Source organism: Mycetomoellerius zeteki, unplaced genomic scaffold (assembly GCF_001594055.1).
Source record: "Mycetomoellerius zeteki isolate Tzet28-1 unplaced genomic scaffold, Tzet1.0 scaffold155, whole genome shotgun sequence".
In the NCBI taxonomy this organism is placed as follows: Eukaryota; Metazoa; Arthropoda; class Insecta; order Hymenoptera; family Formicidae; genus Mycetomoellerius; species Mycetomoellerius zeteki.
In genome coordinates, this window is record NW_017256500.1 from 536,152 (window position 1) to 608,240 (window position 72,089).

Here is a 72,089-nt window from a genome sequence, read left to right on the forward strand (position 1 = left end):
GAAAGGCTGTCCTGGCAAGTCCGACTGAACTTCGCCGAACAGTGAAAGTAATGTAAATCGATTTGCCTAAGCGTCTTGAGAGAAAGAGAGAGAAAGAGAGAGAGAAAGATAGAGAGGGAGAGTCTTTCAAGCTTGTCTTCCTGGATATGAATGTCCTTCCTACATATATCTATGTGTCTAGATGGACGCACGATATTATCGTATGGTTGACACGCGATTCATTATCTTTCACAGACAAAGGAAGAAATTGATCGAGATTCTGTTTCTTTTTTGTTACATAATAAAGGAAAAGTAATTATAATCAAATGAATATAGAGCTTGGTTTTAAAGTGATAATGTTTAAAGAATATTTATGTGATCCAATTAATTGATTACGTTAATTTATTATTCAACAATTATAACGATGCTATAGCTTTCGATAATTATGTATGATTTAAAAAAATTTTATAGTTTCAAAACTACGAAATTAGAAAAATTTATAATTGTATAGATTTAAGATAGCATATAGGGAACTTCTAAATTGTTACAAATATTTTTATGCATTAAATTAAAAAGAAACTATAGTTCTAGCTAGATAATAGAGATTATTCTAATAGAGAGTATACAAAAATGTAAGTATATATACATACAGTATGCGCAAAAAAAATGCGACTCACAACTAACACTTTAGTTATTGGTTTAGTTAAACAAAATAAGTGGACGGAGGCAGATTTGATTATAATACAAATATTTTGTCCTTCTACCAAATATTTATTCGATATGATTTCGATTATGCAGCAGATATCGTTACTGTGTCACACTCAGCAAACATAATAGTGATTAAAAGAGAGTCGCATTTTTTTTAGCGCATACTGTGTATGACGAAAATATAAAATAAAATAAAAAATAATTATATAAAAATGTAAAAATAATAATAATAACATCTTATCACTCTAACGAAGCTGGAGATATAATTTTGCTTTACTTACGTCTTAAGAAACATCGTAGGTGGCGGCGATCGAGTTAATTATATAACAACGTAGAAGAAGATGTTGATCGTGACAACTTTTTGTAACAATCATATATGTAAAACGATGATTACACGATCATCTCCAAGTAGTTAATAAAATATCACGCAAATATTCAAGGATATCGGACGGCATATATTCACGCATAGCTTTACGTTGGACAGCACAAGCTTATTAGAATCTTCAAGCAGCGTGAAACTATGTGGAAGCTGATTATCGCGATAATGATATATTGAAGTTAAAAAGATTTTTTGGCAGACAAACCGTAAATTTAGTATTATTACGCTATCACTTACGTTCCGTTATTCATCGGGTGAAAATAATTTCGTCCCCGAGAGCATAATTTATCGGCCGGGAAATTATTTGTAAACGGATAATCGTGCATCTCTCTCAACCGGGCTATTCGTTTTCTATTTCACGATCTACGAGCCCAACCAGCTATGTCTGCGTATACATGGCGGGATTAGAGATCGGTGGGTGTGTTGCGCCGGTCAGATCGGGTGTGCGATCATGCGTTAAAATGAAAGGAGACGCGCGACGTGCCGAGATGAGAAATAAGAAAAACGAGCGTGCAAAACTCGATATAGCTGGTCGGTTGGTATCCTAAAAGGAGAGTCTGATATCCCAAGCAAGACGGGATTCGCGATCGGTGCGCTCGCGGATACTCATTTAATCCGCGAGCGCAATCAATGAGTACGCGTCTCGATTCTTGAAATTCATATACCGAAAATTAATCATTTGCCTGCCGCAAGTTATGTCGTCGTCTTTTCTTTTTGCTTTGCTGAGACATCACCGGCTGGAAAAATTTGCGATTCTAAAGACGCGGAGATACGCGTCTCGTGCAATTAATTAAAACCCAGCTTTGTCGCACACAATTAAAATTATCACGCACAATTTTAATTCTTACTTAATCTGTATCTAGTCGAGAATAAATCGCCCCTATTTGCGTAACTGAAATAAGAAATTTCGCGGTCACAGATTTAATTAAAGCTTCCATCAAAAATCATAGATAATAGATAGCGGAGCACTATTAGCGACGTGCTATCGATCTACCGCTAGTCGATCGATCGAGCCGGTACGATTTTTTCCACTTTCTAAACGCGCGGGTCCGCTCTGAGACCAGCAACCGCGTGGAATTTCGTGATTAGCTCGGCCGTTTTTGTCAACGTCACGTTGGCAATAATGTTCGTTGGCGCGTAGAATTATTGCCTCATCGATGCCGTTGTAGGCTCGCTCGCGCTTGTCTCGAGCCGCTCTTTTGTGACTCGGAATAATCGCCGATACTTCTATCTCCGTTCTTGAGCTACAAACGAGAACCGTCCGATTCCTTTTCGCAACAAAGAAATCCTCTCGTACCTTCCTATCCTTCCCGCAATTTTCTTTTTTCTATTCGTATTCTAGCTTTCATTTACGCGATTGTTGATCTTATCGATCGCTACCAGATTTTAGATCCCACTGATACCGCTGATACTTCCAATCGATTGGTGATTTTTTTATCCGTAAACGAGTGTTTTGCTTAACCAATCATTACCTTTTGTTGGCCATCTTACGACAGAAGAAAATAAGACCGTGATTGATCTATTATTTATACATATATTATTTCGCCACAAAATCAGATTAAACTACTAAATTTAATGTTTATTTATGGATTAAATTTGATATTGACTATGTTTATAGGTGAATTTTACATTCGTATTTTCTGGTAAAACAAAACTTGTATGTACTCTTCATTTTATTATAAAATAAATTAAATATTATTCTTTTTTATTTTTTGTAATTATATAATTATAATATATATAAATTATAATATATATAAATTTTATGTAAATATTATATTACAATATAAATTATAAATACATTATTGATATTTTCGTACCTTTCTGATACTAATTTTATCCAAATACATCAAATTCTTGTTTTGAATTTCTCTCTATAGTACTTTCTTTTCTCTACACCTCTTGATTACCTCGTCAGTGCCCTTTCATTAGCGCGGTGAAAAAAATCTTGACTTCACGTCGCTATGAGTTATATGGCATGGATATCAACTTTTTATAATTCTAATGAAGATGGTGCTCTTCTTGCAATCAAATCAAACTGCAAGGTTTACCGACACGTGAAGTGATGCGTTTTTTGCGCAAATTAATAGTAAGTAAAATGTTTTAAAAAATTGTAACGAATTACGGTAGAATTTTGTGAAATTGTTTGACAGGATCGGTTTGTTTCTGAAACTACGTTCACTTCTGCCTTACGATCAGAAACTTGTTTAAATTACCTAAATAATACTTACCTAAACGTTTTGCGATCAGAAACTTGTTTAGATTACTTAAATAATGCTTATCTAAACTCAACGCTCTGTAATTAACTTTAAAGAATCCAAATAGATTCGTAGCTCGAATAGTATTTAACTTTTTATTTTATCAAAGCGTGAACTAAAGAGCGTGTTATCCGCGTTTCTTCCGCGATATCATTACGTAACAATGTTATCACCTTGGCACTTACGTGCAACCAAGATCCGTGTGTGCAGCGCGAGGATGCAAAAAGATAATAATACTTAATTATATATTACTAATATAAAATATAACAAGTGATTAACGATTATATATTTTTTATAAATGAGGCTAAAGGTGCTAACTTTTTATATAAATATAAATAGGTAGAATGATTCTATATATCAAATTATTAATTTACAATATAATTGTAGAAAAATAAATCGTACCTTATATTTATAATACAATTCAACTAAATGATGTTATTATAGAGCGATAATTGTTATACATATACCATCAAATTACTCGCAGCGACATTTACTTGTTTTCTTGGGCGTTTCAGTGAAGAATTTATGTAGTGTATGTATGTGCGAACATTGTTGTTCAGTCAGACAGACTTGAATGAGATCGAATGGTGTACGATATTACGTCGGATCGAGTGGGCGTCAAAGATCGATTCAAACGATCGTATAGGCAAAGTTCAACCTTCATTAATTCAACGCCAGGTTATTCGTCAATTAACTTATCTAATCATCAAAGGATTGTCGAATTTTTCTCCACTTCATAACATGTGTTTTTTTATTTTTTAAGTTAAATATATGAAATTATATATATAATAAAAGTTATAATTGTTCTAACGTGTCACGGAGATCAATATTATCGAAAATTGTAAAAAAAAAGACGAACATAATTCATAATTTCTTGTACTCAATTTTTTTTAATTTAAAAGATATGCTTTCTTTTTATTTTATAAAAACAATCATTGCCAAACAATAGGAATTATGGGATAAAGCGTAATCTAGCGTTTCAAGGATGAATAGACATCAACTGCTGCAGCGTATTTTGCCTTTAGAGCAGATCTTATTTATCGTCGATAAAAGAGAAGTCTCTTAGCGCACTTTTTGCAAATTTTCAAACTGTTTTAATGGAAAACATAAGTCAGATGCATTTTATTGCACTTATCTTATATTTTTACAAAATTTGTAATTTATTTACAATCATTTAATAAATACCAAGTTCTTTATTTCGAAGTATGCAGTACCAGAGCGCAGCACAAGTCAATATAGAGCGAGCACTGAAGAAATACCATGTTGCATTTGACTCTTGTAAAAATTGAAGTACGCCATATTTTGAAAAGAGATGAATACATAAATAAATATTCGCTAATTTTAAAATTGTTTAATTAGTAAAAATGGAACGTATCTTACCTTTTGTTTTTATTTTTATGATTTTTATTTTGATCATAATTGTTTACCAATGGAATAAATAATGAAATTATATAATTTATGAAAACTAAATATGTGTTTAATACTTTTACTAATCATTAAAAAATAGCTTGTCTTACAAAAGTGTCCATATTTTCCCTAATAAGTAAACTTTCTAAATTCATTTTATTCCTTTTGCCTTTGCATTAATGGTTATTACACATACAATTATTCAAAAAAAGGTATAGTATTGTTTTTTCTAGTTTACATTTTATTTATGTTATCTTTATTTGTTAAAATCGCATAATATACCAAATTATAATTTATCAGATATTATTAAATTAAGATTTTATTAAAGGAATACAAGGCAAAGGAAAATCGATAGGTGACATTATCGCTTAGGTAATCAACTTGAAGTGTAATATTTTAATAGTAATCATAATGAAGTTACAGGATGCCTTTATACAGTATGTATAGATAGACAGCGTCATAATATAGTTTTCCTTAAGTAATTCGTTCAATATATTTATGCTTAATCATTTTATAAGTTTATTATCGTCTATAATGAAAGTGAGAGTGAGAGAGAGAGAGAGAGACTGAGAGAGATAGAGAGAGAGAGAAAGAGAGAGAGAAAGATAGAAACAGAGATATGTAGAACGTGTATTCGTAAAACCTTTATGTGAAAAAACAAGCCTCAACTCGGTGATTACAAACGAACGATATATTCTTTGTTTCATTTTTTATTAATCGCAAGCGTACTTGGTACATATGTATACGCGTATACTATGCTTATCTCTCGTCATTATTAATTTCCTCGCTTCATCGATGACACGTTAGGGACACGCATTTTAATATTTCTGCTAGATGAGTGAAACGCGAGGAACGTTCATTAGCTTACATGACTCTCCTCTCTTGCCTATCCGCAAGAAAAAATCGCTCTAGAATCGTATTTATATATTAATAAAAATCGCGTTGAAACTTTTTTCTTTTATCTTTACAAATGTTATATCACCTAATTGTGGAAATTTGTACAGTTTTTTTAATAAAGATTTTGTTGCCTCCTAATTATTTAATTATACACACTGTCGCGTACGCGCATAGTAAATAATTACACGCGATGCGTTAATTAAGTTAATTTCTTCTCCTCGTCGCTTTGGCTTCGCGGACTAACATACATCATTTTTGATACACGAACACGATGCGAAAATGTATTTTTCTTAAATTTCGCAGATCCTAGATCTCACAGCTAGATCCTGCATCCAGCAGATGGAATTTTTTCCTATAATACATCATTTCAACTATATTCTAACAAAATCCAACAATCTCGGGAAAGTCTTCAAGATTCAAACTGATTGGATCGATTACTTATAATAGGAATTTTAGAATCTAATTTCGAACTCTCGAAGGATGCCCGCGTTGCAACTAACACTGCGATGCAACTAACACTGTTATTAAAAAATAAATCAATCAAGAATAGCGCGCACATATATAGGTATATTTAAGATCTAGAAACATCGGTAATTAGATCGAGGTAAATACACATCGCAAGCCGTTTAACAATTCACAGAGCTTCGCAGAGACACTTCGATCGTTCTCGCTTATGACGTACGATTCCTTTGCCAAGCGACGGTATAATAATAACGATAAATTAATTTTATAATTATAGCAATAAATAATATTACTGGGATACGCGCTTCGTCTAATCGTTGCTAAGGACAAAGAGGAGCGGAATTGGGATAATATTGAATTTCGTGCGCGTTTACATTTATAACGAGTCTGTAGAAACTATATAACTAGACTATAGAAGAGCTTGTGGCATGCATGTGTAAGAAGGGGACTAAATGGTCCACTCGTTGATCTTTACAATACGTTTTTCCAGTGCAAACAAATATGAAGTGTAAAAAAGGAATAGCGTAACAAGGATCTTTGGGGGACTGTTATGTTCGTCGAGTTCTTTACGTTTTTTTTTTACAGAGCACCTGTTTTACAAGTATAATGGGGTTTACTAAACTTCTTCTCTCTGAAAAATTCCGATATGGATATATCAATGTGTAATTATTACTATAGGCTGTCTTCCATGGATTTACGGTATCGTTACAATATGATCACGGAGAATAACCCGATTATACTCGAGAATTGTTCGCTTTGTAGAAGTAAATGATTGATATTCTGCAAAGTCGAAATACGCGGACCGTTCTAAGCTAAGTAATCTTGCATTGACGTTATTTCTGAAGAAACGCCTATTACAATCGAGAGTTCTAAGACGAACGTATATCCCACAATAGTTCTGTACATTAATAAAAACGAGTACTTCTCATCTTTCGAAGCGACCGCATAGATCACCCAGACTGACTTCTGGGCTATGTCGAAATCTCGATCACCGGTTCCGCGGTATTATTATTGAGCATCTCTTGCTTTTCTCTCAACTTCAGGTCATACTGCGAGGGCGATGGGGATTCCTTGACCTCGATCGGCGACAGTCCGTCTGTCTCCTCTAAAGGAGATACACCTTCCTCGCTGTCCTCGTCTTCGTCATATTCGACCTCCATCTTAGACTCGTTTATCTCGTGCAAGCGACTGGGAATATAGGCCGGATGATGCGGCAATGACCCATAGCCACTCTCACTGCCATAAGTAACCTTGCCCATGAAGGACCTGATCTCGTCGAAGTAAGTGTCCTCCCGCTCGTTCTCGTTACTGCTTCCAGGCGAGTCGGCGACCGATACCACTCCGCTACCGTCGTCAGCCTCGTGCTTTTTCAGATGTCTGTCCAGATTGGTCTGCTGTCCGAAACATCTTTCGCAAAGCGGGCACTTGAACGGTCTTTGCTTGTCATGGATGTTCCTGACATGTCTCTGCAGATTGCTCGAGATGCTGAAGGACCTCTCACAGTACTTGCACTTGTATGGCTGCTCACCAGTGTGAGTCCTCAGATGCCTCGTTAAATTGGCTGAGCGGGGGAACACTTTGCCGCAGAATTTACAAGAATACCGATCCTTCATCTTGCCGTGAACGTGATGATGGTGATGATGATGATGATGATGATGGGGCGACATCACGGCTTCTTGGAATGGCTTCACACCAGGGAACGCGCTCAGTGGCGGCCGGGCAAGCAGGTCGAATCCTGGCCTAGCGCCGCTGAGCCCGTTCATAAGCGAGCCTAAAAAAGGAAGTCCGCGCGGTGGAGCAAAGGGTGGAAGTGGAGGTATCAGCCTAGATTCCGGGGTAGCTCCTCCTGGAGGTGGCGGTGCGCTAGGAAATCCCGGAAAGGTTCCTGCTGGATTGCGATACATAGTTTCGAGGAACATCGGATGTATCGGTCTAGGATAAGCCATGTGGGGTGGTGTATTGGTTGGCGGTTGTTCAATTGGCAGGCTAGTCCTCAAGTGCGGGCTACTTCTTGGAACGTCCTTAGACTCAAGCTCCATCAGCGGTGGCGCAGCAGTATCTTCTTCCTGTTTCGGAGGATCGGGAGGTGCGGGCGTTTCCTCCATTGGTACTGGCGCTGGCGACGGTGTGCGGCTTTTTCTATTCGCAATTCTTGAAAGCGCATCATGCTTCTTGGTCTGCACCCTTAGATCTAATGGTTGCTCGGTCGTCTCTTCCTTCGAAGTGCTTTCAATTTCCATTTTTCGTTCATGGCTTCTAGCTGCTTCTTTTCTCTTTGATAGATCATCGTCACTCTCCGGCGTCGGTTGAATCGGAGGTCTAGCCGGAGATGGCCTAAACGTAGATGTGGCTTCCTCCGCCGTGGAAGGAGAGACCTTATTGTGTTGCGACAATATTCTCGGAGGAGTAAAACGTTCCTTCTTGGGACTGTCACTTCTCTTCTCGGCCTCTTCGATTTTCGGCGGAAAAAGTAGAGGCGTGTTCAGAAAATTCGGAGCATTCGGGAAAATTCCCGGATAGGGACCCATCAGACTAGGTGGATAAAAAGGCAAACCACCTGGTAAGTTCACGGGAGGCCGTGGATACACCAGAAAAGGGCTCGTTGCTGGCGTCGGTAATTGAGGCATGGTTCCAGGTGGACCGGTTGGAGTTGTGGAATCGCAAAATCGCTTATGTTTCGATAGTGATGTTACCGTGCTGAAGGACTGTCCGCATTTACCGCACTTGATCTGCATGCGACAGTCGGCATGCATACGCTTGTGCCGACATAAATTGGAAAACTGCGTGTACGCCTTAAAACAGACCTCGCACTGGAAGGGTTTTACGCTGCTGTGGATGTGGGTGTGTTGCTTCAGGCCGGAACTAGTCGCAAAGGTCTTGCCACACTCCGTGCAGGCGTGACTCCTCGCTCCCACGTGATGCGTTCTTATATGACGTTGTAGGTTTGATGGGTCCGTGAAGACCTGCCGAATGTTCGACTTTTAGCGATACTAGAAGATGCTACTGGATCCAAAAATATTGTCTGATTTCGATGAATAAAGCACGAATTTGAAGCTTACCTTCGGACAATTCTCGCAGGGATAGTTCCTAAGATCACCGTGAACGATAGCACGATGTCGCACCAGAAGCGGCCGCCAAGCGTAAGCACGGGGACAACTGTCGCAACGGTGCTGTTCCGCTGGATATCTATGACAAGTCACCAGGTGGCTATCCAATCTGAAAATAACAGATGCAAACATTTCATTCCACTGCGTTATAAGCAGTAAAATATTTATATTTTTAGAGAAGATAAAAACCGATAATCGTGCATAATTTATATATATTTTTGAAGGAAGCTACCAATATTTTCCTTTATTTTTTTAAAAATTCATTTAGATTAAATATTTGATGGAATAGCGATAATTGCCACTACCATGTAAAAATATCTTTGGACATTACTCTCTATACTTCTTCTGCGAAGTTTAATGCTATTTAATCAAAGCACCACATCGGGCAAGCAGGATGTAATACAGTAACCAACCTGCACCGACAAAGATTGTGTCGAGCGCAGTCTTGGATGATGACTAAGTGACTTCGACTGCACAGTGGCGAGTCGGCTCTGAAATAACGGTCGCACACCCATGAAGAAGAGGGCGGTCGTCGCGCACGAACACACGCCGTCACGAAGAAAAGCCGTTCTAAGGGGATTGTCACAGGGTAGGCACACGGGTTATCGTCACATGGGATGGTGTGCCACAGCATTGATTTTACACCCCCGAACACACGCGCCGTGTGAAACCCATTCGTGATGAGATAGTGCCTTCATGGTGCCACGACGGTGTGCCGCGCTAGATGAGCTACGAGCACGCGACGCCTTCGATGATGCATAAGGGGGTGGCTCTAGCGCGTCTGATTACGAATCCCGATGAAGGGTTTAACGCCCCACAACAGGTGAATCTGCCGCGTCAGGGAATGCAGTTTAATGTCGACTGAGAGAACGAAAACTAGATGTGAAAATATCAACGAAGATAAAAAAACGAGAACTGATTAACTTTACTCGACACTTTAATTTGTGTATCCCTTGACTTATGTTTAATATGTAAATTATTTTTGCTGGTTATAAAAGAAATGGTAGGTATATATCGATTATTTGATAAGATAAATATGATTGATTGTAAATAAAAGATAATAAGAGTTTTAAACAAAGAACGATACAAACTCATCATCATAGAAAAGAGCTGACGAGAGAAAAGAACAACATATTATTTTCAGTCATAATGCATTTTTAAAAAACTGAACTTGCGCAATTAATAAGATATCAGTAAAAAGAAAAAAATAAAAGGCATATACCACAAGCGCTTGATGTCGTACAACGAAACTTCTTTCAAAGTCAATACATAAAATTACATTAAATTAATAAATAAAATAGACGTTTCGGCCTTCTATTGAGAATAAGATATCATCAGTATATAAATATCAATTATAAATTACGCAGAAATGTATAGTATACAAATAAAAATTGAGTTCTTTCTTCGTTACATGTCTATGTCAATAAGCTCGTTAGATTTCTTATTTTACTTTCTTTCGGTGTGTATTTTCAATGTATCTATAATTTCATGTTCCACAATAATGTTACCGATAGTACGAAAAGAATTTCGCCGCTGTAACATGTCATTCACTAATGATATCAATCTTCATAAATCTGGAACACAGAATCTGGAAATTATGTGGTCGAGTACATCATATCGGTAACATTGTGGAACATGAAATTATAGATACATTGAAAATACACACCGAAAGAAAGTAAAATAAGAAATCTAACGAGCTTATTGACATAGACATGTAACGAAGAAAGAACTCAATTTTTATTTGTATACTATACAATTCTGCGTAATTTATAATTTATATTTATATACTGATGATGGCCCAATAGAAGGCCGAAACGTCTATTCTATTTATTAATTTAATGTAATTTTATGTATTGACTTTGAAAGAAGTTTCGCTGTACGACATCAAGCGCTCGTGATATATGCCTTTTATTTTTCTCTTGTTTTTAAATTTTGACCACGTATTGACATTTAATGTATACCAATAAAAATTCATTCATAAGAAAAAACGCTCAATTGAAGGCCATTAGATATGAAATATTAATATTCAACTGAAATGCATAATATTTGATAGAGTTTGTAATTAATAAAATATGAAGTATTTAGTGACAAAATTATAATCTCTACCTACCAAAAAATCATAAAGATTTGGATGTACTTAAATAATTTATAAAACATATGCATTTAACATTATTTTCCGTAACTTTATGCTAATTATTTTATAATTAAGAACAATGACGTGGCCTCGAGACAAAAAGAAGGCTGACTAAGCATCATTTTCAATCAACCAAGGAGTCTCAAATGCTCAGGTCTCCAAAGAGCACTCTTGAAGCCGCTCGCGTGACAAAAGGCTTTCGCGAACGCGAATTACTAACCCCGAGATTTGAAGGCGATTACGTGGCACCCACTCTCTGGATTCCATCGATTAATTAATAATTGACGATGAAAATCGACGGACGAGCGGCGAGCGCTTTAATGTCGGCCGAGCTGTTATCTTTCGATTTCGATCCGGCCTGTCGCTTTACTGAGCACATAATCGTCGCTCATCTGATTTGAAAAGCGTATAATGATGTGCCATGAATCCTTGATGAGTCGCGCTTTGTGTATCGTCGCGCCAATGATAATAATCTTCGGATAATGCATGGAAATGTGATAATAAAGGAGTTCCATGATTATAGAATTTTTACAGGATACGTGCAACTGTACGATAAATAAAAACAATTGCTCTATCTTCAATTTAGTAATAAAATTACCTACCAGTTTTTACCTACTAAAAAATCATAAAGATTTGAATGTACTTAAATAATGTATAAAATAACATAAGCATTAAAATAGCGTAAATTTGGCATAAATATATTAATAAATAAATATAAATATAATAATCAAAGATAATAAAATAGACTAATGAGCCGAACTGGTTCTACACTGAAAAAAAGTTCTGGTTGAAAATGGACGAATCAGAATTTTCTGGTTAAATTTATTAGAATTCTAGTTGAGATAATCAGAATTCTGATTGATTATATAGATTTAACCAGAAAATTCTGATTTGTCTCATTTTCCACCAGAATTACTATTTAATCCAACCAGACCATTTTCTCAGTGTACGTGCTAGTATATATTAAAAACAGAATATAAATTAAAATCAAAGCTAAGTTACAATATGAAACGTTTCGCGACCTGTAATAAGATCATCCTTCAGTGCACTGAGGAAATTAAAAACAGTAATAACATAAGAATGTAGTAATGTTGAACAAATAGATACAAATGCAAATTTTAATTATTGTACGTGTATGATAATGTCTCCAAGATATTATCGAAATGTGAAATAACGATGATTACATATAATAATAATATTCATTTTTATTTTTATTTGTATTCTGTTTTCATGCATTCTAACACATAGAACCAGTTCGGCTCATCAGCCTTCTTCTCTTTAGAACTTAGAAATTGTTCTTCTATTTTTTAAATATTAATATTATTAAAGCGCGAGAGAGAGATATTTCTCTCTATGTGGAATGAAAAAACAGATTGGTATCTCTCAAAAATAATTATTCTAATAATAAATAAAATTTTTTCAAAAATGTTTAGATACGTTTTCTTATATGTGTTTGTAGTTCTCTAATGTATCTTTTTGAGATTCAAACAAAAAATGATCTTTGCTTATATTTTTTAATTTGTTTAAAGAAATAAAACGATCGTAGCATAAGAGAACTTACAATTCGATATCTTGGAACGGCTTGTCACAGACAGTACACCTCGTTTCTCCTTCCTCCTCGTCCTCTTTGTCTTCATCGACAGTTCCACTATGCTGAGAGGCTGTAAATGACGAATACGATAATACAAATTACAAGTGTTCTTGACACGCCAGTGATAGCGTGAGTAAAACTCGCAATTTTCTCGCAATTTGTGTATGTGTATATGTGAGTAGTCGTATAGCTCTATAAATTACAACCCCTTGCAAACGATGATACGTGATGTGTCATGGTGTGAGCGAATTACGTGATCTAGAACTGCGCGAGGGCCACCGGAGTAGCGTGACAAGTGGACTCGCGGATTGTTTCTGAATTATTAAATTAAAGCGGTAGTATCGCCTGATCTATAACGAAGACATCGATGTTTTATGGGATTCGACGATAATTTAAATAGTTTTGTAGAAATAATAGAAATAATTTTCGACAAATTCGCAAAGTTCATGCCAAACTACTCAATTAGTATTACAATATTTACGTAATTATACGCTTTTGGCGCTGTTAAATAATTTTCGTATACAAATTTGCGCTAATATTGATTCATTTTTATTAATTAATTTGATACGGAATTAGTTTAAACGTGACTTTAATGAATTACATTTATTCTTGGAATTCAGGTAATCAAAATTGCATATCGCTTTTTCATTATAAATTAATTTAAAACATACGACAATTTCTAATAGTTGTTTCAATAAAATAAATAAAATGATTTATTAAATAAAAATAGGTACTATTTTATAAAATATTTACCATCCAGTTAATGATCTCTCTGCCAAATGTTGATCAACATTTATTGTCTATAATATGCTTATAAAATCAACTAGATTTAGTTATAAAGCAGTTCAAGTTATTTCACTACACTGTCACTTTATTCTTTCAACAAGTACGATCCGACACACAAGCGATCGCGAAGACAATAGACACAATGATGTTTTCGTTAGTTGGCGGTACACCGTTCAGTAACTGCAAACGCAAACGGGGGTGTCCAGAATCGCTTGCTATTGGTACAAGCGACGTTGGAGACCAGCCAATCGCAGGTGAGTCGCTACAGCCCCCCAGCGGTATTTCACCCCCGAATATTAGAGCGCAACGGCAGGTAAAATCAGAAACCCATGAAAGAAACAAAGTGCGATTATCAACGATTGAAACACGCAACTAATATGAGTGCTAACAAAATACGGCGCACAAAATATACTAATTAATTTTTATGTAAAAATTTACTTATCTTACATTGATTATTTGTTTATGATACAAATATTTACAAATATGAAAGTAGATGTAATTAATAATAATTAAAGGAATTGAATAAAGCAGATTGTGAAATTATAAAAATTAAAAATAATTTTGAAAAATCATTTTAATCCTTGTATTACGAGTATAAGTGAGATTCCGCTCAAATTTTGAACGGTATCCGACCTCCAACGGTTATTTAAATCTGCCGCTACACTTGTTCCGACCATATGGTCGAGTGATGGCCCCCAACGGACCTTCATGGGAACCGGGCACAACCCCCGTACCACCAACTACGCCCAACGCCATGCTAACCCTCCTTAGTACGTTAATCGCTTCTCTCTCCACGACTAATTCGTAGCGGCACGCCGTGAATTTAGACAATGAAAGATGCGGTCGACCTCCGTTACCCTCCAGACAACGTCGTTGGAAATGAACGCAGTATTGTGAGAAAACGATTCGAATAAAAAACAAATTAATAGCCAACAAATAAGAATATAATCAAGAAATCGGTGTAAGATAATGTTCAGATATGATAATATAATTAAAAAATGCTGATTTAAATACAATAAAAAGGACACGAAAAAGAATACGGAATTAATCTTAAAAATAATTTTTTAATATATGTATATATAAATTTTTTTCTGGTGCAATTAGTACTACAAAATTTTCACATGAATAATTTATACATAAAGATAACGTAAATAAGTAAAGAACTATACATAAATCAACATATAAAAAAATAAATTATAAATACAATATAATAAATATAATTATCTTTTTCTGAATATTTTTGTAATAAGAATTTTTTATAAAGATCTGAAAGAAAGATCGTAATTAAGTATATTGCATATTATCAGACAATCATTTTTCTAAAATTTATGAAGACGGTTAAAAGTATTATGTTAATCGCGTAGAAAGAGTAAGTAGCAAAGTCACGTTGCGGAAAGTCAACAGGTGGGATCCACTGGTAACACCCCCCGCAGTCGAGTAGTCAGTTGGCAGTTGCATGGGAAAAAGTAACGGAAATCAATGTTCTTGCTGCATCGTGACGTCCACAATTTAAACGACATCATTAAAATAATTAAAAATCGATAAATATATCGAAGTAAATCTATTCTTTTATCTATGAGAGAAAGAAAGAGTCATTTATTTTATTACACTTTTCTGTCTTTATAAATTTTAAATAAATTTAATTATAAAAATGTTTTTTTCTATTTAATTAATATTATAAGCTTTGATGAGACTGAATTGCATTGAATTCTTACAATCACTGCTGAAACGACACATAAATTATTTTTTACGAATAAAATATAAAATGTTACATATATATTTTTTTTTTCTAAAATATTAGTATTAAATAATATAATGTAACTATCAAAGAAACTAAAATAAATCTTTGTTTATTCACACAATACGATTTTTTGCAGAAGCGCTTTCTTACTCTTAAAATAATAAAAGTTTTTCTTTTACGATACACACCTCTTTTACATTCAACGATTTAACTAAAAGAAAAAATATATTTTCTTTGATGAAATAAACGGAAAATCGATATCTGCGTGCATCTTTCAATAAAAATTGTCACACGCGACCGTAGCGATTTGGAATCAAACGTCAAATAAATGTGTCATTAGTCCGATGAATCAGATGGGGTTGTAACATGTCACACGCACCTCCCTATCTCGGAGTAAAAAAAAAAGAGTGTCGCGTGCCCTTTTGTATGCGTATACCCCTTTTTTCTCATTCTGACCCGTGCCCTTTTTTTCGGTCATCCCTGAGACCTGGTTATGCGCGTGTTAATCGACAATAGTTGGCTATAAATTATCCGTTGCCCTAATAGAGCTGTCGATGTAAAACACGCCGATGATACAAACGCGTTTCTCGCAAAAAAAAAGGGAAAATGACGATAAAAAAACAAGCCCCGCAGAAAGTCATAAGCACAGCCATAAGTCATCGTAAATGCCCCACAATTGCATCTGCCATATTACCGCAACTCAATTCGTGGTAAAGTTCAAAAATGTCTGGGAAAGGTCATAATTCATAATGTTGCAGTTAATACAAGTAATCGTATCGGCAAACACATACAGATATAACATTAAACAGTTATCTCTTTCTTCCTCTCTCTAACTGGTTAAACATTACATTATATTGTCATCATAGGTTACAATTATTTGCAACTAGAGCTCTAATTTTATTCCGTTTTTCGAAGATACGTGTAAACGTAAAACGTTTATCCGTTTATATTCGCTTTCAAAAAAACTTTTACTTGAAGGTAAATGTTTACACGTTCAATTAGCATATCCGTTTATAAAAGAAATATTTTTCCGAATATACGTGTTTTATTATACATTTAAACGAAAATACATTTACATGTATATTTAACATATCCATCTATGAAAAACATCTTTTCGAATATTTTAACGTTTTTTAATAAAATTAAAAATCGAATTTTTTGCATTTTCTCAATTCGTCACACTCCTTAATAAAGGGATAAACGTTTATATAAAAAAAGTGAAAATATTCGGAAAAACGATTCTAATAAACGGATATACTAATTATACGTAAACGTATTTTCGTTTAAACGTATAATAGCGGCCCTACTTGCAATGTCTTATTTTAATATTTGTTAATTTTCTTTTTTTTTCTCAATTTGATTAAAATACAAGATTTAAAAAATTTATTTAATGTCTCCATATCCTCATTTTATTAAACTATTTTTAACAATAATAAGATTGAAAATAATAAAATTAGATATTTTCTCTTCAAGTGAGATAACATTGAAAAAGAAAAGATTTGTATCTATGAAGGATTAAATATTGAAGGCGAATTTTTGAACGGGTCACGTGTAAGCGGACTATAAATTTTTTAATGTGAATATTCGGTATAGATATATGTATATACGTCTACGAGATTAAGTTAACATACAACTCCAGTTGAATGCCTCGCTACGCGCACCCCATGTAGGCGTGTTAAAATGATTCCTCGCATCTTTTTCTTTCGCTTTCCCTTGTTCTCTTTCCCCGCGAAAAAAATGATCCATCCAAGGGAGAAACGCGGCGCAGATGCCCTTCGCAAGGGTTGATACGAAGCGTACGTCGTTTGTTTGACATCATTATTTCTGCTTGCACGCACCAGCTTGCTCTCTGGAGGAGATTTCTTCGTAAAAATGGCTTTACTGGATTAACGCTAGTACCGCTCTTAAGCCATTTAAAGTCGACATTAATCTCTCTTAAATGCATTAATTGTAAAATTACGTGTCCACCGAGAAAATCTGTAGAACCGGAATCATTATACATAATAAAACAATAATCATTATTATATCTAATGTTGCGCTCTCTCAATTCAAAATAAATTAAATAATTGCAAAATTTACGGATAACTTATATGAATATAAATTATTGCATAAATATTAAAATTTGACATTTATTATTGATTAATAATATAATGACTTTACAGAGAATTTATAATATTAATATAAAGTAAAGAAAATACGCAGATGCAATTTCTTCCGCAACTTAATCTACCCATTATCGTAAAAATAAAGATTCTAATTTCAAAATTAATTTAGAGAAAGTAACATTATCTGTAGGCTAATGACTTAATTACGGCTCTAATTTTCAACTGTTAAAGTTATCTCATAAAATTGCGTCTTCCTTTTGGAATCTGTCTCATTCTATTTAAATATAATATATAAATTTTTCTTTAATTTTGTTGTTTGATAAAAACAATCTTATTATTATTATCTTTTTTATGAGAAAAAATATAATTTATTTTGTTTAATTTTTATATAGATGTTATATATATATATTAATAAATAATACCATATTAATAATGGAATAATAAATGGCAACATGTGATTGTACATATTATTTTCTTATGCATATTTATTATTTCTTATGCATCTGCATGCTTAAAAAAATTCAAGCAGAACTCTCTATGTTAAAAAATATATTTTATTATATTTTTATCAGAAATATGTTACATATTATAGACTGTTAATTATTCCAAACTTTCTCGAGCTTTTTCTAAAGTTAAATATCAGTTTTCTTTTCGATATAAGTTACTATGTGAAAGACGTTTCAATAATAATAATAACTTATCTTCATCAGCTTTGTACAAAGGAAAATTTAGCATTAAACCTATTAATACGTGAATAGTGTATCTTCCATGCGCAAAGGCGCATTTTATGAACATTTCCTAAAATTATAATGAAAAATTGTAGGCGAATTAACTGTAGACTCTGTAACGGCAGAACTTCGACAATAAGCCCGGTTTTAATTGTTGCGACATCTGGGTGTCGCATATAACCCTCCAGCCCTACCAAGTCATCATCCAGATTTTGACCATCGTGCAGAAGTTACAACCAGATAATTGTCGAGCAGTGAGGCACGTAGACGCTACCCTTCTTTGTAAATATATATTCCGAATATATTAATGGCACAATTGTCCACACAATAAAATCCAACGATCGATCAACTAAATTAAACGGACACAATAAAATGGGTTCAAAATTAATTTTAAAGTTGACTTTAAAAAATCAGTTCACATTTATTATACGTAAATGTTGTTGTAAACATTATCAATTTATATGCAATTTTATAAACATATTAAATATAATAATTTTAATTGAAAAATGAAAGATAATTTTTAATTTTCATAATTATGCGCGCAGTGGTTTTGTTCGTATAACGACGGACAAGAAAGATGGTTTCGGACAAAAGTCGAAGCGACACGGGGCACGGCGACATGTGACTCGAACACGTCTATCTGCAAATAATCAGCGCTTATTACCGGACGAGGGTTAATACGCAACGGTCGACCAGGTGAATCACGCCAAAGTCAAGGGTGCATGACGAGCAGCTCGTGCACACAACGATCCACGATTTACCCTCTGCCCGCCCCCGATTCGTCGTTTCGGAAAACACCTGCCCCTGCCATTCATTTGCGTTCATACGCGTAATTGTACGCACACGAGCTGCTAACGTGTATCGCGCGATGTGTATCAGCACAGAAAGTCGTAAAGCCATGCCGAAACGATCGTGACGCCGATATCTTGCCGGCCATCTGAATATTATTTTATATTGTATTTTCTGTTCTCTTCCATTTTTTTGTAGACATTACTCCTCAAAAATAAAAATAATATTGTGCATTGCTTATTTTTTAATGTTTTATTTGGATTGTTAATTCAAATTATTTGTTTAATCTTAAAATTGAATATCTCTGACTTTTTAATATTTCTAAATAACGATATTATCCAATTTACTGATGTTAAAAGTTACATTTATATATGTGTACAAAACGAAAATACAAACATATTATTTGACTGTTATTAAAGTAAAAAGATATCTTTCGGTATTGTCTAATATACCCGAATAGATAAGCTTCGACGCTTTATTCGTAGAAAGACTTGATAAAGAAATAAATCTGGAATTTTGTCTAGTTTAAATTCTTGTGACTTATAGACACTCACCAGTTTCTCGATCGCTTCTGTCCTCGGTTGTGTTCTCGCCCAACATGTCCTGCAGCTGAAGCGGTTCCCGAAGACCCAAAAGAAGTTCTTCACCCAATGCAATGTCGCGAATAGCCTCATACACCATCTATCAGAATTGTTATTTTATAACGCTTAATTCTTAAGTCTTTCAGCAACACAATAAATATTTCAAAATAATTTCAAAATTTTTTATCTTCATAGTGCTAGAAATTATAAATAAAAATTAACTTTGCAAGATTGTAAATTTATAAAATTCATAGGCTAAAATTATTTTTTTTTATTTAAATACTGATATATGTATATAACATATAATTATTATTAAATGTAATTTTTGTGAAATAGTGAATGTACAAAGGATTGTTTTACAATTAGTTGCGTGACATTTTAATAAATTTTTCTATAAAATTTTTCTAGAAAAATTGCACTTTTATATCAAAGATAAAAAAATCACCACAAACATATTACATAAAAGTAGTAATATACAGCAGCATAATTTTTTTTTACTTTACTAAAACTAACTAGTGATAATATATCACAGAAAAAAATACGAAGAGAAAAAAATCTAAAAATAGTAAATGCTATTATTGATGTTTCGGGCGATTGCGTTTAGATTTTATTAAAAAGAATCCCTTTACACGAGGCACATAATCTGCATACAATTTTATGGAGTTTGGTAGCGTCGGGAAGCCATGAAACGATCTTTATAGTGTCGTCACAGGGCCCCATGAAGCATCATTACGATGGCGATTTTGCAGGGCACTGATAGAGAATGTCGCGTTCCCCATTCCCACAGCGATTGCGAGAGGGCGTATAGGAAGTCAGAGAAACGACCCCGTGGGGTGACTTAATAACTAAACACCCTGTATATATGTAGCTTACGTCGCGCCCACAACATCGAGAATACCATGTGCCACGGTTCACAGAGAGAAAGAGAGAAAAAGCCAAATGGACAGAAGCGTAAGCTCGACCCTAAATTGACACCGTGACCTCCATTATTTCCGTTTATATATCTATTCGATGGCCAATCATATATGAACACATTGTTTTTAAAGGCGATTAGAAGAAAAATCTGTCTTTTATATTTCTTTTTATTAAGAGATTCAAAATTAAAATCTATTTAAAACTTACACAGAGATTAATTTTATTACTACACACACAAATTTCGATATTCTCTCTCTCTTATAAAATGAGATTTATAAATATTATAAATATTATTTATTAAAAAATGAATAAAAATTATTTATTTTCTACTAAACAACAAATATACCATATCCAAATATTTTATATCTAAATGGAGTCTCTTAAAAACAATTTATATGTATATTACAGAATGAGTCATTTGAAATAGACGATTGAATACGTAGAAAACAATATGATAATTTTGTAAAGTACTAATAAGCTTTTTAACAATCAATGGCATATGTGCAATAAATTGGAATTCTGCTTAGTGTGTAATTATTGTTTCTTGTTAACTGCAACTGTCGATCGGGTGTCAGTTGCGTATAAAAGTTAAACAGAGGGTGAATCAGAGAGTAGCTGCCAAGTGTCTAAAAGGGGGTTATAATCTTCTTTCTGTTTATAATCATGTAGCAATTTTAATCTTTTCGTAGTATTGTTAAAATTACTGCCAATAATATAAAAAAACTATGAAGATTATATGAAAATTTAAAAAATCTTTTTTGCATGTTATTTAAATAAAATAAGTTAATTTGGTATGTAAGTCGTGCTTATTGTAGTATCCTTTAAATTGTCAGCAATTGCAAGTATTTCTAGCACACAATTAATACAATTTTAATGCAGAATAATTACTTGTGCATGCCACTCGCACACGAGAAGCGAAGAAGTAAAGGATTTCTTTCTATACGCGTGTACAAGGTACTCGGATCGAAAGTGAAGATCGCAGATGTCGATTAGTGATACCAATAATTCACTCTTCTGCGAAATTATCTTACCACTAATCTGTACGCGTTTTTACGCCGTTGTAAAGTGGGTTACGAAACAAGCAAATGTGGATTTGAATTGGTTATTAACGTTGTCTATTTTTACTATTCTAACCGATAACTTGTAAGTTTTTTCATATTTTTAATTTTTTACGGTATAACTAAATTAGATAGTGTGTTAACAATGCCGCATAATAGAAAGGATATATATACTTTATATCGGTACCAAAATATTACATTGCTGATTTAATGATTTTCGAACTTTCAATTATGCTACACACACACACACATTTTCCATTATTGAAAATTGTTCTTACCTGACCGCCGATGAGTACGTGACGCATGTTCACTGCGTGTGAGCTAGCAGTACTTCGTATATATTTCAGCCAATTGTTCGTTTCGTGAGATGCATCCAACCAGCCTCTTACTCCACTGCCCGCTATGCGAACCTAAAATACCCGTAAACGTTACATTATAAATTTCTCTTTATGCTAGCTGATAACAAAAAAATTGTGTTTATATTGTGAGAATAAAAAAATTTAAACTTTTAAATCAATTTTCCCATATTTTTTATTAAAATAAAATTAGTTACTTTGATTTCTACGTATGTACGATTTCTAGTATGTACAATTTCTTTGTAAATATCTAAATTAATAAAATTATTTTTTGGATTGGATCGGTGCACGTGCGTGAAACGGCACGTAAGTACTGTACATTTTTGGTAATGAGAAACCGCAATGTTTTGAACTCGGAACATTACGTTTAACGGACTGTCGCTCACGGATATCATCCTCTCATCGCCCTTGCATCTGCCTTGACTTCCTGTTCCAGCATCCACAAAACGTCCCTACTTTTAGGGCGAGACAAGTGATTTTTTTCAATTGTCTAGCGCGCGGCTTCGACGCCCCGCGATGCTTGGCCGGCCAAGCGTCTCACCCCGATGGGTCGCCGCCGTTCTTGGACACCCCATTTGCCAACGGGAAGCTACGAATATTCTCCTCGTCACCCTCATTTCATGTGGTAAAACACATTTTGCACTTCTATCATGAACTCGTTGTCTCCGCCATTTACGAAAATATTTTGACCATTAAGTTGTATTGATCACCAAGTGTGATTTTTGCAATAATACACTGAAAAAATTTTGTTCATTTTTGGTCCAATGAATGATCGTTAATCAATGTCCGACTTAATGTAGTTAATTCATTGATACAATAACTGGATTCATTTATACAACTATATATTCATTCTTGCAATGAATTTTAGGAATAATTTTATAATCTAAATTATTATGAGAATTCATTGGACCAATTTTCATTATTTTTTCATAATTCAATAAATATTTTATTGAATTATTTACTTACAGTTTTAGTTCAGTGTATCATTGCACGAGATGAAAGTCGTGTTAAATAAATAAAAGACACACTTTAAAAATAAAATACGACTAACAAAAAAAATTATATTAATTACGATAATTAGCCGAATTTTAAACAATAACAAATATAACATCTACTTATTCATTATTATACATATTTTTTTATTGTACAAATTATTAAAATTTATTAAATTAAAAATTTATTTGGAAAACAAAGTAATAATTAAATTTATATAAATGAAATAGCTAATTATTGTTCTTCTCTGTGATTGCAGTTTATGAAGGTTCAGTACAAGAAAAATTTTTTCCTTTTATCTTGATATTATTCTCTTAATTCATACAGAGAGAGATTGAATTTTCTCGATCAAAAGTTGAGATATAAATGAATTCTTCATAGTGTAGAAAAATATAATTTTTATGGCAAGCAAAATCTATATTATTAGTGATACAATGGCAGAGACAATTCTGAATTTTGTTCTTGCAGTTTAAAAAATGTATTAAGATCTCATATCTTTTTGCAATATGAGTTGATGTAGGCTTACACCACCTGCTGGTCTTAAGTATAACTAGTATGCGTCCACAAAAATCAATAAATCTCACAGGTGGATAAGGGTTGGTTCTGCAGGTAAATAATCCCGGCCGCGACGTGTTTTTAAATGACAGAAATTTCTTCAATGGAAGCTTTAAGAGCTGCAGTTTATAAATAATCCTACCAGATTTCAGAAACATCAGATGAACCGCAAGACATTTGGTTCACTTTGACACTTCCTTTTCATTCACATACCGTTGCTCATTTTCGATTCATAGTTAAATCTCCATCTTCCTATTCTTTTGTGATCCTTTCATCTCATTCCTAATCTCTAGTTAAAATCCATAGAACTCAAAACGCATTTCTGCTGCTATTTTTGTGTATTTACGCGCTTCAGTTAATATATACATATTTAATTATAGTTTAATTATATTTTACATTGTTTTGTTTGTTATTTTGAGTAAAAAAAGTTGTATAAAATTTGCAAGTATAATATATGTTATAAAACTTTAAAAATTGGAATTAAATTAAAGAATTTAATATTCAGTTTTCTACATTAATAACATAACAAAATTAATGTATTGGCATTAAAAATTTTTATAAAAATCAGAAGGATAGAAGTAGAGAAAGAACTTAAGTATATCTATATAAATATAATAAATCCACATATAAGCACATGAATGGAAATGAATGTATCACTTTCAATATCGCGCCTTGACATATTAGTCCACGTAGTACAGTTGAAAAACTCGTGACAGTCTACAATAACCGAATGGGAAACAGGACAGTTTAGTAAAGAACGATGAAAAGGAATCAAAGCGGTACGAATTCTCGATGGTCATAATGGCTACTTTGCTACTGGGGACCATTAACGTGCGTTTTTGGAAGATGGGCACGAACCTGAGCGATACAATGGGACATCTTACTAGGTTACACGACAGATTAGGATCTGTCCTGAAGTCTCGCCCACGACAATGATGCGCTAACTTGTTCATTGGCGTAGCAGCGCATTTCTTTGCGAAGAATGACAAATTGCTTATTTACAAAAAAACTGATGTCAGAAGATACATGACCAGAAAAACCTGATTGCAGGATAGCAATTTGAAGACAATGAAATATATATGAAATATATATGTCGCATTAAACGTTACCATGCATTTTGTCACATTTATGCCCGTTTCTACCAATTTAGATTAATTTTAATCTCGGTTCATCTTACTTTTCATCTTTTTCTAATTCTTAGAAAATTAAAAACTAAAAAAAGATAAAAAGTTAATTGAATCGAGATTAAAATTAAACTACATTGATAGAAATAGATATTAATCTGAAAAAGTATTTTAGCATAAAGATATATTTAAATCCAAGCACAACACACACAAACAGATATGGATAATAATTTTTTGAGAGTAAGAAATCTTACATTAAATTTCAATAAACGTTAATATCATTAAGTTTCTGTAACTGTTTATAAAGTATACGCTCAAATTGCTACGGAAAGTTTTTGACCGCATTTCCGACGTTTGTGAGGAAAATTGAGATGCGAATAGTTAGAAAGAGAGATTCGTCACTGGCTTTAACGACCCAGCGGGAAAGTTTCGCCCGCTTTGTCGGCATACGCGGACATGTGCTAACAATTCGTAGGACAGATTTGTCTGGCCGAATATCTTCTGTAATCGTACCGAGCTATTCTAGACGGAACAGAAAATTATAATGCTAGAAATTGTATCGTTGACATCGCACGCACGAAACGTCTTAATAGGTCGCGGATCACAATAAAATCTCTTTATATATAATATTGAAGATCTCGCGTTTTCCTGTATAAAGTAAATAAAATATTTATAATTATTGTATTTTTAGTAATAGAGTTCACATTGTATAAAATAATTGTACTATTTAATAATAATAAACTGAATAAAAGATAAAATGATAAAAAAAAATTAATAATAAAATTTGATACTTGTAAGTTGGTATGTTGGCAATTATAAGTTATTACATAAATTTTAAGTATTCTAAAATATGTTTAACAGTAAATGTTTTTACCAGTACTAAAATTCAAATATTTCGCAAGTCGGATTTTCTCGAAAAAAGCACGAAGTATTTGCGAAACTTGGTCGCAATGAAAAATGTTCACGCGTTGACAAAAAGGATCGAGTAAGTAAAGGCCTAAACTGTAACTGTCCATCAGATCATCTACAGGACGTGCAGTGAAATCCTCGGATAGGCTCGGTATGGGGCTTACGGGATTGTCCCAATACACAAAACACGAGATCGCCTGCCACTCCTTCCTTTTTTTCCTTTGTAATCTCACACCTCCAACAAAGCAAAGGTTTTTCTACGTCGTTTAGGTTTTACCGAAGATGTTCTATGAAAAAAAAGCTGCTTGACAAGACATGATTCTCATTCTGAATGGACAGATTCTCGATCTCAATGGACTCTAAACGGCGATATACCGCATCCTTCGTCGAAATTTTAAACGAGCCACCAAAAAACGTAGTAATATCAACCGTCATATCGATATCTATTGCTTAGATTTCCTATAGAAATTTGTATCTGTTCTCTCAATAACTTCACAAGAGAGTTGCTTTCCATTTACACTGATTCTCAAATAATTCTCACTTGTAACATCATAACTCAGTTGAATGTGCGTTCCTTTTGCATTCTGACAAGTGAGATTCAACTGAGTTTTTACCTATAATCTGCACAAGATCGAGACCGTGTGCCTTAGTGAGTCTGATAAACTTCTAAGTGAGATTATAAATCTGTGTTGACATGTAATAATTTTTTAAAAGTAAAGCCCAAGACACAATGCGAGGGAATAACGGTAGCGATAGGATAACATGATTTCAACCTATCAGAAATCGGATACATCGAAATACACAGTTTCTAATAGGTTGAAATCGTGTTATTCCTATCGCTATCGCTATTCCCTCGCATTGTGTCTTGGGCTTAAACAAGTAATGACGTCACTAATCTGAGTATAAGATACTCAACTCACTTCAGACTCAGTTTCACTTGTGTGTAAATACTGTAAATGGAAAGCAATTAATATATTTACAACACACACACACAGAGAATCTTTATTTATAATATTATAAACGTTTATATTTTTATATTTAAGATATATAATATATTGAAATATAATATATTATGATAAAAAATTATGTTGTATTTTGTATAATAAAATATTTAAATAATATTTCTTTTACTTCATATATATTTTGTTTTCACTAGATTATTAATTGAGTAATGTAAGTTTTTAATATAGGTATGTATAAAAATGTGAGTTCTCTAAGCGAACATGAATTATATAAATTTATATGAATGTATTAATGACACAAGATTGTAAAACCTTATATCGCATTGATAAAAAAGTGATACATCTCAAAATTAGCAACTTTTCAGAGCATTTTTATAAAATTCTTTCTGAATTGAAACAATATTTTAATTAGGATAGTGAGTATACATAATTTCACTTTTTTTCATATTATTCTTCTAATTATAGTGTATTCTTTGAAACTATGTCAAACATATGAGTTTTTAAAATTCGAACACTGCAACCATAATATAGGGTTGTGTAAATTTCATTCCATATCAAAGTTATGACATTTTTTCTATTTCTGTATAAGCATATATGTCGACAAATACGACATTTTCTACAAAAATATACTATATTAGTTTTTAGGGTCGATTTCCTTTCATTATCTAAAAAATGCTATTTTTTAAATTTTGTCATTTATATCAACGCGTCAATATGACGAAAGCTAGTCTATAGATAAAAGAAAGTATCCTCGACTATAGCAACGGTCAACGAAAGTTATGAATAAAGCGGATCGATGGTGGATGATAGCCCCATGATGGCCGACGCAAAAATGCTTTTAGCCGACACACTGTATCCTCCCTCTCTTGCGGAGAAAATCCATTCCGCAACTTAGCCGACTGGCAGGATTGTCAACGAATATAGACGATACTTTTATATTTGATAAAGCTATTACAAAAAAGATTATTAAAATTACGGTGAAGTACCTATAAATTTAAAAATAACCAGATACTTTTATATATCATATTTAAATTAAAAATTAATTTAACAAATATATCAAATTACATTTGTTGACAAAAAGCTTTAAAAATACACAATTGTGCGCTTCATAATTTATTCATGGTGTATAACAGAAAAATAATTAGACTCTAAATACGATTAGGCAGTAAATTGACACATATTATGCTCGAATAAACGAATTTCTTCCTTTATCGACAACTTCTTAATTTTTAAGATTGTTTATTATTAAAAATATGTCGATACTCAGACGAAATAATTGATTACCGTTATTAATATCGACTTGCCAGGCAATAAACATGAATGCACCGTATGTATCCATCATGGGAGCGAATAAGCGAGATTATGCTCGTGTGACATACAACAATGGCGTATCGAATTTCATTTCTTTATCCCCTTTCCACGAGAGAAGAGAAAAGAGATGAAAGAACTGGGAAAGGAGAGAGAAAGAAGAGAAGAAGGAGAATCGTGTCTCATAAACATCAACTGCGCTGGAGCGCATTGGTGAAATTCCCAGACTCGTCGACGTCGCTTTCCACTGTTTCGGGAGATTCGTGGAGTAAGCGCGACGGGGGTGAGCGAAACGGTCAATTATCATCCCCTAAATAACGAAGCTGTTTACGAGTTTAGGCATCACGTAGCGCCGGCGCGCAGCGCGATCCTTACGACCGAGCTAGGCATTAGGCACTGCGACATCTTTGCTTAATTTCCCTCCCAACATTGCGAGGAGCGAGAGAGCGACGAGAAGAGGCCTTAGGAGCCAGCCGCTCTAGTCTTAATTAACGCTTGATTAATCCCAAGGAATCGCCTTTATCCCCCAAGTTCGCGCAATTCTCATAACGAAGTCTCAAATCCAGAGCAATGAAAATTATTATGACGCGCAAATCTCTTGAAGCAACGGCGATTATCCCGAATTCTCTCATGCAAGATCACGCGGATGACGTGTTAATTGATTTAATGATTCGTTTCCATTTGATTACAATTCGTCGGCGTAGCCGCGCTTGCAACCTTTGTCCGCGTTTCATGCGTTTCGTGTGTGAAATTATGTGATTTAACGGTGCACGTTTGCACGAATAATTACATTACCCCATTCCTATAAACGACGTCAAGTCGAGTCATGTTTCAGAAAACTGCGGGAACATTTTACGTTTGCGATTGGATTAATAATTTTTTGTTTGCATAAAATAGGTGTACAATTAGCATAGATTCGTTGAACGTAGTTTTTTTTCCACTTTCCTTTATGACTCTAGGAGAAATTTATGAAAAATCTAAATCTATTAATTATAGACGGCAACGACGTGATATAGGTACTATATAAAATTATAATTTGCACGACATATCAAATGAAATTTAGCAGTTTTACACGATGATGCAAATGAATTCCGTCAATTTTTTGAAGCTAATGTCTTTACTCTTTTAAATAACTCCGAATAATTTCGATTATCAAACGTCGACATTTGGTTGCCACCGACAATTTTTCTTCGATTGCATACATATTTCTCTACTCATACTTGACCCACTTGACTCGCGGCAGGAAAGTAATGCAAGTAATGACAGAGCAAGCGGTGCCCTCCGACCCGTGTCTAACACGCAGCAGATGCCACCCCCGGCATACACATTCGCCTTCTCTACAGTACAACTTCTAAGGGAAGCTACCCTCGGCGTATCTAGCGGTATAAATTATATCCGAGTCGCGTCACTGCCAGCCCCTTATATGATCGATCATTAGAGAGGCTGACCCGCCAGAAAATTTGGCAAAACTCGCCGATCCACAGCCCGACCCTTCAAAACAAGTTTCCGCTTGCTGTAACTCTTGATGTAACAAAGAATAATGATAATTTTCTTTATTTTAACGAACGAGTTTGATCGTGTATATCTCCTTCTTGTCACGATCAACTCCTTCAATTTTGATTTCTAAACATTCTTGATAATACAGCCTTGACCGGTATAAATATAAAGCACCTTCACAAATTGATGCAAATGTTCTACATTTAACGAAAAATAAATTAAAAACAGTTTTATTAAAAAATAATATTTATTCTCTTATGTAGATAATAATATGATACATTTTTATAAATAATACTTATTTGTATAACCAGTTTTAATATTTTGTCCTCCTTTAACTTTTTCCAAGAAAATGCAATACATGAGAGTGTTTCATATTTATGGCTAAACTTGTATAATAATGTATATACTCGTAATATAAATTTCGCTTTATTTATATAATATTTATAGTTCAGTTTTTTGAATAAATACTTTATAAATATATCGTTAAATGTTATACAATTATTCCCTAAGATTGATTAATATAATTTTATATATCACATAGTATTTAAATTCACCTGAATATTCAGTCGTCACTTAATCAATGAAATGAACGATTAAAAATTGTTTCTATGTCTCTGAAATTGCTAACTATGCATCTCATAGGCCGAGATTTTCTATCCTTTGAGCAGCATGCAAGACAATTAAGTCAACGCCGCGATTCACGAAGTTCCGGACTAACTGGAAGCAGTATGATTTATGCAGGGCAATAGTCGAAAGTACACACGGAACGCCTGCGGGCTCCAGTGTATTCCTGTGTATATATTGAACTTAGGCTACCTTCCTATACCGGACCAGATTAGTTCGGTCATTGTAGCAGAGCCCGTGCGCTCGCATGCACACAATCTGTCAACCCAGAGCTCCGTTTCGCCAATCTCGGTCTAGGTGAACCTACGTGTGAAAACCAGGCGGCGGATATTCCGCGGTCGCGTGAATTTTCCAACAAATTCGACATCAAGAGACGGTTTTTGTATATAGTCTCACGGATCGCGCGACGTCCAGTGTGCGACGCATGGGCACCATCGAGCAGACGATCATCGTCGAGGCAAATGAATTCTCACCGTTCCACCGCGTGGCAAAAAATTAAATTCAATTACCACTCGTTAGCCGATGCTAACTCTATAATTTCAATGCAGAACATTTCGCCTCCGGGCTAGAAAAAAAAAATTCCAATCAGTGCCGCCGGCAAGCCGATGCACTCCGTAATTTCATTCGCCCGCGCCGAGGGTCATTGGGCTGATCAAACAGGCAGGCTTGCATTTCAAAGTGTCGTTAACGAACGAACCTTTTTTTTCCTTTCTACCGTGACAAAACAATTACCACCATTGATTGGTTGTCGATTCACGAGTTAAATTGGGTTTACATTTTAAACGGTGGTATAGATTTGCATGGATGCAATAGAAATTACGAATGCCATACAATACTTGTACATCTCATTTAATATTGATATGTTGTATACGTTGATAGATGTTCATATTCTAACTTTATATAATATTTATATTCTAACTTTAAGTCAATGTGTCATCTATTAAGTAACTGGTTACACAAACTCTAATTTATTAACTCTTGGATTTTAATTCAACTTATCCTCTATCCTTTTTAATTCCGGTATTGGAAAAGTCTAATTGTAAAATACAAGGAATCTATCAATCTGAGGAAATTAAGTTTCTTTTAAATATATGTATAAAAAAGTTATTGGTTTGTAAGTCGGTTCTCTAAACGTTTTAATTTATAAATGTGCTCGTTTTGATCTTGATTTAAGAAAAAAAAAACAAAAGATCTATTAAACTGAGAAGGGTTAAATTTTATTTAAATTTTTAGTTATTATTTAAATATAGTAAAATAAAATGTAGATAAGTTGTGGTTCTAAATGTTTTTATTTATAATAAATATATGCTTGCTTCAATCTTGATCTGGGTAAGCGTTTCCTTTTCATTTGATTTGCTTCCGTGAATACGCACAAAGACAATTGACCGTTTCGCGTGAAGACTGTTAGCAGCAATTGCTTAACAATTCTTAAGTTTGTTTTTGAATGCGCATGATCACACGAAAACTTTCCTACCCGAGCACCATCGGAGGGTAATGGTTCCTGCGAATACGAGACAATCGTCGGCACATCAAAGGCGACGATTGTTTCACGTAAATTATTACCGCGAGCGCACTTGTCCGGCTTCTCGTTATGAGTTGGCGAACAAGTTCAATTAAGTCCACGCCTAGGAAGACGAAGGACGGCTTCCTACACACGCGGAGGCCTTATCCTACATCGAGTGGCACCATCAACCCCGCAAACCCACCCCAACCGTTGCGAGAGGGTGAAACATTGACTATGAAGGTGCGGAAAAACCAATTGCCTTGTCTCCAATGTTGTAAACACAAAAGAATTTAATGTTACGATTTTGACGAAAAAGATATGAATGTGGTATTTTTTAATATTTTCCTTTATATAATACGAATTTCTTTTACATAAATCGGAAAAGAACTACTTACATAGAGAAAAAATAATTTACACACCCTTTCAGACAAAAGTTACAATAAATCTAATTGAAAATTAGTAGGAAATGTTGAATATCTAATAATAACTGAATTATATACGATATTAAAGAAGATTTGTAATGTTAAGAAAACAGAAAATAGTGAAATAAGTCAGCTATGTCTATTAACAAAATTAATGATCTACCTCTTATTGTTAGATTTAAGGATATATTCTATTTTAATCTAAATTCACACACACAATATTTGAGACAAAATAAGATCGTAGAATCAATCATTTCAGAAGCCTGGGTCGGAAGGATAAGAGAAACGCCATGAAGGCTCTGTCTTTTGACACCGACGATCCTGACGACTCGTCTCTATACAGGATACCCAGGTCAGCCTGACGACTAGGCAACACGTGTCGGTTATGTCTATTATCGACAGATAGCGAGGTAACGAGCAGGCGAGATTTATCACCCTCCGTTACTACCCCAGAGGAACGGGACACTCGAGGGTGCGATGGGGTGCAAAGCGGAGAATTGGAGTTACAGTTGAGTTAGCAGAAAGAGAAGTGAGTTAGCCTTAACAGAGTCTCATATGGCCTCTTAATGTTCCTGCGCTCATAAATGATTTCTTCGAGGAGCGCCAATTTAATTAATGACAATGAAAACATTGGAAAATTACTGTGTCATATAAATGTATACAAAATTACGTTATGTTGAAAATTATACCATACTTTATAGACGAAAAGAATTCCAAATGTTTATTAATTTTCGCTATTGTTGCCAAATGCAAAATATTTTACGGAAGGTAACGCATAAATAAACACAATGTGTGATATTAAATATGAAAGACGGAATTAAATATAATGTAAATTGATGTCGGAACGCCGCAGCGTTCACAATTTTCGCCACACAGGCTTATTCGAAGTTTGCAACCGAGCGCTGGCTCGATATACAAGCGAAAGGGCGAACGCCGAAGATTTGTTCGGAGTTAAAGGCAAGTAAATTTAAATGTCAAAATATGCGCTTTAACGGCACGGGTCGCACAAAGGTGTATCATATCTTTATTAACATAATGCGAGAAGGTGCTCTCCGCGCAAGCAAGGACCTGGCAAAAACCCGTCAATCAAAAACCCGATCCTCGAGAAAAGGGCTAGTTAGCCTGGTCGCCCTTGCATCCGCGCCCTTGCGAAAAAATAACGTATGCGCCGTGCAATGCATGCCGCTTTTGTAGAAAAACTTTTTCGGAACTGTTACATTATGTTCCACGAGTCACACTTGGGCACCATCGTCTCACGCGTCGCCGCTCCTGTTTTCTCGCGACATTCACGGGTCAACCTCAGGACCGTACTTTGTAAGATTTTATTTAAAAAAAAAACAATATCGTAAAAAATATATTATACTTTTGTACATCGCACAATCTTACAAGATATACTTTCATGCGGCATATTTTTTAAATGATCGAATTTCTCATTTTCTTGATTTGCAGTTATCAGGATTTAAATATTTGAGCATAGATAACGATTCATAAAGAAGTATATATGCTATTAAAATATCGTCTCGCAAAATCAAATTAACTTTTAAATTAATAAATGTAATTTGGGACGCAGGGTGCCGCAACTGCCTATTACATGGTTGTTACGTCTTCTTGACCAGTATATAATATTCGCATAGATGACCGGACGGGGATCCTTTGATATCCTGGCGTGTCAGACGTGTGACAGCTCGGACAATACCGGAGATCCCCGCGTCACTGATTGTCACTTGTTTCTTGCCATTTCTCTTTCTCTCTTCGATTTCGGCCACTGCGATTCCGCGCAGGTTCTCTTCACAGTTCGCCGTTCGACGCCTCTTTCTCCTATTTCAAATTCAAATACGGGAAATCGCAAGGCGGACCGTAACCCTACGCCTTGAGAACTAGCGAACGCAAAATCCCACTGACCATTCGAGTATCGATTTGAAATACTTAATGCGAAACCCTGGATGCAAGCGAAAAGTGATCACGTTGCACTTACGTGCACTAAGGAAGTTAATAAGAACGAGGATCGGCCTTCGACGAGGATATAGAAGAAGGTGATGAAGGAAGGGGAAGGTGGAAGAGCATAATGTTCCTCATTGTCGAATCACTTCCGGGGCTTGACCTCCAGTAACGCCCTAAAGACCAGTTCGCATGGAAAATGTCTGTGAATAATAGACACCGATGTGTTCTATTGTATGCCTAAAACGGCGGACGCGTGGATTGTCTAAAATACCTACTTCAGGATGGACCAACAATTTAATAATGTCGACAATGCGATTTATATCGATGTTCCACTCACGCTTTCAAAGAATCTTATAAAAGAAACATATATCTTTGATGCTGCGATTTCATGAATTTCAATAAGGAATGAAAGAGCAAATCTCACAATCAGTTTGATAATGATGAACGTGAAAGAATATCGATATAAAGAAATCGAACAAATTTGTCGTTTTTACTTTCATAAAAATTATTAACTGCACAGATTTTCTGTAGTCCTTTTTTTTAATCTTTCTATATTAGATTAAGTAATTAGAAAACATAGTGTAGCTATGTGTGTATATTGATTTTAATGTGTTTGGATTATATCAATATGACAATATCATATATCGCGCATCAACCACGGAATGAAACTCGTGCGGTTGACGATGGCACGTTACATCGAGGATCACCATTAATATAATTTGTCAGTTGCATACGTCGCTAACAGCGAAATTTTCCGACCGATTTGCCGAAAAAGTGCCCCGTATGGGCGACGAGGCGCGTGCGGCTGCTTCAACATGAAAAACAAGCGGTACTCTGGTCCTCCTTTTCTCCCACGTGGTCGTTTCGAAAGGCAAACGGTCTCCAATCCGAGTCAAGAGACCTCGAGAGGGGTTGCCGGCAACCGCGTGGAAAAAAATGCCGTCGGTTTCAATATGTAGACGAAGAAAAGTAAGAAGGAAAATGTTGAAAAGAGAGAATATGCGCAAGTAGCTGCGGAGAGTAAGATAATTTCGTGAGCTTAAATTCAATGTTTCACATGAATGATTCTTAATGTAACATACAAAAAAATATTTCAATAATATACAATAAGAATTTGATAAGAGATCCATTATCTTGAATACGATTAGCAATTATAACAATTATAAATAATAAATATAGATAATAATTCCCGATATATTTCTACGATATATTTTTATGCTCTGAGGAAAGCTAAAAAATGAGCCGCAACGTGTAAGCGAAGACTTTAAATATATTAAATCAAATTATATCAATTTATTTTTACGCATAAATTTCTGTACCCAACTCTCTTTTTCTTATTATTATAATTCAACAATATTAATTCTATTATTAATTTAATTAATTATGATTAAAATCGCATATAATAATAATTCACGTGGCATTTAATAGTATGATATACATATGAAAATATTTCTCTTTCTTCCGCCCCTAACTTAGAGAGCATCTATAATAAATAAAATCTGAAATATAACTTATTTGTCTATATAAAACATTGTTTTATGTGTCTTTTATATAGAACATATTCTACAGTTTGTTTATTGCTCTAAATCTAATGCATTGATTCTTGTTAGAACTTATGCTCGCTTTATTTAGCATACTTTATTTAAAAAATAAATTTTTACGCATATTCAAAAAAATTATAAATTTTTCAAATGTGTTTGAAAACAACTCCCAAAAAACCAATCACATGCAAAACACATAATTCAGAGGAAGAAACTTATTTTCTGTTTCTTTATCTCTCGCAAAATTAAAGGGGTTGGTATTTTATGTTAACATTGTCATTATAGACTACAACGATGACGATAATGACGACGATTATGAAAGTAATTACTACGAGGACAAAACTATATATGCTCCTTTTATTTCTTTTAGTCTTGACTCTTTACTAAAATTTTTAGAAGAAAGGACATCTTCATTCTTTTTCGCTATGTCTTCCTCTCGCTCCTTCTTTCATTCGCGCCTGCTGTTTGATATTTCGCGTTGATCATTTAACTCGAGTTCTCGAAATCATTCGGCAAATTGGAACTCGCCTTCACGCGAGGGGTCTCTCGGTCGAATGAACTTAAGCCTTAGATTGGTTTAGTCGCCACGCAGGCACGCCGCAGGTCGGTCGCCCTGTGGATCACGCGTCACCGAACAGGGAGAGGAGCGAATCCTGATCGCCTCCCCTCCTTTTTTCTCTTATACTTTATCTCACTCTTTTTAGAAGATTCGGAAAATGAGGTAGAAATCTCGCGGCAGGTGATGTAATAGTGATACCTAGACTACCGACAAGCAATTCGGATCCAAACAATAATTCGAGACCCCCGTAAAGACGACTGTTACGTTTCCTTTCGCAATAATATGTAATAAAGTAACATGAAAATATTATCGTCTAAAAATAAAATTTTATTCTCTTGTTTCTTTTATAGAAATTTGGAAATATTGCAATACACTTCAGAAATTAATAAAAAACAAATGATAAATTTTTTCTCTCGAAAATTAGAAAATTATTTCTTAATATCCAGCATTATTTTATTATTTTGATCATTAATTGATCTCAAATTAATATGTATATATTTCTCAAAAAATTAATGTTTCCAGATTGATCGGAAAATTAATTCAGAGCGATCATCCTTAATCCGACAATCCCATAAAAACTTCCTGATCTTTCGCGGTATAATTCGGGGTGGATAAACACCGAGGAAATTTAGGGCGAATTTCGGTTTCGAGGTTCTCCCTTCATTGATCTTGCGTCTCGAGAACTTCAGTCCGTTTCCTGTAGGATGTGAGAAAAGGATTAGGATCGGGAAATAACGTACGAATCGACCGAAAGGGAACTTTTTTGCTTCACCGGATTCTGAAAAAGGTTCGTGAGATCCCAAGGATTCGTTACCGACATTGTCGTAGAAATTCGATCATAAGGTGTATCCTATTGCTACGATTTTAATATTTTTATATTCAAGCTTTTAAGCAAAGTCTTTTTTATGATAAAAGTATTTTTATAATTTATGCAACAAAATTAGCATATTTAAAAAAATAATATATTAATCACTATGTTAAATTTTAGTATCATTCTCTGAAAATTCAATTAAAAGTCTGAATAATTTTAAAAACTTTCTATCAGTTCGCGTCTCAGTTTGTACGACATTCAGAATAAACAGATCGACATGAGAAATCGCGACTGACTCTCTCGCGATGTTTTCCCTCTCGCGCGCTTGTACGTTTACGCGCGTGGGGTTGATAGATCGGCTCGACGAAACGAAGGGGTAGTTTGGCTTTAATCGATCCTGTAATCGCCAGTCCGACAGTTGGCCCCGGCTGCCTTTTTGTCGGCAGTTAGATGGATGGTGCCATTTACATTTTGTCAGTGCGACATGCGCTAACGCCGCCGCTATCATATCTATCACACCCTTTAAACCAGTACGCGATCAGTTTCCTACCGTCCAAATTTGGAAATCTTTTCTGACGCGCAAATGTGATGCAAATGTCAGTAAATTTCCAAAGATGGAACCAATTGTGAAAATCACAATCGATTATGTTATCGCGTTAATTTCGTAAAACATTATTACATCGCAATCTAAAAAATTCGTTACAAATTAATAACATTCTGCCAATGAGACAAGTAAATTGCAAATACTCTCATTATGCAAGAGCAAGAATTATCCGTTATTGACGATTTTATTTGGGCTGACTCCCCGATCCTGACTTCGAACATCGATTTTACGGTCGACTTAGGAATGTGCGGTCCACCGTATACACTTCGAACAGATCCATAGGAATCCGAAAATTTCGGAGGAACTGAAAGAGAAAGTTGTTCGAGACGATCCAATTGACAGATCTGTCAACGTGGATGACACCTTCGGCGAACGAGTCGACCAGGTGTCTGCTGTCGAAACGAGGAGACGGCTCTATCTGCTCTTCCCTCTTTCTCCTTTACTGTTACCGGCATCTGCCGGATAATACCCGGGATTATAGCAGTAGGATAGAAAACCCACTGACATCGGCTCGGACGCGGAATGAAACATTCCTGCGCCGAATTTGAACCATAAACAGATCGATCATCTTACAAACGGTTTGACGACAATTTAAAATCGAGATGATATCGAATAAGATTCGCGTGTGAATCCTCGTGTATTAAATATGTAAACGTGTGCTATTCATTCGAGAAAGATCGTAAATATCTGAGCGTAAAAGAAGTAAATTTAATGATTTTACATTAATTATATATGGCATACCAGAAAGAGGAATCTAATTCTAGAATTTTTTCATATACATTTAAGTATATTTTTATTATCTGATAAAGTAGAAAAAGAGATAACAATATTATGTATACATATTTATGTAAACTACATATGTTATATAAACATAATATATTAGATATATATTTATTTTACATATATATATACATATATCTAAATCAATAAGTAACCTTAATATATCATCTTAATTTTTTTGAGAGGGCAAAATTAAGACTACTTATTGATTCACTTATCGTATATAATGTATGTATACATATATGTAGATAAAATATATTATATATATATTTCTTTTTATTTTTACACTCAATATATCTAAAAATACTATATAAAAGAGATTTCTCTTACTTTTTCTATATTGATTCTTCGTACTAAACTAATAAACAAATGCTCTTTTCGTTAGTCAACAAAATTGGAAAAAATACCCGCAACGTTGATTGACTCCGATAAAAAGTTCCACAGCGTTGGAAGACTATTTCGCAACATTGAGAGTGCAGCAAACATCTTTCGCTTCAAAAGGTCAGTTTGAACTGATCGAGCACCGACCTATTCGCTTTACGATCGCTTCGACTACCTCCACTCAAGAATTCGAAAGCGAGCGAAAACGATAAACACGTACATACCATGAGAAGAAATATATGACTCACCTCCCACGCGTAACGGGGGTTGAAAGGCTCGCTCGCCCATTTGCCGAGGAATGGACCGAATCTCGCTCCACGAGGGATGTCTTTGCGTGCACGAACGTATGGACCCCCGGTTGCCGAACCACCGACTTCGACCTCCGGAACGGGAGACACCCATTCGCGACTCGAATGATCCTTAGGCTCCTGTTTTATCGCATCCTCTACGCAAATAAACGTCAAAGTACATTTATCGAATATTTATCAAGAAAGCATTAGCTCATGAATAAAGGCAAAATACGTGAACTAATCCAATATAGATCTGTCTATTTAATAAATCACTGCTCTCTAAAACGTTTGTCACTTTGAAGAATGAAACCCAAATTTTTACTCTTTAGAGTAAGATTCTACTCTAAAGAATTTAGAGAGTAGAAATTTAATTATTACGATAGTTGAGTGTAAGTTCAAAGAATTTTCACCCTTTGCTGATCCAGTTGAACTTTAAAAGCACAGTCAATATTTTGATTATGAATTTTGATAACTAAATTTAAATCTATAAAAAAGTAAGTAAAATACAATCTGACTTCTATCATAGTAAAAATTCATTCCAAATTTTTACAAGTGCAAGAATTTTTTCACGTTTTTAAGTCAAGAACAAGTCAATAAAAATCTGCATTGAAGCTCGAAGACCCAGGTTACTAACGAAAGATGTAAAATTCCAAATGGCCGACGAAAGGTTAAATATTTTTCATTTTTTAATCAGCAATGCTAAAATAAGTGTCATGTAAATATCTCGTTCTGCGTTTGAAGATTGATTTTAACGGAACTGCGAAACTCACGATATTCATTGCTGTAATCCCGCGACCTCGAATATTCTTTTCTATTCTTCTCATAGTCCCAGGACGATTTTCTCTCTTCCTCCCTAGAAGATGGTGACGGTTGAAGTTGCTCCTTCTCATAGTTCCGTTGTCGGTCTATCCCCGGCGAGTATCCGCGCTGCTGATAAGGGGTCCGCGATTGTGGACTATACTCCTGCAGAACTTCGCCGGTTTGAAGTAGTTTCAGATCTCTGTAAACGGGATTGTTGCTGCTACTGTTGCTGCTCGTGCGTGTCGATCCGTTCTCCTCCATTTCTGCGTTCTCGCTGCCCCCCCCCCCGCCAGTCGCGCCCGACGTCGACTCACCTTCGTCGCTGCTTCCTAGGAAGGACAAATGAAACGAGATATGAATCGATAAATCTTAAATAAATACTCAAGAAAATATCGAAACGACACCTATAAAAAAGATTATATTATTATAAATTTATTTTTCTTTTACTATGATTTCATACTAGTATTTTTCCTGCTATAATTTCTATACACCTACCTATAAAAAAATATATGTATGCGTATACAGAAATTATAGCAAGAAAAATACTAAAATCATAGTAAAAAATTAAATTTACAATAATTATATCCTTTTTTAATAGATGTCTCTCTCTCTCTCTCTCTCTTTCTCTCTCTCTCTCTATATATATATATATATATACATATATAATGTTTACGTTTTCCAAAGCTAAGAAAAATAACTTTGACTAAATAATATCTTCTTAATTCGACGAGAAAGGATAAAATTATATTCTTTAAAACTAATAACAAACTATAATCATTGACTTTTCTCTTTCATGAAAATATTTATTTAACGCGTGTCAGTTATTCTAAAGATTATATCAAACATTTTTATTATATTCTTAGTGCGACTATTATTTGCCATTTATGAAAACTACGTTTATTAAGAAAAGTTCATATATTATAGAACAATGATGAGAGACGACTTTCCGGAAAGTGACGTATTGATTGGTCATTTCTGAGAAAGTGGTAGTTTGTTCCCGCGATAAAGTCGCAGTTCGTGATATTAAACGCAAGTACGAGCGTTTTGTTGCAGGAAAGGTCATGGTTTCGTGTAAACTTTGCGTTTCGGTGTCGGAAAATCATGAATTTTGCACAAGAGAGATAAAGTAGATTTATGTTTGCGTTGCTCTCTCTTCCCTTCTCTCTTTATGACTTGACGGAATCCTAGACACACAAGGACAAGTGTCAATTGGAGTATGCGCTATCTGCGGCACGTTTCGTCGTACGCAGCTGCCGCGTGCACGTAGTGACACCCAAGCCGAGGATGTTTGCCGTGATAAGGATTTTATTGTCCTCTTGTCGGCTGTTTTTGATGCGTCGTGATGTCATACAGTGCAAGATATAAGAGAATAAAGGGGATCTATTCTATATATTATTAAATAAATTGCGATTATATTTTACCGCAAACACAACTCGTTGCTCTATAGACAAAAATATATAATAAAAAAACAATTCGGTACAATGTGTACAATAATATAATAGTATTAAAGAAAACATAAATTATACAAGAGATATTTTTTTAAACGCATTTAGTTGCACGCATTCCCAATAAAAGCATCGTTATCTATTCATGACAATTATATCACGTTTCGAAGTGACAAAGAAATATCGCACGAATCTGGTTTTGTTTGTACAACTCGCTTTAGCCGGATACGACGGGCTCTTTTTAACGACAGCCTTATCTCCGAATCGAAAGATATCCACGCGGGTGTATCGGCTATCTAAAAACAAACTATGAACTTTATGCGCGTCCTCGAGCCAGCCGAGAAACCTGCGAAGATCGAGAGGTCCTCTGTAAACAGCGAGAGTTCCGTGTGAATCGGCGACTAAGCAAATGATCGTTTTAGCGACGAGCTAGCAGGTGCATCAAAGAGGAAGACAAATTGTGTATGAGAGATAGAGAAGAAGGGAAGGAAGCACTATAATTTTATGATCAAAGCTTTCTCACGATTAATTTCGATATTGCAACGGTGCTATTAAATAATTAAGATAAATTATTGATTTTGTTACACGTTCCCCTCTTAAAAGTTTAAATAGGACATAGAGAAGGAGCAAATATTTCTACACATTAGACTACATGTATAAAAAGCGGTCCATACACGTCATATACCACGCAATAAAACGTTAAAAATATCAATTTTATGATGCCGGCTTCAATTCCATTCTAATCGAGAGAGTAAACAAAGACTTAAGGATCCGTCGACTTATGTCGACGGTGCGGTCGAGTCGTAAAAGAAAACGGTGATCCTGCAAGGCGTGCTTGTCGACACGAAGCTCAAAGAGACAGGATGTCTATGAGTGTCGATATCGATGTGTCACAGTTAATGGAAAGAAACAAATCATTCATATAATAATCCATAGGCTTTGATTCCCAAATTATTATTATATTATATTAAAATAAATATTACATGCTTAAATAAAAATGTTAAAATATCTCCATTGCTGTTAACTGAAAAAACCTGTCTATACTTCTAAATTAACGATTTTTTTACAGTTGCATTGTTTCTAAATTTAGATATATAATATTTATTTGTCTAGATAAAAAAATGAAAATTGAGTTGAGAAGTAATCATAAAATAAACAACACAGAAGCATAAATATAACGTACTCTCCTAATTTCTTGGAGTGAAATCTCACTCCAAAAGAGTTAAAATACTGTCACTATTGAAAAGAGTGAAAAATTTGCACTCTTGTTTTTAAATAAGATTTCACACTTTTAGAGTGGGATTCACTTCAAAAAGAAGTGAGATTTTTTTTCTTTGAAATAAATCTCATTCCAAAAAAAGAATGAAAATCTGCCACTCTCATTTGAGAGTGCAAATTTTCCAATAGTGACAATATTTTAATTCTTTTTCAGTAGTGTCAGTATTTTAACTCTTTTGGAATGAGATTTCACTTCAAGAAATTTAGAGAGTATTATTATCCAAAATTCGGTCCTGATCGACAGAATAAACACGATTTAGCAGATCTTCGCGTTCATAGTCGGAGATGATCGTAAAGAAGAGACCTGATCGCGCGAGGGTACCCGGGATATACACTCCAAATCATCACAGTGAGTAGCCGATATGATACAACAACAATATTTGGAAAACCCTCGAAAGCCAGGGGTCTTTGACTCCTGTGGGATCCAAGTGCCAGAATACTTTCTCCCTTGACAGAGAAGTACGAGTATACTTGTTGAACCATGCGTGACATTATCCCTGATGATAGCAGCTCGAGAGGCTCTGAAGATGATTAGAGTGTAGTACCGCTTTAGCGCGACTTACACCCTAGAGGAATTAATCGTGGGAAGAACCTCTTTTTTTATATTAATTTAGAAATTAATTCCTCCGCAGACGTACACGGAACTTCCAATTATATCTACAGCTTTAATTCTGAAGAATATGAAATTATCAATTTTTATAATAAAATTATTTTTATTTAAAAAAAATTTTCTTTTTTAACATCGAAAAGCAATCTCTTTTTATGTTCCTAAAATAAAAGAGTCAGTTGTATTTTATTACAAACTTGTATGTAAAATCTTACGGGGCCACTATGAGTTATTTTATAACCAGGAAACAAGAATTAGAATATTATTGGCGATGGCGGATAGGCGGTTAATGAAAATTATTCTATCAGTTGCTATTGTGTGTCACATGATATTTACTGTGAAAATAATAATATATGTTTGCCAATGGCGATGAAGTAGTTAGCGAGTTATAAAGCAAATGACTCTTTTGCATCGCACGAGTCTATTGTGATCGATGATTGATGCGCGTGTGCGATACTTTGTGAATTCGTCTATTGATTGCTGGGTAGTTGCATGCGCCAAATATATAGGCAGTTAACGTTTCACGATCGAAGGGTTTAACAAACGATCAATCAATGATCGATTAATCTACCCATTAAATAGATACACGAAGCCAAATGTAAACGTCCAAACATTGTCAAGCAAATAGATATTTGATACAAAAAACTAAACAGATAAAAGAAAACAAAGTTTAAAAATATATACTTTTATACATATATTCTTCTTTGCTGAAAAGTAATCATTGAACAATCTTTACTATTACATATAATAGTCAAAATTAATTTCTTTGTAATTTTACTTATATAGTTACATAATTCCTTATTTCATAGGGTATATAATACCTTTTAAATAATTTGAACATAATGTAAACATTTTAAAGTGTCGATTAATTCTCATAAGATATTTAAAAATGATTATTGTTGAGCAAAACAAAATTTAGAGTAATGGATCTCGAGTGGCAGAGAAGCAGGACACGCGCGCGCGGAGATTACCACGAGGTTCAAGAAACGCAAGTGTGACTTCCGGAAAAGATAATTAAACAAATTGGCGACTAGAGAGATGTCGGAAGAGAACGTTCGCACTTGTGCAGACCGCGTTAGCACTGACCGCACAGGACATCCTGGTGATACGGGGATCCTCTAGAGAACAGTGACGTTTTTAATGTACCATGTTATGGAACACGAGATGGTGAGAGGCGACGCCGGTATTTCCGAAAGCTCCATTGCAGATAGTGCGATTAATGGCCAATCTCGCTGACAGTATCAGATCTCCCTACCATGGGGCGCAGATTGGCGATTGGGGTTAATTAGAAAAACGACATGGTCGGATCCTGCGGCCAGGAGCAGTATCGTGAGACGTCGATAAAATTATCAGCATGTCACAGAATTAGCAGGCCAAGGCAGGCCAAATTGGACAGAAGATCGAATCTGCAGAGTCTGGTTTCCGGACAAGCTGCGGTCAAGCTTCCTTGCCGATATTTGCATGTAATGGAATAAATGGAAGGGTATCTTTTCGTCAACAAGTCCGTACTTTGTAAGAGTATCGAACTCTCATGGCATAACGAATATTATTCGACCCTGTAACGATGTTTACGCTTTAACAGCTGGTTACACTAATCTTATTTAAGATTGATTTAATAATCGACCTTAATAAACAAGAACGAGATAAGTAATTACAAAATCAATTTATTTATGTTATATCAGTTCGTGAAAATAGGCTGGTGGTGAATCTAAATAATCGAGTCGATTATCTAAATATCGATTTGGTATAAAATTAGAAAATTGACATATATTTCTATATTCACGCTAATAAAAAAATTATCTTTAATAACATTTGGATCAAGATTATTCTTACGTCTGTCATTGTTATTTCCACATATGCATCATATCAAGAACTTTGTTTCAATCAATTCGCGCATTTCGTTCTGTGTGTTGACATAAATCATAAAAATCAACTCAATTATATAATCATCGTGGATGTTTTTTAATATTGGTCCATCATCACACACATACACACACACACACACACACACAACGCAATCTGTTTGACTTACCGTTCATCTTGCAATCCACGGCGGACCGAGACAGATCAAGACCGTTCATCGGTAGTTTGTCTCGGATCCGGAATCCTAGATCTTCCAAATGATTCTGGACGAGACGAGGATTCGGATCACTTCCGACACATCGGTATCACAAGAGTTTTCCTTCACGTCATCAACGAGATCACGTCAACATCACGAAAATGACGAGCGACGTCGATGGAAATCCGTCGGCGGGCCGACTGTCTTCATGATCGAGCGATCGATCGGTTGGGATACGCGACCGATACTCCGATCAGAACCCGAGGCCACCGGAGGGGTGGATGCGATCGCGGGGGGTAGCCCGCGTAGCGCGAACCTTTCCGGACGAGCGACTGATGGAAGAAACGGACAACGGAAAGAGCGCTGCTCCGTGTCAGCTGGCCCTTGGCGGACTAGAGGATCCAAAATCTGTTGAGAAGAGGATGGCACGACGAGGGTTCTCTTGGGATCCCAGGGACGATTCACGGGGTGTGGCGGGTCGCTTCCAGCGGGACCTCTGGTTGGTTCACGGGCGGAGCCACCCCTATCGCGTCGAGGTCCCCACCAAGGCGACTACAGCATCCCTCGGGAGAGCGAGCGAGAGGAATGTGGTGCTTCGGCGGTGGAGCGTAATGCGACTGTCTGAGAGAATGTCTAAAGAGGGGGTAACAGGGGAGGGGGTAACGTAACGTGACGCTGATAACGAAAGAGATTTCGCGGTAGCTGAATGTCAAAGTCGAAAAAACATGGGATTCTTTCTTCGAAGGTTCAAAAGAAATCAATTATAATAAAGACAGATGTCTGAAGGATATGTATGTGTGGATCGCAATTTTTTTTATTTTTATAAAATTAACTAATGTATTATTAATTAATATCATTGATTAATTATTAATTTACTGTATTTAATTTATAAATGTCACTAATAAACAAGAAATTTAATATGTGATATGATAAATTGAAATATTTTTTACTTTATTAGATTATTTGTCCCCTTAAGCTATACATTATATTAAATTAGAAAGAAAAATTTTTAGAAAAATGAAACGTAAAAAAAATAAAAAAGTATATAAAAATTATTATATCATGTATCAATTTTTAAAATATAAGATAATAATATTACAAAAGTATAAGTATCTTTACTTTTGTAAAAAAAAAACTGTTTTTACATGCATCAAGATATTTAAATTTTAAGAATTTACAAATTATAACAGTTTAGATGTTGATAAAGATATTTATGCAATCGGCCATTTAAATCTCCTGCTCTCAAATCTGAGCAACACCAAAATTATATGTCGTACTACAATATATTTCCTACATCAACAGTTTTTCTTACTAATAATTCACGAATGGGCGCAGAGTAATGCAAGACTTCATTAGTAGTCAACGGTAAGATGTCAACGCACTAAGATTTTTTTATCGCAAAAAATCTATCGAAAAGCACTTCTATGAAGACGCAGGGAAGAAAAGACCCCACGCAGAGACGAGGTCAGCGGGACAGCCACCGAAGTCCTTATTGGACAAGGGCGGCCACTTTTTCACTGCGAAAAGTCGCTGTCACAAACCTCCCAGTCAATTCTCCATTTTTTCCAACCACACTTCACAATTTGCCGCGATTTGTCCATCGACTCAACTTCAAAGTCAATCGAAAGAGTAGAGTATCAGAAACGCCAATCTCGCGTATTGTTGCGCTTCACATTCTGATGGAAAAAATATCTTTCTGTATGTAACGTTCGTCTTAGTTAAGAAAAGAGACTTGAGATTTCCCCAGAAATCGTTACAGTTATAGAAAAACGATCGAAGCAGGCTTTTTCAGTTGCATTCTCATGAATCCAATTTTTTCTAAATTTTTTATTTATAGGTGACCTATAAAAATATTCCACGTAACGAAACCTCGTTTCTTCTTTCATCTCAGAAAATTCAAAGTCAAAGAATATATACATGTAATATAATATCAGAAAAAAGGAAGCAAATATACAATATAAAGAAATAAACTTATATTTTATTAAAATAATTTTATTAAAAATGTATCTATATAAAACAAACTTATTTGAAGATTTTTGTTTACGTTCTCCTTTCCCATCTTACTACGTACAAAAGTTTCTATTTGCGTTTCTTTCTTTTTTGAGATTGTCATCCTCGACTTTAAGAAACATGAAGATAATCGAGAGTTATTAGTGCACATTTCCCTGCCGGTTTATTTCCGAGGCGAGCAAGCACGATGATTTAAATCCTACGCGTGAACGTCATAAAATCGGGACGACCGCGAATAAAGCCGCGCAGGAATATATGATGGAGCCGAAAGACGGCGAAACAAATCTTCATTTCTCTGGCCGGCGAAAGCGCGCGCGGAAAAAGGAGGCAGTAACGACGATATGACTGTGTTTCGCACCCGGGAAGACATGTGTCGCGTGTAGTTATATCATTCTTTATGGCCGGTAACGCCGGTACCCTTCGTTCATTCAGCGTCGACTTTGTCCTTCGCGCAATATTTGGAGGGGCTTGATTTACACCGGCATAAAAATGTCTCTACGTTGGATGTGATATCACCTACTGCGCGCACCTTCGTTTCTCTCAGCGCGATAAGAAAATCATACCCTTTAATAAAATGGAAATGCTTTTCTTCGCGAATTTCTGAAACTATTATCTTACGAACCCTTTACATACATAATAAAAAAAAATTAAAATAACAAAGTTATCAAAATTTTCAAATATTAAACTAGCAAAACGAATATATAAAATTTAAAATTTAAATAATAAAACATATAAAGTCAATTAGTAGCTAAACAATTTAATTATATACGCCGATATAATTAAATAATAATATAAATATAATTAAATAGTAAAAATCGGCATTTCTGAAACATTTATACATGTTTATATAACGTTTGTTTGTAATGCATTATTTCTATGTTATATAGTGTATACTATTTAGAAATTTTACATACATATTTATAATTAAAATATTTATATATTATTACACAAAATTAAATGTTATTACACTCTAGCTTTAATAATAATTAGATATTTATTATTACCTGCATAAAACACATTTCTGCGAAACATGTAATGCTGCTTTCATAATTTCATGATTATTGCAAAAATATCAACCGCTATAACCGTGTATTCTCTCACGTTCCGCCGATATGTCATTTATTCGTTTTTCAATCTTTCAGGGAGTCCTATTTCTTAAAACTACAAGACCTGTAATTCTAGATGTTTGGAGGGAATATGCTGATTTTACTCGTACTTCATAATATTACCTACAAACATATTAGTCATACGTTATGGCTGAAGTCAAAGTCTAAAATTATCTTTGACCGATTATATTCATGATACGTAAAATTCCTCACGTGTCATTTATTTCCAATAATCATCGAATATCATAACCGTCGTTATCCAATTGACGCGAGGGTTGCCTGAAGATCGAGTTCGATCGATTCTCACGCATGTGACGACGACGCCAACGACGCCGACGGCGACTAACTACGAGGGGGCAATAAATAACAGGAATATCAAAGGGTTATCAGATCTAAGCAGACCTCCTACGTCTGGCGTAACTTCTGACACGTGGAGTGACGATGCTGTAATGTCGACGGCAAAGTGTACGCGTGCAGGGTGAGTTTGTGCGAGTAAAGAGGGAGGATCGGCGAGAGGGGAGGGATGAGGAGGTAGGTAGGCGCGAAGCTATTAAACTGACAGAAACACTTGCCACCCCCTCGTCGCTGCCCCCGGTCTACTGCCACCCTTACACCTCACCCGCCGCTCACGACCTCCCCCTCGAACATGCCATCCCTTACTCGGGAAGCCCTTCGTCCTTTACTCTGCAACACCGGAGTTATTAATATTTTTCGCAACCCCCGAAAAATTGTCTCTCTCTCGTGCGGCAACCCAGCTTCCATGCCGGAGAAGCAATTTTGCGGGCGTGTCGCCCACTGCCACTGTCAAAGGATGGAGCGACAGATAGAGAGACGCTTTTCCCTTGCCGTTTATAACACGTTTGGATTGAACGTTTTAATGAACAGTCGACATTGTAAAATATATAAATCTGTTTCTTTATAATTAAATGATTATCTGGAGACACGGTAGTGTCTCGTATTGTATTACTATAATTGCGTTTCTAGTTATCATATAAGATAGTACTGTTTTAGATGTTGAAATTTTGTCTGATTTACCGTTCATTAAAGTTCAAGACTTTTATTCTTGTTCGAATACATTCTAATCTTATACATTTAATCTTTATGTATCGTAGACTTTTATAAATAATTTTATATGAATGATATTATTTTATTAGAAAACAGATTGTACGGAATGGAGAATTAAATTGAAGAAATTCCAATACCTTGTCTAAATATTTGAGATTGATTTTTACATGGCACTTGAAGTATACAATATCTCATTATGCGCTTCCATAGTTCGATTGGGAATCTGTCGAGATAGAGAGCAGACTGCTCGACGACGAGACGTCTGAGTCGACCGTTAACGGTCGCGCGGGGAAAAAGTTGGTTGATCGAGACAAAAAAAAAGAAGAAAAGAAGGAGAGCAGCTCATTGAAGAAGTAAAAAGAGAGAAAGAAGTCAATCCTCGAGGCGACTAAACAATTGTCTCGCGCTCGAGTGGCCTCCTGTAAATTCACGTGGTCGACTCCTTGATATATCCCGAAGTGAGTGGCGCGTCTCCCCACAAAGACACCGAGCGAGCAGAATGAGAGTCGAGGTTGGGCCAGGCGCGCGATCCGCTGAAAAGGATCGAGATTCGAGAGACGTGCGTGTCCGTGAATGCCATTGCCGTGCTCGCGAACAACGAGTACGAGTACATAGCCATAAGCCCATATATTCCGAGTGGCTAAAATAGCGAATGGCGAATCTACGAGTCGCCGAGTCAACGGTCGATCGGGGAGTCTATAATTTGTGTTCGAGTCGGAGAATCGTATCGATCTCTCTCTCACACTTTCTTTCTCTTTCGTCTCATCAGTGTTGTGCACGCACACGACGCCTCGCCTTTCGGAGTGCTGGCTTCTAATGTGTCATTGAGGACCACGTTACGTGGCATAAGTAGTCGAGAAGAAGAAAGAATGGGAAGCGGAGACGAGGAAAGCGAGACTGGCAGCACCGCCCTCCCGCCTGAAGGAACTTGAGACGCGATTGTTGTGCGCCGCGTGCACAGCGTGCACCAGGAGCATTGTCCCTCGTTAGAGGCCACCGGAAGTCACCGGAAGACGATGAACTAACGGAAGACCCTGTGCCGCGGGGCTCCTCCTGCTCGCGCGCGGAACGCCCCCCGTCTCGATAGATTCAGCAGCTTGTCGTCGTCGAACCCCCTAGAGAGATTCATTCGACTTAACGATTTTCAGAGTCGAATGAAGATCGTTTCGAGATAGAGCGCAATGATTTTTATAGAAGCTTTCTTCTCCAGATTGATCAACATTTAGGTCTATTAACAAAAGTAAAAAATATATAAAAACTTAAAGAAAAAATATGTACACAGAATATTAAATGCCTATAATAATATAATCTTATACTTTGTTTCCAAAATAAATTTGTGAGATTATGAAGATTAATATAAAGATTTATGCTTAAATTCTAAGTAGAACCGTAAGACTCGTAACATATTCCTGTAAGAATTTTTAAGTGCTTATACCTTTATACAATATTTTTATAGATAGTTTCTTACTAATCATAAAATTTACAAGAAATCGTAGATATCAATGAATAATCGTCTTACGCATAAAATAAGAATACTAGTCATAAGTTCTTACAAATTTTACGAGAACACGTTACGAGTCTTACGATTCTACTTAGAATTGATCCATTAATTTTAATAAAAATGTTGTATATGATTCGCATATGTTTTCCATCTTGCCGGGTTGTATCAATTCATGGCGTATCAATAGAACGAAAGAATCATATTTTATTTAAAATTCTGTATTACACGTACGCGTGATTTGGTTCAAAAATATTTATTAGACAGATATTGAAGTAAATCAATAGGCCAATTAGCCGATATTGACAAATCTTCAGGATAATAAATCAATCACTTAATGATGATGTAATTAATTGAAGAGAAAGATTTGTATTATGGAAAATTGGGTTACGCGGCCAAGATCGGCAAAAGGAAAGCTCCAGATGCAGGCGATAGAATTGCGGCACGCGAGCAACCGGAAGTCAATGAAGTAGGGAAAATCCGGTATATGTCGAGCCCTCTTTCACCCGTGCAACGTTCTCGTTTCATCGTGTCTGCTAGCTTTGCAGAATGTCTTGTATGTCTTATGCGACTTAAAAAGTTACAGACTCCACGCTTTTCTAGCTCAACTCACAAATATCAATGTTGAGTCTATAACACCTTGAATTTAACGCCAAATATGGTTTTTTGATATTTATTGTAAAATAACATTTTTCATATTTTCATACTACAGATAACAGAAGTTATCTGTTATTTACTCAGGTAACTTTCGTTCAATTTATTTTGTTGCACTTTAAATGCTGTTGCAACAAAGCTATCATAGTATACAGTTGATTCTTAATGTTACAATGAAAACACTTGCAGTTAATGTTGTAAATTACACTGGGCGCTTAGTATATATCTTTCCGTGGCAAACGAAAATTCGCTTATGAATTAATCCTGAGTAGCACGCGATTCGTCAGTTCGCAACTACGTTGCGATTAATTCAGGTGGGTTTGTGCATCGAGTTTACCACGCGCAAGCGGGGTGGCGGTGCACGTTAACGTATGTCCAGGTAAGCGTCCACCGAAATGGGCGAACGAGCAAACGGGAGAAAGAGAGACAGAGAAGGGGAGAGAGAGAGAGAGAGAGAGAGAGAGAGAGAGGAAGGGGGAGGAGGTAGAACAAGAGAAGGAAAAATCGACCGGTAATCAACAGCGATATACTCGCGTAATATCGGGTGTAACAAAGTGCGAGCTTATTGGAAAGCGCGGAGCTCGCGCGCCGCGGCTGGAAGGCAGGACAGCGTGCAAATATTGATGCATTAACAATGCAGGCTAATTATGTTTTGGTTCGAGCGTGGCCTACCCGCGCGCGCCCCGGCGATGTTGATGGTGGTGAAGCGTGCGGTGGTAGTGGTGCTGACGATGGTAATGCTGCTGGCATACAACGTGGTGACGACGATGCCGAGGCAACGTTGGTGTGCGGAGTTTGCTGTGCCCACCGGCCAGGCCATTGCGCCATTGTGATCCAGGCTTCAACACACAGCCCCCGGGTAGTTCACAGCCGCAATTCGCCGTTAAATTAATTTTATCTCGTGTCCGTCATTAAATTTGAATCTCCCGGCGGCCCCGGTTTGTCCACCCTGGTCGACCACTCATTCATCTGTTCTTATGTCCGAGCGAAAGCTTAAAAAGATGACGGCGCGGATTCGCCGTCGTAACTTCAGGCGAAAAAGTTGGCAACGTTTTTAATCAAGCCCCTGGTAAGGCGGTTCATAGTAATTAAGGTCGTACCGCTGATGAGGATTTTTTTCGCCACGTAGCAAGCCTTCATTCCTCTTCAATTACCAAAACATACACATTACTTCGTTACTTCGTAATTTTTTCGTAAAAATATCAGTATTAAATAAAAAATATAGTTCTCATCTGACTAACTTAAAATTGAAAAATTGAAACTTATATTACTACAACAAAATCATGTAGGTACCTATAATTCTGTTATAAATATTATAATCTTATAAATATGTATTACATATACACATATGATACTATACGTGTATATATGTACCTACATATAAATATTATAAATATATGGATATATGGATATATATAAAAATAAAATAAGATTAAAAAACATTTGAATAATATATATATAATATATAAAAGTAAAACTTAATTGAGATTTATTTTATTCTGAGCATCTCGTAATAAATTAAAAAAAGGATATAATTTTTCTTTAGCCGTATACAATATAGCGGTTAGGAACATGGAATTTATCTACAAAGCGGTCAGAAAGTCAATAATGATGATTAAAATCTAATTAGCTAGCATCCTATCCTTCGGGCTGTTTAAACGAGGCGCACGCTCTTGACGAATTCTCGACGATCAACGTTTTCTCGCGCGCAGAGAAGCAGGGTGAAACCCCTGCGGATATCGGTTCTTAGCGGGGGCAAACTATGCAAGGGTAGAACTCGTCTGAGGAAGGAAAGGGAACAGATGTTTTTGAGCGCGAGCAAACGTCATAATCTATGTTCCGCAACATCGTAATTAAAGGAAAATTGAAGTTCGCGTGTTACTCTTCTTCCTTTTCGTGCCTTCATTCGATTTTTACAGATTTTAGTAAAACTATAAACATTAATCCACTTGACTTAATAAGTGATGTATTTAAATGTGACAATAATGTGCAGCAAAAATTTTAAAGTAAGAACACGAGTTAAAAATGAAATTATTAAAATGTACAAATTGAGTATAAAATGTTACTTTTCATTATAAGAAAAGATTATTTTCTAATCCTTAAAATTTTCACAGACGTGTAAAAAATTAATTATTTATATATTTCATGGGTTCATAAGTAGTCCTTTACAAAGATATTTTTTCAATTAACGGTTATAAAAAATTAATCATCAACACAGCAACGAACTAACTGAGAGATCAAAAGCTTCAAGTAACAATTTTTTAAAGCGGTAAGAAATTCATCCGTCTCAAATCGTCTCACAAGTGCCGTGAAAAGTCGCTCTTTTATTTCCACCCCCAGAGGAATACATCACCGGTCGTGAACGCCAGCGCGGGAGAAACGCGCAGGCAAGTAATCCAATCTCGTGGCCCCGGATATCGGCCGGAGTTAATCCTCGCGTGTATATGCGCGAAGGTCCTTGGTCGAATAAATCGTCGCGAAAAGAATCGAATCTATACGGCGGAATCTCACGCCCGGCTCGTAAACAAGGGGCCGACAAAGGCGCGCCGCTTGACCGTCCCTCCAGCAGTTACCACGCATCTCTAGAATTTGCGATGCCCGCGCTCCTCGGATTCGGGCAGATCGGGCCACCGTGAGATAAAGCGAATTCGAAAGTTTAAATCCTCGACTCGATGCGCGACTTCTCCCGCGGGGGGCCGAGCGAGGAGAATTACGGTCGAAGGGCGGCCTGGCCACTTCTCGACTGAGTAGATACGATCTGACCGTTTACACCCCCATTTCATCCCCGCAGTGAGGATGAAATGGAAATACGAGAAACAGCTCGCGAGGGCTGCCGTTCCGCGGACGATCATCGCGCTCTCCCTATTCGGCCAGAAAATGCAGGACGATTGTACGTTCGTCTCCGAATCGCGTAGTCGAGATCGTTATCGCTCAGCCTAACGCTGCGATCATTATTTATCCGCAGACTGAAAACTTGATAGCATTCAATTACGGAGTTTTTCTTGAAACAAATATGTATTTAGATTTAATATATGTTCTTTGGATAGCGAAATTAATGCCTCATGAAATAATAATTTAAGAAAAATATGATTTTATTTACCAAGTCTGGTAATTGTGTTTCTGTTGAAAAACATGTCCAATAAATTTGTGATTAATAGAAAACCACTAAAAGGGATTTCATTTATCTCACAATTTTCTCACGTGTCATTCTGTTGACTAATAGATGGATAAAGATTTGATCGAATCCTCGCGTTAAACCAGCGAGATCATCACTCGCTAACAAACGGATTCGCAATGGCAGAGATAAGAGGCTAGATATCTCCGGCAATCGTCGTTCCATCACATGCGAATAGACTACCTCCGACTCCGTTCACAATGCTTGGAAGAATAGCTACGTGATTCTATTCAAAGAGGAGAACGAAAAAGAAGCTACGTCCGACAGCGGCTTCGATTGGCGTAACAGAGAAAAAGGGAATGAAAGCGAAAGGGGGGTGAAGGTACGACAGCCATCTGGGAATCGAATATCTTCGATCTAACGGCATCTCTCCGTCGAAATATCCGCAATTGTGGAAGAGTAATCGATGGACAGTGTACCTCGCGAGGATTTTAGGGGAAGCTCATCACCCTTTGGGACCTTCGAGGGCGCATTGAAAAGGCGCCGATGGTAGTAAGATGTTTCTCATCTCGGGGACATCGCACTCGTCTCGTAACCTACGGTTGCATCCTACGATTTTCGGTAAGCGGGTAAGAAGGGAAGAGACTGAAAGGCGTGAAGTTGGAGGGTTGAGGGTTAAAGGAACCCTGCGGTGACATCGATGGAACTGTAATTGAAATTTCACAAAGATCGTCCCGTCGAATTCTGGCAAAATTTAATCATGTCTCTTAAGAACAAACGTGCTACAATATTAAATCATTTGTTGAGCGGAAAAGAAAAATAAAAATTTATACGTAAAATAAAATAAAAGCTTTTTTTATATCTGCCAGAATCATGTTCAAAACAAATAATTCTTAAATAGTTCGTTGAGTGTTTGATTAATTAATAAAAGGGTTGAGAAAAATTTTATTCTTTGCATGTAATTATTTTATTAATATTTACTTTTATATTTAATTTTATTAATGCGTATTCTGCAAAAAAGTCATACTTTGAGATGTATTGTAATCACGTTAAATTCGATTGAGGATTAAAAGCAAAGCAAGACTGCTGAGTTTTTCTAAAAAATCGTTACGTTTGATTTATACGCTACATCACGTAACAAGTTGAAGACTAATCGAATAGAGGTAGGTGAGATCATTTGAAGAAAAGAGTAGAATCATGCCGTGTCTAAAAAAAAAACACTTATCCCGGCGTCAAAAAGTCGATGCACCCTTTTCTAAATTGCGGCACCGTGCAAAAAATAGAAGAAGTGTCATAAAACCTCGACGGTTTCCAAAGCAAGACCTTCCTCTTATTTTCTCTCAAGGGCTCACACGTCATTTCGAAGATATTGTTTGCGGTTAACCCGTCGCACTTCTTGAAAGTCTCTATTGAAGGCGGGGAGAATCAATCCAAGGCGTGAGAAAATCGAAATTGTCAGCATAGAGGGTGCGCAACAGACTCTTCCTTTCCCCTTTGTTCTAATTCGATTTTGATAGTCGCGACACTCGACGTTCTTCGCAAGAAGGAAAAACAATAAGAAAATCATAAATAACTGATGGGAATTGAAATGGCAAGGATAAAAAATTAGAGAATCGCGATGAGGGCGGCGGAAGATCCAATTTCGTTGTCGTTTTAAAACAAATGGTCATCAAATTCGAATCGTGCTCTATTAGAATCTAGAAGAAAGTAAAGTGCGAAAATTTTTTATGATCCTTCTTTGAATTATTCCTAAATTGGAAAGATATGCGTTTACACGTACATATAATACAAAAATACACATTGAAATAAGAGAAGAAATATTTTGAAATTGAATAAATTACGGTGGATATATTCCCGATAATGTTTCGAGTGTTACTTCAATGTTACTTCAATCGCAGAGCTTTTCGTTGTTTTTCGAAAATTTCATTACCGTGTCATACAACCGACATCAATCTAGAAAAATATGAAATATCAAAGGATCTCGAAATATCCGTTAAAACCTGCGGTACGATTCGACTGGTGTCCTATCGAAATCCGAAGTTCGATCGCGAATTGAATTCAGCCGGCGGCTGCTGACCGTTGAAACGGGAGCGCGTGCATCAGACATCAAACGCCTGGCTTGGTCCTTTGATCAAGCTCTGTCATTCTGACGACTCCTGTCGCGTTACGAGCGGGACTCGCGATCGACGCTAAATGGCAGCGGCGCTAAAAAACTGATTATCGTGCCATCGACAATGGCACGACATCATATACCAATTCGCGTTCGGCTCGACACGGCATTCAGCCTCGTTCTTCGAAAAACATTTTCATCCTTTGCAAAATCAATCCCTGTAACAGACGTACCTGCTGCGACGCGGGTAACGAACATGTTGAACGCGAGGAACGTACTTATTTTCGTTGTTTTCGTTACCCGGGCACACCTCGCAACTGACACATTTTACTCCGCCTCTTCGTTTTGTAATGCTCGAAATGAATTTACAGCCACGACAAGAGCCGCCGCTAAACATTTGAGGGAAATGCACGAAAATTCGTCTCATAGTTGTTTTCTCTGTGGTGCAGACATCGAGCTGTGACGAACGTTTTGAAGGCTGTTCGCGAAGTTTAATGAAGATAACAAAGCATGAAGATTATTAATTTACCTTTTCTCTAATTAATTAAAAAATTATTTTCTATAAATAAAATAGATAAGCTTTGCATAAAATACGTACGTTGACAATCAATTTACTTTGATAAGTTAAAGCACCAAGTCGGTGCACTGTGATATCAAGTTATGTCATCGCCACATATTTGGCCGTGGAGACTTCCGATTAAGGGACCGAAGATGGCAATGACGTCTCGACGTGAAGGATTAATCGTTTCCAGCCATGACCGTGATATAATATATCTATATATACCGAATACCATGAACGTGTACCTGGATATAACGATGCCAATGTCCGATACCCACTGCTCGGCGAAATGGCTTACATAGCGAAGCACTCAGAGAGGGTTTCCCGGTTTTGCTCGCTACCAACGTAAGACAACACGATATAAAGAAGCTTGGATGGCAGCTTCTTGCCGCTGTATTGCCGTTACAGCAATCTAAGGACACGTACATGACCGGTTGGGCTCGTAATGGATGTTTTTCCGCAACAGACTCTTGCTACATCGTAGTCGAAAGTAAAACATCAGCAAAAAATTTGCAATCAATTTTATCAAACACAAATCAAACAATTTTATATAATTATTGTTGTCATCATTAACGCGTTACTATATTTATTCTTTGAAGAAAGAATATAATTTAAAGCTAAATATAAAAAGAAAATATATATAAAGAACTTTTCATTAATCTCTAATAAATATTACATAGTATATAAAAAATATTACTTAGCTTAGTAATTTGTATTTGCATTCTATAAAATAATTTAAATATTTAAAATTACATATGTACATACATATGTTACTTAAACATTTCAAATTTAAATTATTTTAAGTAATATTAAAAATATACATGTTAAGAAATACTAAAAATATGTAAGTTGTCTGTCTTTAGTGATACAAAAATTAAAAAAAAAGAAGCATATCGATGAATATTGGAAGACATTGTTTAGGAAGAATCAAAATGGCGGTCTGGAAGTACCGCAAGGACTTAAGTACTCCACACGAATTCGAAAACCGAGCCGTGCTAAAACATCCCTCGACTCTCGTCCTAATGGGGCTCCGTCTAAGGGTACTTGAGGGCGTGTAATTGCTAGAATCCACGACCCTGCTACTACACCGCATTTACGCGTTATGCGGGGTGCGTGTTAGGCACAGATCGACCACCTACTGGGTGTTCCATATATTTCAAACCGCAGCTTGCCGCGAACTTCATCAAGTCGTGCTTCTGATCGTAAATTACTTTGCTATCGCAAAATTGGCGGCTCGTACAGAATCGAGAAATTCACACGTGTTTTTGTCATAACAGATTAAACTTGACATAGAATCTTTTTTTGCTAATTTTAATTATGTTCTCAAGAATATTTATATTTTCTAATTAAAAATTAATAAACATAGAATTTTTACATATTTTAATTTCCATTCATTATTATTTTAATACTATTTATTTTATATATTAAATTTTATACTAATTTGTTATATATTTAATTATTTCTGTTCAAATATTGCCGATTAAATATTGTATGCTCGATTAATGATTTAACACATTGGAGAAGTTTACTTTTCAGAAACGAAGCCCTTGATACATGGAAGGCAACAAAGGATCAAAGATCGAAATCCTAAACGGTGTTATCGACGACCCTTTGGAAGAGGAAGGGAGGTGGCCCTCGTCGCGAAGGGTGGGTCATGGCGGGGGCTAAACGACGAGCCACTAGAAAACAATCCCTCAGTCGCATTTACGGATGCTCTTTTCTTTCATTCCCGCAGCTCGCCCGTCTCTCTTTCTCACGCATACACGTGCGTCCGCCTCTTTCGATCCGACAGATGGTACGGCCGCGTTTTTGTTTCAAGGCTCGCGCCAACAATCGTCGCATTACTGGGACAAAACGGCTCAACGATCAGTTCTTTGAAAAAAGGAGAAGAGAGAAGAGTAGTTGGAAATAGAGGTAGTGGTAGGGGTAGAAACGGTGATCCACCGTTCAGGAAGTCCTAGATCGGAACACATCATCTCCTCGTGTCGGCAGCACGTACCACATGTCCAAACAAAAAGGAATTGCTATCAAGAGAATGATATTGAAATGATTGGCACAGCACGCGACCCATGAATAATAATTATAATCGTATAGTCATTCTGCCGAATACTACGAATGTATGTGACGATCTTTGTTGCAAGTACGTATTGCTAAAGTTCGTTCTGGGGGTGTAATCGTTGTGAATTGTTGTTGGCATCTGCCGTTAGTAACTCGTAAACAATATTTTGTTATATATTCAATCTACATTTAGCAAACTTAAGAAGTGCTAAGTAAAAAGAATTATATAAAGATTTATTTATTTATTTAAGATTTATTAAAGATTTATAAAATATTTATTTATCTTGAAAATTTTATTAAAGAAATTCTTAAATTTTTTTTTGCATTTAAAATAAAAAATGAACATAGAAAGATTCGAAAATAAAAGGAAAGTAACAATAATATTTCCTTTTACTTTCTATAGGAGGTAGGTATTCGAATGAGTCGTAGAGAAAATGGGAAAAACTAAAATACAACATTAAAATTTGTATCCCACAATAATTACATTATTATGCCAATTATACGAGTTACATTTCTGTAGACAAACATCTCGCTAATTAACGCGCATGTCGCGCGTCAGCAACGGGCATAAGTTGAAAAGTGCATTAACGATGCACGTGACACAGCGACTGGAACACCACGATAGCGAGGGATTTCTACTTCGAACACCGACGGAGGATTCGTGTGACACGCCCGCGTGTGAATGTGTAACGTCGTGAATGTGAGTGCAGATCGGCACAGGTCAGAGGCACAGAATCTCCCCTCTAATGGATTTCACTCATTTTTCTCCCCCCGACGTCACCGCGACCGACGCCAGTCCCTAAAGTATCTCGGAGATCCTTGAGGGCAGCCTCTAACTGTAAGAACTCGTTTACTCGTTCCTTCTTTTCAATTCATAAAAGTGCGAAGAGACGCACATCGTTCGGTTCTCATTTGCTCGCGTCGATTAACCCTTTCGACCGAAAATTTTGATTTATTATCCAGAACTTTTTTCTTTTTTCAAACTTTAGAATTAAGCAGTTTTTTTTATTAGAGAATCACGGATAGATCATTGCGATTCAAATACTGTAAACATTTTTATCTATTTATAATATTAAAAATATAAACAATAATAAATGAAAATCGATCGATATGTGAACGACAAATAAATGAAAAGCGCTTTATTTTTTATTTTAAATTTACTTAAAAAATTAAGCAGTAAGCCTTATGATCCAATTTTAAGCAAGAATAAAGTGCTTATCACTTAATGTAAATAATGTAGTTTTGGAATTTATTAAATAATGTATTATATATATAAACTTTAATCTTAATAAACAATAACAATGAGGTAATAACAATTTTTAATTATTATTAACAATATAGGAAGCTCTTTAAAATCCCCGTTAAGTATAATATACAAAATAACAAAATTTATGAATACAATTATAGAGCATTATGATTAGTAAACGTTATGACATTAATCGTATATCAAATAAAAATGGGTAATCAGCCTACATGAAAAAAGAAAGATTTTAAGTATAAATAGAGTTCTCGAAAATGATGAATTTCCAACTTCAAGTGCAATATTATCGTAACATGATTATTTGATAATCGCAACATTTGATAATATCAGTGTATTCAAATAAATTTGACTGCATGACATGAATTGTTTATTAATAAATTATCTTGAAAAAGACTCATAGTATATAATAATTAGAAATATATTTGATAATCTAAATAGCAATTATTTTTCGCAAAGTTAATTATAGAGCTCTTCAAGTTGCTTTTAAGTTGTGAACAATTTATTTGCTAAGTTTCGTGGCATATCTTTAATTACGCAGAAATGACCCTCGTAATAGATCTGTTCTCTCACTTCCTGATTCAGATCTTTCCTACTTATCTTATCAATCGTGACGGACATGCGATCCTATCAACGAGATTGAGGACTATCTTGTCGAGACCGAAACGAACATCATTAGATTCATCAGATAACTGTCGTTAAAATAACAAACGTCTTATTTTCAATAGAAAATATTCGCTTTTTAACATTTTGCATTGTATTTTGGATATTCCATTTTCAATATATTGTATGACAATTACATACATGTTTCAAATTATTTTTATTTTAATTAAGTTTTATATCCATTAATTTATGTTTTTTAGTTAAGTGATAATTAATTAAGAAATCAATCTTAAAAAGTAGGTAAAATATTATTAATAACAAGATAAGTTATTTACTTGACAATAAACTGCTTCGAAATTTTATTTATGCAATATACACAACTCATATACAAAAATAGGACACAGAGAGAGAGAGAGAGAGAGAGAGAGAGAGAGAGAGAGAGAGAGAGAGAAATAATAACCTGTCAATGTTCATTGAATTACATCCTGCTTTCTCTCAAGATACTCTCAAGATATCGTTTACGATTCTTTTCTTTTCTTCGTCGAAATGCGGAACGAAAGCGTACGAGTTATGTAGTACGTTGCTCAAGATTGCGTGCCAGAAGTTGGTCTTTCTATAGCAAGGACAACTCGCAGCGCCGACAGAAGCAGAGTGAAAAAGTCCGAGAATGAGAGACGTAGAAAGAAAGCTTGAGAGGGTGAGAGTCGATAAGGCAAATGGGCACTTCGTAAAGTTCGCCGAACAAGAAACGACACGAATTACGGCCCGTGTTTTCCGTCGGTTTCGATCTCTCTGCTATTATTCTACGGCCTACCGGCAGTAATCAGAGAAGACGAAAGACCGAAGCGACTTGCTCGTTATCAAGTTTGCAAATTACAGCGAATCTTAAGACTGTCTTATATAAACTTTCGGGCTACCTTTAACTCTTAATATCCTTCATTATGTTAATCAAAAAGTATATATCTCTATGAGACCACAGATTACATTTACAAAAATATAACAAAATCAATATTTTTGTAATAGAAACTTGTTTATTTAATTTTTAAAAATTAAAATCTGATCTAATATTAAAATTTAAAGCCATAAAGCAGATGTAAACAGCCCATACTCTTTTTCACAAAATAATAATAAAGTATTCTTTATTATTATTTTGTGATTAAATTCCATTTTTTATTCAAGTCATTGTTTTCAAAATTGTAGATTACTCACAATTACCTTCGCAGAAGACTGAAAATTGAAGATTGTATTGTATATCCATAATTTTGATTAGTGCACACATTTATTACATTATTATTTAAATCCACTACAAATGTCTGACCCACGAATGTGCAGCATGACGCTTCGATGTTTATTGAATCAACCGAATCTGTTTTCGATGGTAATCAAATCTACCAACACAAGACTTTTATGATATGTGCCTCTATCTACTTAACCCTCCTTTATCACTAGGATGACTCACGAAACTCCAAACTTTTATATATATTTATATAATTGTACATATCAGAGACAGAGAAAAAGAAAGAGAGAAAAAATTCACAAAATATTTCATGATATATACATTATAATTTAATTCTTAGATAACTCTACGTTTTGCACACATTCAAACGATCATATCATTTTTATAAATAAAATAATATTTATTTTTCTTAGTTTTTCCGAATTAATCTCATAAAAATATTTTTTTATTCATTTTCCTAAATTTTCTATTTCAAATAATAACGGAAGTGTTAATAATTTACGGTAAATGATTTAATAACAGATTTAATAACAGGAAAATATTTGTAAACGGCAATTTATGAATTTAATCATCAATGCGTAACACAAATGCACAATTTATAAATTATATAATGTTATATGTAATTAATTTGCCCTATATAGAATGTATCGTGTAAAATGTGCTTTGAAAATTATAATATGATGGTCGCTATAAAAACTTTCTCGGGGAAGAATCTAAGTTCTAAAGATAAATTGTATCACGGCAGCGTGGCTGCTAACCGCAACTCGCCATGACAGAGAGGAACGGTATGGTAAATGGTAGCTAATGAGCGCGATATGATAGCGAAGAAAATGACAGTATTGCGCGCTTATTTCTTTCTCGCGCGCCACGCGTTCCGATATATCCACTGCAATTGTATTAATTTAATGTTATCTGTTAATGATAAATCGGATGAGTCGTTTTTACGTGCCACTCGATGATATGATTAAAATTACATCCGATTGATACTAACAAAAATAAAGATTGCGTCAGACAGAATCACTGTTCCATGTTCAGTAATCGAGTAGCTAATATGATTCGCTTGCCTAAAAATTCTATGCTTCTCAATTCCTTTGTTTGTTTATTGAAATTTAAGTAGAAATATATTAAAATAAAGTGTTTTAAAGTAGACTGTATAAAATTCCTCGTTTACAGAAATTAATCCATCAATTAAACGCGAGACATAAAAATAATATATAATATATTTAAAAATACATAGGTATATATAATTATATTAGTAAATATTTAAAATATCGTAATTGCATTAAAATATTAAATTATTACATTAACATATTTTTCTTATGTAACAATTTTTTATTGTCTACTTGATTATTATTTTAATATTTACATTTATTCGCGCAAATCTCTAAAAATTAAGCTTGTTAATTGTTATTACAATATTGTTTGTTATGCGATTATTTGCAAGACATTCTTTACCAGAAGATAGACGGATGTCCTGTGTCATAGGCGCCTTTTAATCGTTGGACCACCTGTGTAGCGTGAGATAAGCCCGATCATGATGCACTTAAACGTGTCACGAGAGGCTTCAGCAGCCTAAACAATAAACGAGATAAAGGCAAGCCGCTCTGAGAAGCCTTTGGAAACATCCATAGCCCTTGTTTATACAGGAAGAGATAAAGAGGAAGAAGACACAACCGCAGTCACATTTGGGATCCTACGTCCACCGCCCATGGCGGTGATTATTTAATTAATGGAATGTATTGTCCAGTGATATCGCAAGGCTTCGCGACGGAAAAGAACTGTTAATTATTAATCAAGGGACAAAAGGTCGATTTATATATTATGCTTTGTAATAGATCGAAGGATTTTAATGCATAAAAGCGATAACAGACGAGGTTCGCAATAATAGCGCAGTCGCAGGTGCACGAATTAATAAATGTTCGCAATTCAGTTTGAAACTGGCACTATGTTGAGAATACACAGGTTGTATACGGAAAATTTGTTTTGATGAAAGCGGAATTCGATGCACGTCTGACGTGTGCGAGTGGCTAAATCGAACATACGTGACTTAGATAGAATTGAAGCAATATATGTGTCGATTCAAAAATATTTCGAACGATATTCTTATCCCAAAATATCAGTGACCGATAGCGACAATGAATTTCCCACAGCGCTGTTTAATACTTTAATCGGAGAAATAGAGATTGCATTATTGATCGCGCACCGCTAATAAGATAAACCATTAATGAGATTTAGTATTTCCCCGTTGACCGCACATTTAGAGTTATAAATAAATTTAAATAAATGAAAATTAAATTATCCTCTGTAGAGTGTTAGTATACTATTTTATTAATTGATAACAATATTTATGCTGCATGATAATGATGGCAATAACAGGTGCAAATATATCTATATGTGTTTTTTTATAATTTATATTAAACATAATATATATGTGTGGCGTGCATAATTAATTTTGGTATTTTTCATAGTTTATATATATATATATATACCTACAGAAAATATTTAATGTTATTACTCTTCGATCTATCATAAAATGGGATCGATATAGGGATAATCATATTTATTATCAAGACAGAGGAGAATTTTACTCTTAAAAGGAAAATTCCTAAATCTGTAAGAATTTCTATGAATAAAATTATCTTGAACTATAACGCATCGTGCGTTATCGGGTAAAAATTTATTCTAAACATGATGAGAACATATCAAGTTAAATTTATTATGTGTTACTCTTGTCTCAAGACAATAAATCAATCTTATTTAATTCGAAAGAGAAGAATAAAAATTATTGATCTAATCTTAATATTGTTGTATTTTTATGCTGCATAAGGTTGCGATAAAATTAAGTACGTTAAAAATATTGTTTTGTCTCGTTATTAGAAATCTTTTCTGAGAGGATATATGTATTTATAAAAGGAGTCAAAGCATCGTGTATCGTGCAATAAGACACATGAAAGTTTTGCCCTATTTTTGGGGAATATTTCTTTGCTCCGTGTTCCCTCTTTTCCTCTCTCCCTTCTACAAAAAATATCGACATTCTGTGATATAGACTTCCTCCTTCCTGTAGATAGGAAATATTCGGGGCGCCAGTACTGTAGGAGGATAAATGACGCAGACGACTGTACATTTATCTGGATGTTATTCATTAGGGGTTTACATTATCTACCACGTTTCGCTATCAATAACTGGCGATAATGTGGACATCGTTATTTCTGCACATGTAATTGATATTAAGATAGTACTTAATGACTAAGAACAGAGTTGCAAATAACAATTAATTAAGATCAACATATTTTAATTAATACTTTATTATTAATAAAATTTTTAATTAAAATTTTTCTTTGTTAAATATCTTTCGATTTGATAAGTCTATATTATTTTCACACATTTTTTTCAAGATTTTTTTATAAGCACTCATGTCTTGTTAATACTTACAACTAATGAAGAAAGCTTAATTTTATAATATCTATATATTATTGGCAGATTATATTATTGGCATTTTTTAAAATTTTATTTTAATTTTTATATCTCATTAAAAAATTTTTCATTAAATCTAGAACAACATTTTTCGCCAACAATTTTCTTTTTATTCTACTTTAATTAATTTTTATTTGAAAATGTTCTGCTTACATTTTTGTTAGACAATTATATAAATCAAAGTTATATTTCTTAAAACCAAACAATTAAAATCAAAGTTATATTTCTTATGCACACAGCTAAACGATTTATAGAAAATACATGAGTAAAAATGCTAGAGGTGATCCTAAAGAGACGGCTGTTCGGTAAGCAGGCGTGAAATGAAGCTTCGAATTTGAGAGGCGAGTTCGCCTCTTCGGTGACACAGAAGGAACCCGGAGGCCAATGAATGTCTCAATGCTTTATGAAGCAACCTGAGAACGTAACTGGCGTGGTCCAGGACATCCATCAAAGGGTTCCAAATAATTACTGCTTGGAACAGTCTCGTCGGGGAGATGCACCGGCAAAGGAAGTACCACCTCGGCAGTTGTGATAAGTTAGTGAAATATTTTGTAAGGGGATAGAGAGGCTCTCTTTTCTCTCACTCTTTGCTCGTATATCATATCCCTAAGTCAATAAAGTCGTCATATAAAATGCTCGTTTGTAGAAACTACGTAACAATCAGCATTATTATAAACTTTAGGATTTAGTATAGAAAACGTGCTACATAAAACAATTTTGTAAAAATTTTTTTTTCCTTTGCAAATAAATTTGAACAATTATATTCGAAAATATGCGATTCTAATAGCATTTTATTTATTTCTAGAAATTATAAATTAATAATGCATTATATAATTATATTAATTAAATCATTCACAAAAATAAATATATACATAATAACTGCTAAATAATAATTAAAAATTTCTCTCTTTTTAATAATTTCGATTCAGCCTTATTCATTTTTCTTTTCTACATTGTTCCATTATTTATTGAACATTATATGCAGACAAGAACATTATATATCAAAATGCATAAGTTAAAGTAGAGATTCATACCTCCGATTAACAGATACTGTCCTTACAAATTCATCATTTGCAAATTAAGAATGCAAAATTCTCGGGCGGAACGCGGCACAGACAGTATCTCTGAAATATTCGGACGAGCCTTTTCGAGTTCTCGTGTTTGATCGATGGATCCTCGGGTCTCGGACCGGAAATTATGCGTCAGCCTATCGTCCGCGCCGGAAGTGACAGCACGGCGCCACACCGATCACGCTACTATCTATCGTTTCCTTAATTGCATTCTTTTCCATGTGCCGAAAAAAAAGCTATCGGCATGTTTATTTTTCCCATCCACCAGCGTGTTGGTGGATTAGTAACAATTTTCGCGTCATGAAACGAAATAAAATTTCAATATTTGATGCAACTTAACTGAGATTGCATTAATAGTGTGATTTAATTTTTGATTAGTCTCATATTTCATAGTTCATATAATTAATTGCATGAGATAGACATAACAGTAAAACAACATTGGGAAAATATATAATAACATATAAATTCTACAACAGTTAATACAAAAAATAACTTAAACATATAGGATTATAAAATTAAATATATTTTGCTAAGAGAAAAAGAAAAAAATTTAATATTTTTTACTTTTATTTATAATTAAAGTTATCCACAATACCGATGTATGATTAAGTATTCTAATATAATTTGTGTAATATGGAAGGATTTGACAGAAGAAAGCAAGAGTCAAGATAACGTGGAATCAAGCCGACTGCATGGAAATGCGTCGCGTGCCGTTACGACACGCAAACTGTATAGCTGCATTCATATTCTAATGACGACATTGTACGCGAGGTCAGATGTTGGTAACCATACGCTATTGTATTCGATCTTTGACGTAGTTAGACACGCGTAACGTTAGGAGCAAAGATCCGCCTACGACCAAGCGTCTTTGCTATGATCAATGAGAGGAGAAAGAGAGTCTTCATAACGAAGAAAGAACATGATACTAGGGGGACTTAATGTTAAAAAAAACGGTCGTTCCTTGCAAATACATTTTTAGTTGCTGCTATATTGTATCCATAAATATATTATAAATTGTTGATAATAAAGGATTTTGTCTATTGATAAAATAATTGCATTATTTCTTTCATTTACTAATAGCAGAAAATATTAAAACTATTCTACTATATATTCTAAATCCAACATTTTTTAAATAAAAAATATCTCGAAACTCTTATTTTGAAAGAACAGAAATATACGTGCAAAAAGAATCGAAAGCAAAGTTCAAAGTTAAGATGAGGAAGCAAAAGAGTTAAGATTAGGAGGCAAAGGGTGAAGCTTGATAGTTGGACAGGAACGAACTTTCGAATTAGAACGAAATAACTGGAATTACAGGCAATCCGCGAGCTTCGAGGGACCAATAAATCAAGCTTGGAAGCACGAGCATCCGGTAACTCATGCCATTGTCTCGACACACGCAACGATAGCCGCTCGTGTCGGACCAATAATGCTCGTCCGACGACGAAATAATAAAAAAACAATTGAAAGAAAATAGGTCGGTAATTTTCAAGATCTTAATAGGATCTTTATGTTGGATGAGTAAAAAAATTCAGATTAGAAAATAAGCATTTACATATCAATAAAAATATGATACCTATATGATATCAATAAAAAGAATCAATTTCATCATAATTATAATATGAAAAATTTAATTCAATTGCAACTAGTACTTTTATTGTAAAAATAAATATAATTTGTTTCAGAAATCTACTAAAATAGGTGGAAATATTCATTTAGCCTTTACGACTATTCCTTTTCTTTTAACGTATCACAAGAGCAATAAAAATACATAAAGTTATAAACATTAAGATGTCTTATAAGTACACATATCGACGTTTCCACACCGTCACGATTAATATTCATCGCTCTTTATTTCTACCGAATCGCCTATTTAATATCCGATCACTAAGAGTTTATCTCGCATCTCGCACCGGAAGTTAGCTTTCCAATAAACAATGTGTGCAAGCAGGGGTAAGGGTGCCTATTCGCGATCGTCGCGCAATGATCACAAGAATTACCCGATCGTGATCTGGACCCAAACCGCTCCCAACGCGGACGTTATCTACGATCGCCAGCAGAGGAAGAAGAGGACAGTGGAGTACAGAGGGACAGAAAGAAACGCCCAGCCAAGAGGGGGGTAGATATGTTCCGTTGCATCTGTCGTCACGCCCTTTACCGCGTGCACACACGCGTACGCAGTCTGCATGCGTTCGAAGTTGCACGCCGGTCGATCGAATGGAGACGTACACAGGAGAGTCGGAATCGGGGGATGTTTTTCAGTTTGACAAGGGGGCTTCTAAATGTTTTATTACTTAATCATAACGCTCGGAGCGGGTGTAGGAAGCGGCTCTCGCTCGTACAACACGAAGGGGCGACGAAATAAGCCAGGGGGAGGGCGAGACACACAGCGGAATCATTGTTCGGCGCCAATTATTCATACTTCTCTAGCAATATCCACGGTAAGATCACAAATACATATAATATCGAAATAAGATCGGCATCGGAAAGCAACTGTACAGAACGCTCCCTTTTGAAGATCGCATCTTTTCTCTCGAACTGTCCACTGATATTTCTTAGCGTCAGAATATCACATTTCGTTATATCTCAAAATGTACTGTACAAAATACTTTCTGAAATATTGTACAAAGGAAAAAATTTTTTTTAAATTTCATAAAATTAATTGAGATTTCCACGTAAGTCAGAAGGTAAACGTAAAAATATTGCGTTCATCAGAAAACGCCGATGATCCGAATTAGATCCCATAAATAGGGATGGTTTGTGGTACGGACCTAGCCCGATAGAGATGGAACCTAGAAGACATAGAAGAACGGAAAAGAGACAGGGTGATCGAAAAATAGGAGAGAGACTCGGTGTGCATTGACGCGGGAACCACCGTGACAAAAGGGCTGAGGCATCCCCGCTCATTGTCGGCCGTGCCGCGTGAAATTCTACGAATGTGTGAGTGCATGCAATGAGCGTCGGTGTGAGCCCGTGTTGGAAAATACACTATATAACTACAGTAGGGGTCGCAACCTTCCCTGCAGCACGCGCCAGCTGGCTCATTGTTAAATTACTGCACCGCCGATATCTGCTCGTCAATGGCGTCGGACCAATCGCGAATATATATCGCGGTTATTTCTGCGTGAACAAGCTTTGGCGAGGTTTTTTTTTTGTAATTCTAAATTCTTGCACTTATATTAGCTAGTAAAGTACAAGATAAGAATGTAAGACAAAATAATAATTTAGAACAGAATGTTGAAATAAATAAAAAAATCTTTCAGAATAATAAATAATTATTTATGTATACATACAATACGATACTATTATCCCATTAAAATGTTAAGATATATATGTATATTATTAAGATACGAAAATCTTAATTTATAGAAGTCGAATTTTACAAAGCTAATTTTTCAAGGTTTTTTAATATTTTACAAATAAATATAATTATTTGCTGATCAAATATTGAGTATTATGATTATTTATTAGTTGATTTTTTTTTCTAATTGCTACATAAGGGACAAAGAGAGAAAAAGAAAGCGAGAGAGAGATTAGGTATAAAAATTTATATTTAAATTATATATTTAGATTTTATGAGTTATTGTAATTCAATAATAAATTGCTATAAATATTAAAATCTTGCGAAAATATCTACGCCAATGGGAGGATCATCCTCTAATGTATTTACACGGGGAGACAGCAGCGGGACAGGGGTGTCGACTGGGTGAGATTTGTCACCCTGTACACAGGACGATACGTGTCGTACACGCACTGCGTTTGTATCACCATTGTCATCCGAGCTCGAAGATTAAGCTAATTTCACACATGTCCGCCCGCTCTACGCCATTCACGTACGAGTTTGACAGTGTCGCGTGACATAATATGAAACTATTACTCTGCGATGAAAGATTGGTTCGGAGGATGACATTCGAATAACGGTCATTGTCATTTTTCTTTTGCAAATTGATACATCAAATTTGCAGGAACAATTAAGTTTATTATTAATTTATAATGAATTAATGACTGAGGAAAATAATACATGCGTAACTAACATACATATGTTACTATCGCATATGCGCACATGATAAAAATCTATTACTACTTTTATAGTTTCTGGAAGCTGCCAACGATGCTCAAATAAAATCAGAGAAGAGCAGTTTGACAATTGTACCCAGATGATGTTAACATCTGTTCGAATGTCGCGGTCGATTAGTCGAGACCCGACGAAGCAATGCCTCAAAACACGATCGTCGGTCACGCAAGAACATCCCGCCCACATCCTCGGAGGTTTACTATTACGTAAGAATCTGCATGTGTCCTGGGAGGATCAGCACATATGTCCTGCGTTCCTTGAAATTTCCCGACGTGCGCAGTTGTTAACTCGAACAGACACATCAGTAGATATAGAAATGTAAAACAAAGAAATATAATTTAAACTTAATTCATGCAATTTACCTAAATATTTATCAGATAAATTTTTATTTTCTCGGATTAATTTCACAGAGTAATTCTCGTGATTATGCATCGTGATTAGTGAAACAAACATTTAAAAAGAACGCATTATTTAAAAGCGACATAAATACCAAAACGGCGATGTTTAATCGATGAAACGGATGAATATTGTTGCAAATCTAGCGTGTAATAATTTGAAGTTTCCTCTTTGTTTGATACGAATATTCGCCATTGTATTCGGAAATAAAATCAAAATCGTATTTAGAATATCTGCATAATTAAAAGAATAATTAACATGAAGAATCATTGAAACTTAAATTAATTTAGTTGAAAAATGTAAAAAAATATATATCTAATAAGAATAGATTTTGGTGATCCTATGATTAGAGATTTTTGTATATATATCTAAAAATATTTGAAATTTTGTTGTATATCCTTAAAATTTTAAAGCTATACAGAAAAAACGGTTTTGCTGAAGTATTTAAAAATTTAGCTAAATACAGATCTGAAAATAATATTGTTAAGATTATAAAAATAAATATATAGGATGCTTTGATAGAATGTTAAAACTTTTTACAACACTGTCATCAACGTTTAAACATTCTACACAATTATTCTGATGATCCAACAATATTATTTTCAGATTTGTATCTAGCTAAATTTTGAAATATCTTAACAAAATCGTTCTTTTTACGAATCGTTTCATTAAAGCTAAATTTTTCTACTTAGCGAAGCTATCTCATGTATTCTTTCGTTATTTGCCAGTAAGAGTATTTCCGAGGATGAAATTCCGAGGAATATTTTGTTCAAACAAGATCACGAAGTATAAGATATACGCGCAAGCGTGTAATTTGCCGCTGGTCTCTCA

General features: G+C 35.1%; 1 protein-coding gene across 2 annotated transcripts; it reads right to left on the bottom strand.

The window, feature by feature from the left end:
- Nucleotides 1–5,772: 5,772 nt before the first annotated feature.
- LOC108720851 (PR domain zinc finger protein 16) lies at nt 5,773–45,444 on the bottom strand. Of its 2 annotated transcripts, none has more exons than XM_018445092.1 (8): nt 44,947–45,444; nt 39,554–39,913; nt 38,742–38,938; nt 21,901–22,032; nt 19,623–19,749; nt 12,890–12,989; nt 9,147–9,303; nt 5,773–9,050 (listed from the first exon to the last, which is right to left on the bottom strand). In XM_018445092.1, exons 1-8 carry the CDS (start codon nt 44,993–44,995, stop codon nt 7,059–7,061), a joined length of 3,114 nt encoding a protein of 1,037 aa, XP_018300594.1. In that variant the 5' UTR covers nt 44,996–45,444; the 3' UTR covers nt 5,773–7,058. The 2 variants fall into 2 exon arrangements, with proteins under 2 accessions (XP_018300594.1, XP_018300593.1); XM_018445091.1 differs by having other exon boundaries at nt 5,773–9,065.
- Between the last annotated feature and the right edge of the window lie 26,645 nt (nt 45,445–72,089).

Bases quoted from the DNA above. Each gene is read 5' to 3' on its own strand.
- LOC108720851 (XM_018445091.1), bottom strand. From the start codon at position 44,995: ATGAACGGTCTTGATCTGTCTCGGTCCGCCGTGGATTGCAAGATGAAC. The intron at 12,990-19,622 runs GTGAGTGTCTAT...CGTCATTTACAG, and splicing joins CAGAAGCGATCGAGAAACTG to CCTCTCAGCATAGTGGAACT. The intron at 9,304-12,889 runs GTAAGTTCTCTT...TGTTATTTTCAG, and splicing joins CCGTTCCAAGATATCGAATT to ATTGGATAGCCACCTGGTGA.